At 45.8% G+C, this 72089-nt stretch overlaps 1 protein-coding gene across 1 annotated transcript; it reads left to right on the forward strand.

The window, feature by feature from the left end:
* Positions 1 to 11024: 11024 nt before the first annotated feature.
* On the forward strand, positions 11025 to 48595 carry LOC142217830 (uncharacterized). The gene is made up of 15 exons (XM_075286150.1): positions 11025 to 11073; positions 11180 to 11241; positions 12228 to 12284; positions 14147 to 14203; positions 15637 to 15687; positions 16350 to 16415; positions 17399 to 17446; positions 33385 to 33429; positions 34827 to 34874; positions 39826 to 39867; positions 43172 to 43222; positions 43618 to 43686; positions 45087 to 45134; positions 47583 to 47660; positions 48547 to 48595. Exons 1-14 carry the CDS (start codon positions 11025 to 11027, stop codon positions 47625 to 47627), a joined length of 738 nt encoding a protein of 245 aa, XP_075142251.1. The 3' UTR covers positions 47628 to 47660; positions 48547 to 48595.
* The last annotated feature ends 23494 nt before the right edge of the window (positions 48596 to 72089 follow it).

Below are 72089 nucleotides of genomic sequence, written 5' to 3' on the forward strand. Positions count from 1 at the left end.
AAAAATATAAAAATTATTAAAATGTATTAAAAATTCAAATCACCCCCCTTTCCCTAGAACACATATAAAAGTAATAAATACTGTGAAACACATACATGTTAGGTATCCCCGTGTCCAAAATCGCCCGCTCTACAAATCTATAAAAATATTTTTCCTGTATAGTCAAAAGTGCCAAACCGCCATTTTTTCACTGTTTTGATTCTGATAAAAATTTGAATAAAAAGTGATCAAAGCAAAAGCAGTTCCCCAAAATGGTAGAACTAAAAACTACACCCGGCCCCGCAAAAAAAGACGCCCTATACATCCCCGTACATTGCATTTTAGGCTTGAAGAAGCGTGACTGTGAACGCGAAACGGCTGTTGCCTCTTTTTGCCAATAGTGCTATCACTCCCTCCCTCTGGATTTCTTTTATTTATGTACCTAATAAAGGATATGTTTTAAAGAAAAGAGAAGACAAATGTCGTCCTTCGGAGAATGATTGGTGAGTGCCCACCCATTTCTACTTTTTCATGGATTTTTGTCGTAACACTACACAATACATCGCTTATGCTGAGGTCACCACATTAAATGTCACTCACACTGCAGCCTATACTTACCAGATTACTTGTGCCTAGAGAAGAACGAGCCATGATATACACAGAAACCATATAGACACAAAACTGAGAATGAGATTCAATTCTAAAAAGCGTAGATGAAGAAACCGACTACAGGAACTAACGTACACTTGTAGTGTGCTTATCTGACGGGGAGTGTCGTGGAGATAGTGGCTGCCGTATATACGCCCCTCCCCAACAATGGTCACTTGGAAGCCAATTTACCTATCAGTATATATTAGGCATGTGGGAGGAAATCCACATAAATATGGGAAAATCGTACAAACACCACGACGATGTTGCCCTTGGACAGATTGGAACCCAAGACCCCAGTGCTTCGTGGTAACTGCGCTAACCTCTGAGCCACCCCTATGTGTTTTTGCAAAGCTCACAGTATGTAAGCAGTACCAAGTACATTGTGTGGATCATTGAGCGTCCTGGAGGCCATATCTCCTCCTAACAAACATCGACATCCTTTACTAAAGAGACTCCTGGCTGTGTGTACAGTGCAACGTCTCCACCTCAAGCAACTGACTGTCTGGGCCCAAGTAGTGAAATGCCTCCTAGCTCTCCTGGTGTGTTGTCATTTGTTAAGAAACAAAATGTTTGCCAATCTCAGTCCACCACCACCCTTGTTTGTTCTTACATAGCTGTGCGTGACAGAGAGCAGTTGTCTGCAGGCGCCTCAGGTACTCTGCTACTCTACGTAGTTCTATGTCCCTTGTACAGAACATTTCAGTATCTAGTCATCTAGATCACTTAGGGGAAAAAGTACCATTGCCTTTTACATCGGTTAGGAGAGTGATGGCGAACCTTTTAGAGACCGAGTGCCCAAACTGCAACTCAAAACCCACTAAATTTTCGCAGAGTGCCAACGTGGCAATTTAAACTTAATACTGTGCAGATCCACAATTGCAAACAGTTACGGACTACAAATTACAGTCATGTGAATGGGGCTTTACAGAGCTTTCAATAATACAAACAACTTTGTACTGAAATGTAAAGCCATCTGCATTTTATACTTTGAACAATTAATTTTGAATGTGTAATATTCTTACATCCTGTACTAATATCATGTTAGCTATAAAACAGATACTGTGTGATATAAATAATGAGGGGACCCCAGACAGAATTATATGCTTTGCAGTGGCCCCCCCCCCCCACAGTATTATATTCTCCACAGTACCACAGTAGTCCCCCAGTGTTATATGCTCCACAGTAGCCCCCCCCCCACAGTATTATACGCTCCATAGTAGCCCTCCACAGGATTATATGCTACACAGTGGCACCCACACACAGTATTATATGCTTATAAATACGCCCCCATGTATTATATGCTCCTCAATACACATCCTCCCCGTCTTACATGCTCCTCAGTATGTATCCCCTCAGTATTATATATGTACTCTTTAATAACCCCCCCCCAGTATTATAAGGTCTTTAGTACGCCCCCCCGCCCAGTATTATATGCTCTTTAATACGCCGCCCCCGTATTATATGCTCTTCAGCATCATATACACACAGTCAGCCACACACAGTTACTCACACTCAGCCACACACTGTCACACACTCTCATACTCACCCATGAAAAGCTGCTGGCGTCCACCTCCTTTTCACTGCGGGCACTGATGACGTCATCGCGCCCGCGTCGGGGCAGAGGTCAAACTCTGCTGTTAGTGTCTGCTGCCAAGGCCTCTTACTCTGCTGCGACCTGTGCCTGCATCTGAATCATTTAGGCCTGTGGCCCTCCCCCTGCATGGCCTGCTGCTTTTCTGTCTGACATACTTTTAATTAATACAAGGACCACAGTCCTGCGTCAACATATGCAGAGGCACCATAAAGTGGCCTGGGAGAGCCATGGCTCCAATGTGGGGGTCCAGTCTGCCGGAGGAACCGTTGTATCACCCAGTGGCACACACCTCATTTCAAGCAGTCAAGGTTCCACCACCTCAGCCGAAGGAAGTTGTGTGTCCTTCCAGATCATCTACATGGCCTCCAAAGGCTGTTGCTACCTATATCTTATATCGACTTGCTACTCTGTGGCCTACTCACACTACTGCCACCTCCACTCTCTGCCACTGGGTGATTGTATGGGCTCCTCACGCTCCTGCAACCTCCAATCTGCCACTGGGTCTCTTTATGGGCTCCTAAGGCTGTTGCACATTTTTTTATGGATAACTGACAGTGGCATGGAGACGGAGGAGTAGAAGACAGTGATGAGGAAGACAATGACAACTAAGGTCTAGGTGTGGATGTGGCCAAGTCTCTTGTTTAGTCCTGAAGCTCTTAAGTATTTTTTTTTAAATTGTTTTTTTTTTTCGTTACAAAATATAGAAATCCATCGTCACTCCCAAAATCCAAGAGTTTCACGCAGTATGTGATACTCTAATAGTGTATCAGGTCAAACATTCAGTGGGAATAATAGAGTAGCAGTGGCATAACTAGGAAAGGAGGATCCCCAAGGCGAACATTTGACATGGCCTCCCCCCAATATGTCTGTCCCCCCCCGAAAACCTCGACCTACTGACTTCCCCTGTATTCCGGTACACACTATTATGCCCCACAGTGGCCCCTGCACACAGTATTATGCCCCATAGTGGCCTCTGTACTCAGCATTATGCCCCATAGTGGCCCCTGTACTCAGTATTATGCCCCATAGTGGGCCCTGCAAACAGTATTATGCCCCTTACTGGCCCCTGCACACAGTATTGTGCCCCATAGTGGTTCCTACACACAGTATTATGTCCCATAGTGGCCCCTGCACACAGTATTATGCCCCATAGTGGCCCCTGTACACAGTATTATGCCCCATAGTGGCCCCTGCACACAGTATTATGCCTCATAGTGGCCTCTGCACACAGTTTTATGCCCCATAGTGGCAACTGCACACAGTATTATGCCCCATAGTGGTCCCTGTACACAGTATTATGCTCCATAGTGGCCCCTGCACACAGTATTATTCCCCATAGTGGCCCCTGTACACAGTATTAGGCCCCATAGTGTCCCCTGCACACAGTATTATGCCCCATAGTGGTCCCTACACACAGTATTTTGCCCCATAGTGGTCCCTGCACACAGTATTATGCCGCATAATGGTCCCTGCACACAATATTATGCCCCATAGTGGTCCCTGCACACAGTTTTATGCCCCATAGTGGCCCCTGTACAAAGTATTATGCCCCATAGTGGCCCCTGCACGCAGTATTATGCCCCATAGTGGCCTCTGCAAACAGTATTATGCCCCATAGTAGCCCCTGCACACAGTTTTATGCTCCATAGTGGCAACTGCACACAGTATTATGCCCCATATTGGCCCCTGCACACAGTATTATGCCCCATAGTGGTCCCTGTACAAAGTATTATGCCCCATAGTGTTCCCTGCACACAGTATTATGTCCCATAGTGGTTCTTGCACATGGTATTATGCCCCATAGTGGCTCCTGCACGCATTATTATGCCCCATAGTGGCCCCTGCACACAATATTATGCCCCATAGTGGTCCCTGCACACAATACTATGCCGCATAATGGTCCCTGAACACAGTTTTATGCCCCATAGTGGCCCCTGCACACAGTATTATGCCTCATAGCAGCCCCTGCACACAGTTTTATGCCCCATAGTGGCAACTGCATATAGTATTATGCCCCATAGTGGCCCCTGCACACAGTATTATGCCCCATAGTGGTCCCTGCAAAGTTTATGCCCCATAGTGGCCCCTGTACACAGTATTGTGCCCCATAATGGCCCCTGCACACAGTATTATGCCTCTTACTGGCTCCTGCACACAGTTTTATGTCCCACAGTGGCCCTGCACACAGTATTATGCCCCGTAGTGGCCCCTGCACACAGTATTATGTCCCATAGTGGCCCCTGTACAAAATATTATGCCCAAAGTGGCCCCTGCACACAGTATTATGCTCCATAGTGGCGCCTGTACACAGTATTATGCCCTATAATGGTCCTTGCACAAAGTATTATGCTCCATAGTGACCCCTATACACACTATTATGCCCCATAGTGGTCCCTCTACAAAGTATTATGCCCTATGGTGGCCCCTGCACACAGTATTATGCCTCATAGTGGCCCCTGCACACAGTTTTATGCCCCATAGAGGCCCCTGCACACAGTATTATGCCTCATAGTGGCCCCTGCACACAGTATTATGCCCCATAGTGGCCCCTGCACGCAGTATTATGCCCCATAGTGGTCCCTGTACACAGTATTATGCCTCATAGTGGCCCCTGCACACAGTATTATGCCCCATAGTGGCCCCTGCACACAGTATTATGCCCCATAGTGGCCCCTGCACACAGTATTATGCCCCATAGTGGCCCCTGCACACAGTATTATGCCCCATAGTGGTCCCTGTACACAGTATTATGCCTCATAGTGGCCCTGCACACAGTTTATGCCCCGTAGTGGCCCCTGCACACAGTATTATGCCCCATAGAGGCCCCTGCACACACTATTATGCCACATAATGGTCCTTGCACACAGTTTTTTGCCCCATAGTGGTTCCTGCAAAGTTTATGCCCCATAGTGGCCCCTGTACACAGTATTATGCCCCATAATGGCCCCTGCACACAGTATTATGCCTCTTACTGGCTCCTACACACAGTATTATGCTCCATAGTGGCCCCTGTACACAGTATTATGTCCCATAGTGGCCCTTGTACACAGTATTATGTCCCATAGTGGTCTCTGTACAAAGTATTATGCCCAAAGTGGCCCCTGCACACAGTATTATGCTCCATAGTGGCCCCTGCACACAGTATTATGCTCCATAGTGGCTCCTGCACACAGTATTATGTCCATAGTGGCCCCTGCACAAAGTATTATGCCCCATAGTGGCCCCTGCACACAGTATTATGCCCCATAGTGGCCCCTGCACGCAGTATTATGCCCCATAGTGGTCCCTGTACACAGTATTATGCCTCATAGTGGCCCCTGCACACAGTATTATGCCCCATAGTGGCCCCTGCACACAGTATTATGCCCCATAGTGGCCCCTGCACACAGTATTATGCCCCATAGTGGCCCCTGCACACAGTATTATGCCCCATAGTGGTCCCTGTACACAGTATTATGCCTCATAGTGGCCCTGCACACAGTTTATGCCCCGTAGTGGCCCCTGCACACAGTATTATGCCCCATAGAGGCCCCTGCACACACTATTATGCCACATAATGGTCCTTGCACACAGTTTTTTGCCCCATAGTGGTTCCTGCAAAGTTTATGCCCCATAGTGGCCCCTGTACACAGTATTATGCCCCATAATGGCCCCTGCACACAGTATTATGCCTCTTACTGGCTCCTACACACAGTATTATGCTCCATAGTGGCCCCTGTACACAGTATTATGTCCCATAGTGGCCCTTGTACACAGTATTATGTCCCATAGTGGTCTCTGTACAAAGTATTATGCCCAAAGTGGCCCCTGCACACAGTATTATGCTCCATAGTGGCCCCTGCACACAGTATTATGCTCCATAGTGGCTCCTGCACACAGTATTATGTCCCATAGTGGCCCCTGCACAAAGTATTATGCCCCATAGTGGCCCCTGCACACAGTATTATGCTCTATAGTGGCCCCTGTACACAGTATTATGCCCCATAGTGTCCCCTGCACACAGTATTATGCCCCATAGTGGTCCCTGCACACAGTATTATGCCCCATATTGGCCCCTGCACACAGTATTATGCCCCATAGTGGTCCCTGTACAAAGTATTATGCCCCATAGTGTTCCCTGCACACAGTATTATGTCCCATAGTGGTTCTTGCACATGGTATTATGCCCCATAGTGGCTCCTGCACGCATTATTATGCCCCATAGTGGCCCCTGCACACAATATTATGCCCCATAGTGGTCCCTGCACACAATACTATGCCGCATAATGGTCCCTGAACACAGTTTTATGCCCCATAGTGGCCCCTGCACACAGTATTATGCCTCATAGCAGCCCCTGCACACAGTTTTATGCCCCATAGTGGCAACTGCATATAGTATTATGCCCCATAGTGGCCCCTGCACACAGTATTATGCCCCATAGTGGTCCCTGCAAAGTTTATGCCCCATAGTGGCCCCTGTACACAGTATTGTGCCCCATAATGGCCCCTGCACACAGTATTATGCCTCTTACTGGCTCCTGCACACAGTTTTATGTCCCACAGTGGCCCCTGCACACAGTATTATGCCCCGTAGTGGCCCCTGCACACAGTATTATGTCCCATAGTGGCCCCTGTTCAAAATATTATGCCCAAAGTGGCCCCTGCACACAGTATTATGCTCCATAGTGGCGCCTGTACACAGTATTATGCCCTATAATGGTCCTTGCACAAAGTATTATGCTCCATAGTGACCCCTATACACACTATTATGCCCCATAGTGGTCCCTCTACAAAGTATTATGCCCTATGGTGGCCCCTGCACACAGTATTATGCCTCATAGTGGCCCCTGCACACAGTTTTATGCCCCATAGAGGCCCCTGCACACAGTATTATGCCTCATAGTGGCCCCTGCACACAGTATTATGCCCCATAGTGGCCCCTGCACGCAGTATTATGCCCCATAGTGGTCCCTGTACACAGTATTATGCCTCATAGTGGCCCCTGCACACAGTATTATGCCCCATAGTGGCCCCTGCACACAGTATTATGCCCCATAGTGGCCCCTGCACACAGTATTATGCCCCATAGTGGCCCCTGCACACAGTATTATGCCCCATAGTGGTCCCTGTACACAGTATTATGCCTCATAGTGGCCCTGCACACAGTTTATGCCCCGTAGTGGCCCCTGCACACAGTATTATGCCCCATAGAGGCCCCTGCACACACTATTATGCCACATAATGGTCCTTGCACACAGTTTTTTGCCCCATAGTGGTTCCTGCAAAGTTTATGCCCCATAGTGGCCCCTGTACACAGTATTATGCCCCATAATGGCCCCTGCACACAGTATTATGCCTCTTACTGGCTCCTACACACAGTATTATGCTCCATAGTGGCCCCTGTACACAGTATTATGTCCCATAGTGGCCCTTGTACACAGTATTATGTCCCATAGTGGTCTCTGTACAAAGTATTATGCCCAAAGTGGCCCCTGCACACAGTATTATGCTCCATAGTGGCCCCTGCACACAGTATTATGCTCCATAGTGGCTCCTGCACACAGTATTATGTCCCATAGTGGCCCCTGCACAAAGTATTATGCCCCATAGTGGCCCCTGCACACAGTATTATGCTCTATAGTGGCCCCTGTACACAGTATTATGCCCCATAGTGTCCCCTGCACACAGTATTATGCCCCATAGTGGTCCCTGCACACAGTATTATGCTGCATAATGGACCCTGTACAAAATATTATGCCCCATAGTTGCCCCTGCATGCAGTATTATGCCCCATAGTCGCCCCTGCAGATACTATTATGCCCCATAGTGGTCCCTGCACAGTTTTTTTGGCTCATAGTGACCCCTGCACACAGTATTAGGGCCCATAATGGCCCCTGCACACACTATTATGCCCCATAGTGGTCCCTGCACAGTTTTATGGCCCATAGTGGCCCCTCTACAAAGTATTATGCCCCATAGAGGCCCCTGCACACACTATTATGCCACATAATGGTCCTTGCACACAGTTTTATGCCCCATAGTGGCCCCTGTACACAGTATTATGCCCCATAGTGGCCCCTGCCCACAGTTTTATGCTCCAAAGTGGCCCCTGTACAAAGTATTATGCCCCATAGTGGCCCCTGCACAGTATTATGCCCCATAGTGGCCCCTGTACACAGTATTATGCCCCATAGTGGTCCCTGCACAGTTTATGCCCCATAGTGGCCCCCCTACAAAGTATTATGCCCCATAGTGGTCCCTGCACACAGTATTATGCAGAGCCCAGGAGAGATAAGTAGCCGTGTTTTTTTTTGTTCTTCAATCTCTCCTATCCCTATAATATCATTATATTCAGAGTTCTGAAAAGACCTCCGAAAATAATGATAGTGGTGTTTGTGGGGTTCATAGGCCTGTGGCCTCACTTACCGACCCTGGCTCCTGCTCACAGTCACCTCCGCAGAAGGGAAAGCACAGGCAGCTGTGAGCAGGAGCCAGGATGGGTAAGTAAATACGGTCTATTAAAAAAATTGCAGTTTTTCTGTATTATTTTTAGCACAAAACCCTAAGACAAAAATTCTTTAGAAAGAGGTGGGATTTTGCACTGAAAGGGTGACCTGGCCAGTGAGTATTAGAATAGAATACACTACGTGACAGTCAGATTGGATTTTTGGAGTGAGAATGGTAGTTTTTGCTTTAGCTGAACTCTGTGATCTCTCCACCCATTGTTCATGATTGAAAGGCTGATACAGTCTTGGCCATATGTGTTGGCACTCCTGAAATATTTCCAGAAAATGAAGCATTTCTCCCTGAAAATTATTGCAATTACACATCTTGTTATATACATGTTTATTTCCTTTGTTTGTATTGAAATAATATGAAAAAAACAGAGATATCAATGAAATTGGACATCATTTCACATACAACTCCAAAGATGGGCCAAACAAAATTGTTTCAAGCATGTGATGCTCTTTCAAACTCACGTGTGGCAAGTAACAGGTGTGGGCAATATAAAATCACACATGAAACAGGTAAAAGGAGAGAAGTTGGATCAATCTTTGCATTGTGTGCCTGTGTGCCACACTGAGCATGGAGAACAGATAACTGTCTGAGAATTTGAGAACCAAAATTGTGGAGAAATATTAACAATCTCAAAGTTAAAAGTCTATCTTCAGAGTTCCTTTGTCCATGGTGCGCACTATGATCAATAAGTTTACGACCTATGGCACTGTGGCTAATCTTCCTGGTGTTGGATGGAAGAGAAAATTGATGAAGGGTTGTAACGCAGGATAGTCCATATGGTGGATAAGCAGCTCCAATCAAGTTCCAAAGAAGTTCAAGCTGCCCGGCATGCTCAGGTTGCATCAGTGTCAGCGCCAACTATCCATCGACATTTGAATGAAATGAAACACTATTTCAAGAGACCCAGAGGGACCCCACTGCTGAGACAGAGATGGGTAAGCCAAAATCCTTTCGGGGAAACGTCTTGTGGACAGATGAGACCATGACAAAGCTTTTTGGTAATGCACATCATTCTACTATTTACCAAAAACAGAATGAGACCTACAAAGAAAAAACACACTACCAACAATGAAATATGGAAGAGGGTAAAAGATGTTTTGGAGTTGTTTTGCTGCCTCTGCACTGGGTGCCTTGACTATGTGCAAGGCATCATGAAATCTGAAGATTACCAAAGAATTTTGGATCTCAATATAGGGCCCAGTGTCAGAAAGCTGGCTTTGCATCCCAGGTCATGGGTCTTCCAGCAGAACAATGACCCCCAAACATACTTCAAAAAGAACCCAGAAATGGAAAGGCGATTGAGAGTTCTGACGTGGCCAGAAATGAGTCTGGATCTAAATCTCATTGAGCACCTGTGGAGAGATCTTAAAATTGCTGATGAGAGAAGAGAAGACACCCCTTCAAATATAAGAGACCTGGAGCAAGTGGAAAAGAAGGGGGGTCCCATTTTCCAGTTGAGAGGTGTAAAAAGCTTGTTGATGGTTATAGGAAGTGATTGATTTCAGTTACAAGGGCAGTCCCAATGCTGACCCTAAAGTAGACCCGGTTAATATCTCCTTCCTGTCCGACGCATTTTGCATCCAAAACACGGAAGCTTCTCAGGGGATTGTTAGGAGATCAATTGAAACGATCAAACATAGCAGAGCCTTGCCCCAAGTATGGGACAGCACCTGACGGTCTCACAGTTATTAACAGGGCCATTTTAGGGTCAACATTGGGAGTTAAGGGTGACAGGGTTATACAGGGTCAATCTCCTGCACCCATCCTTGCATTTGGATAAATTGTTGCCCTAAAGGTGGGGTATGACATCCTCAATCTGGAATAGGTAAGAGCATTCTAATTATTTTCCGATTTTTATACCATCATTGGGGTTAATTATATTTTAGATGATGATTAAATATTAGGTTTTATTTGTCATATAATTGTGGATCTTTGCTTGCTTGTATTTGAGAGCAGTTCTGAGTTAAAAATGTCTTAAATCTGTCCCTCCTCGGCCCACTTCTTTTTCAAATCCATATTTATCACTTAAAATGACGTCCTTAGAACAATTTTTAAAATTATTCTTAAAATTACAGAAAAGCCGAAGGGTGAAAATGTCATCATATTTTTAGGTATGTTTGCACGTTTGTGAAATATTGACAAATGCTCATTGTTTTCTTAACTATACCAATAAACATGGCAATCTAGGACACTTTCCAATGTGTGGCGTGTCACGTGTGTGTTTAGGGATGTCACCCTTTTAGTGCTATAAGAAAGGACGGTGCCTGGTACTAGTCATACCTGGAGCTCATCAATCTGTACAATGAAGATCCTCATATTCCTTGTACTGGCTGGGATCAGCCTTGCGGAGGGTATGTATATACCATATGTTAGACTGTAACATACTGATGAAATGTATAGATGTTACATATATGCACATTAAACTGACTTGTTCCTTTTGTTCTTTGCTATGCGTAGATCAAAATAACTGTGTCGCTCCTCCAAAGGACTTCAAGACATGCTTGCAATTTGCGTTTGAGGTAAGATTTATGTAGAAACATGTCTAAATAATTTATTCCTCATTTAATATGAATCTGTATCTACAATAATAAATACTAATATTCTTTATTTATCAACCATCTCCAACGATCACCACTTTGTTATAGCGCACATTACAGGCACAAACACCAAACCTTTCTATGTATTTTTCTTTTGTAGATTTAGAGAAAAAACATATTTGAAATCTTATGCAAATGAGGCGGTTGGTGCACTTTGGGCAGGTCTTCAGCCCTGGGAGCAATGCTCCTGCCACTCAAGTAGGATGGGTGATGTCATCAGTGGGTGGATCAACTCTGACTGCAGCGGGTAGCACAGGCAGAAAATGGTAGGGGTCTGAGTGGCAAAAGCAATACTCTGACCTGAATACCTACCCCCAGTGCACCAAATGCCTCATTTTTATAATGTCAGTTGAATATGCTTCTGGAAGGTAATAGACAATTATAAAACAACAAAAGACTGTTTTCTTCTACACTTACCAGGCTGTTTTCCTTCTCCTACCTTTCATTCACACTCTTATTACTAACAGCACATGTCTCTGTATTCAACCTCACACATAGAAGTCTATGGAGAGGGGGACCAGATTACTGTTGGCTAGTAACTGATTTATTACTTCATTGCGTAAAGCACTATCTTACCGGACAGAGTGAAAAGATCCAGTGTACTTGGTGTAGTATAGCTGCTGCAGTACATCTGTGTCTTTTATAGCAGCTTCCTCCTCCTTCTCTATAGACTTCTAATTTAAATGCAATGTAAATATAACTTTAATAATTGAACATATTACAATGTTATTGTGTTTATTGTATCATTCCTGTATGAGAAGTTATTTTATAATTGGTTGTTTATATTCTTTATGCAAATTTATTTATGTAAAATATTGACTGTTTATGGTGTTAATCGTGATGATCATTCTTTCTATGATTATTATGGCTACATTGTCTCACAATATTAATTGTCTTTTCTTGACTAGCATCTTGCAGATTTCCTGACAAAATTTAAGAATTTTGTTTGTAACTATGATGGTAAAGTAAGTATAGCTATATACTATATATTGACAGTACAAAATCATATCACATGGTTTTCATATTAAAAGCATAGGAATGAAATGGCAATAAATTATGTCCTCAGCATTCAGAGCTTTGTAGGGTTCTCTTCATCCTCTCTTGTATATTGGATGCATTGTACTGTATTGTGTGTTGAATTGATTCTCCATAGATATTATGCCTTTCATAAAGACAGGTGGAATGATGCTAGTCTGAACAGAACCTTACATAGCAATAGAAATAGTTTGATCCACCGGGAAACCTCATCTCAGAGATGTAACTTATAGCTCCTGGGCCAAATCTGTAATGGGACCCATAACTACTGTGCCACATAGAATAATGAGGGGCCACATAGTGTCATATATCATGTGATGGGCCAAATAAAGGGATTTTATAATCTACAAATGGGGGTCATAACCTACAAGTTTAACTAGAGGGGCCTTATCATGGGTTGGGTATATTTTTTCAGGGGGAAGGAACCTTTCTATAGTTGATCTCAGCCAGAAAAGAGGCTTGGTATATCCCTGAGTGATGGGGAGCACATACAGGCTGCTCCTGTGCACATAGGAGCGGAACTGCACTTCCCCAGAACCATCGGTAAAGAGTGGATGAAGCTGCAGCACCACTCTTATACATGCAAAGATTATTTTTTCTAATATTTAGTCTGATAGTTTATAATACATCACTATTGTACCGTGGCTCCTTGCAGTGGTCAGGACCCCTCACATGCTCTCTTGCTAGATATGGTCCAACTACTCTGATACAATTGCAGGAGAAGCGATTCTATGCAGTGTCTATATATAAAGTCTAGAAGAAGCAACTTACTTTAACCATTTATTTACAGGATAGGGAATAAGTCTCTGACCAGTGGAAGTCCAACTGATGAGACCCCAAATAATCTCAAGAACAGGGGTCTGCAGAGTCTCTAAGACAGGAATGACAGACATACATGTTCATTGTCCTCCATTCATCTCTATGGGATTGCATATATCCCAACCGTCCCGGATTCTGCGGGACATTGCCGGATTCGATGTCCTGTCCCGCAATCCCGGTCGGCGGGAGTTATGTCTCAGTTTAAACTCTGGACGCAGATGAGTTAAATACACAGGCAAGTGAAGTAGGAGCTGTCACAGCTCAGCTCCTGCTTCATCGCTGTGATCTGGCTCCTAGAATGTGTAGGCACGATGTGATGACTCACATCGCGCCTACAACTCTGTGAGTGAGATTGCAGAGAGTGCTGTGGGAGATGGAGGGGGATATGAAACTGGGGGCAGAGATGGGGGGACATGAAACTGTGGGTAGAGATGGAGGAGGGAGATGAAACTGGGGACAGAGATGGAGGGGGGACATGAAACTGGGGCAGATGGAGGGGGACATGAAACTGGGGCAGATGGAGGGGGACATGAAACTGGGGTCAGATGAAGGAGGAATATAAAACTGGGGGAGAGATGGAGGGGGGACATGAAACTGGGGCAGATGGAGGGGGACATGAAACTGGGGGCAGATGAAGGGGGAATATAAAACTGGGGGAGAGATGGAGGGGGGATATATATTTTATGGGTGACTGTAGGAGGATTATACTGTGTGGGGGCACATGAAAAATGAATGAGAATGGGAGGAGTCAACATAAAAGTGGGTGGAGCCAAACGCCATGGCGCGCTGTGCGCGCCGCACATTTTGTCCCTCTTTCTGTTCTTCAAAAGTTGGGAGGTATGGGATCGTTTCCAACGCCTGTAAACCTAATCAGCTATGTCATATAAAGGGTCATCATTCTACTGATAATTTCATTTCGCATATATTTTTCATATATATTTCATTTTTGTTGCTCTGTCAATTGTTTTTCCAGTTTGAAGAAAAGGAAGGAGAATATAAGGACATGGCCAAAGAATTTATAGATGCCATGGTAAGAGATATAAAGTTGTGCTGTCAAGTATCAATATATGATGTTCTTATGTTAACAGAATATATGGTGATAACTTTCTGTGCCGTGATATCCTAAGACAACAAAAGTCATTAAAATCCCATTGAAAGAGTTGAGTTAAACAGAACCTTTTATGTTCACTAACATTGTTACATAGTTACATAGTAGAAAGTCCATCAAGTCCAACCTATAACCCTACAATCCCTAAAGTGTTGATCCAGAGGAAGGCAAAAAAACCCCATGAGGCTCATGCCAATTGCCCTATTTCAGGGGAAAAATTCCTTCCCGACTCCAAATCTGGCAGTCAGTATAAATCCCTGGATCAACGTGTCCTTATAATCTAGAGTCCATAACTTGTTATATTTTTCTCTTCAAGAAATACATCCAGGCCCTCTTTGAACTTGTTCAGTGAATCCGCCATCACCACTTCCTGGGGCAGAGACTTCCAGAGCCTCGCTGTTCTTACTGTGAAGAATCCCCTTCTATGTTTCTGGTGAAACCTTCTCTCCTCCAGACGTAGAGGATGTCCCCTTGTCACTGTCACTGGCCTAGGAGTGAAAATATCCTTAGAAAGTTCTTTGTATTGTCCCTTCATGTATTTGTACATTGTTATTAGATCTCCCCGTAGACGTCTTTTCTCTAAACTGAATAACCCCAAGTTTGTTAATCTATCGTACTCCAGTCCACCCATTCCCCTAATCATTTTGGTTGCCCGTCTTGGCAATACTTTATATACATTACAGTATATATTATATATATACTGAATTCAGCAGACTGTTAGCTTTGCCAGTATGTGCCCCGGTTGCACATACTGGAGATATTGATGCCATTAGTTTTGGCCACTGATATCACTGCATTGTCAGAGGGGCCCTCCACACAGCTCACTGTCATGTGAATAAGCTCATACACTCATACATACACACACAGTGGTTCCCGAAAATAAAAAAATGCCACCGGATAGAAAGGGTTAAAGAACAGGATCTGGTATTTCCTACCTATATTAAAGCATATACTGCTGCCGACTATCTAAATTCTAATTTTCTCCTCTATAACAGAACACAAGCACATTCATTGACTTCTGTATTGCTGACAAAATTGTGACCTCATTGGAAATTTAGGATGTTTTGGGAGTTTTCCATAACTACTTGTGAAATAAATATTTATAGTGTTAAGAATTCTGGAAATTCTTTGTTATATAAAATAAAACGAAATACAATATATTAAAGTTGCTTCAAAGCTTCATTTCGGTTTCCCATACCTTGAGCTCAGAACCTTGTAATTTGCAGCTTACATAATAAGTAATGTTATATTATACGGACTATATCTTTGATAAATGTCTTGCTTGCAGCATATCACTATCCTATCATATGTCCTATCATTAAAGTTTTTTTTTCTCCATTTTTCTCTATTTACAGAAATGTGGTGGTTGCACTCCTAATCAAATCCTCGGCACGCGCCTGCCATTCGTAAGCTAATATAGTTAAAGACTATAGTAAAAATAAGTTAAAGAGATCCTATCATTCACACACTATTTTTTCTAGGTACCACATCGGAATAGCCTTAAGAAAGGCTATTCCTCTCCTACCTTTCGTTGTCTTCTCCATGCCACCATTTGCCTACAATTCCGGTTCTTGTCGGTATGCAAATTAGCTCTCTCACAGCACTGGGGGCGGGCCCCAGCACTCAAACAGCATTGGGGGCGTCCCCAATGCTGCCAGAGAACTCTCTCCAGCGCCGCCTCCATCTTCATCAGGAGCGTCCTCTTCAGCCTCTTCTTCTGGCGGTGGCTTGTAACTTCTAGACCTTGGGCAGAGCAGACTGCACATGCCCAGAGGCCAGAAGAAAATGGCCGCTTAAAATACTGCGCAAGCGGCCATTTTCCATTATAGTCAACGTGGTCCGCTGTGTTTTATATGTAACTGCTATTTTAGTGGTCCTCCTGTCCATTGTCCTGATCCTCCGATGGTCCAGAACAACGGACAGCCAAGGTTATTATTTTAAGATTTGAATTACTATTCCAAATTTCGCTTTTATATGTGCACAAATTGTAAAGTTACTGATCAGAAAAAGTATTTGTTTGTCTGAAATTACATTGTGTAAAATATTGAAAAATTTGTATCCCCTACAGGAAGAGCTTGCAAACAACTCCGGTCATTTGGTAGCAGCCATGGGCCATTTCACTGCAAAAGCTGGAGTAAGTGTTGTATTTGTTTTTTATTATTTCATTATAAAGGGAAAGTCATGCATTATATTACCGAAGCTTATGGAATGAAACCCGTGATATCCCTTTTTAGGGTATGTTCACACATGACTAAAATGCCACAGATTTGTGGGAGAGTCATCTTAGAGAGGATCTTTCATGTCCTATGAACATGCGGTTCACACTGTTGGCTTTCCTGGTGTGTGACCCGGGGCTGGAGATATCGATGTCATTCTTTTCAGCTCCGATATCGTCCTAAAGACAGAAGGGTGTTCCTCATAGTTCAGCGTCATTGCTGGGCTGTGAGGAATGCTCCCCCAACTGTACTTAAACATAGCCTTGTACTGTGAGAGGGGGCTTCCTACCAATGATGGCCACTATGGGTTAATATTCTGTGTGGAGGCCACTGTGGGGCATTATACTGTATGTAGGCCACTATGGGGCAATATACAGTATGGAGGCCAGTATGGAACATTGTACTGTGTGGAGGGATCACTATGGGACATTTTTCGATGTGGAGAGGCCAGTATGGGACATTATACTGTGGGAAGGGGCCAGTGTGGGACATTATACTGTGTGTAAATGGAGTGTTTTACCATATGGGGGTTAGGAAAGGGTGCTATGCCATGTGATTGTGGGGGACAAGTCAAAAATTTGCTATGGGGCCTAGGGCCTAGTCTTTGCTAGTTATGCCTCTAATTCAATCCCAGATCAGACACCTCACAGATCAGCTTTTTCAGCAGCCTCCATGTGATGTAAGCCACTAGTGGACAGGGAATGCAAGTAGCACAGTGCCATCCACCTCCGACTCTGTACACTATATAGTATGGGGGTCTAATACAACTCCAAACAGCAAATCTGAACAGGGGCCAGCTGTTGGACCCCACCAATGATATGCATATGGACTATCCCAAGGATAATTCCCAGTAAAACCCTTTAAAATAGAAAAAAACAACAACAATGTTTTGTGTTTACAGGATGCACTAAAGATTTCTAAACCTGTGGCAAGCCTCTTATGCAATATGGTAAGGACACAATTTTGATATTATAGTTGTTCTATATCACAGTACACAGTACGTAGACAGAAAGGTTTTAGACTATACCTCTTTAGTAGGAGTCATCTTCATTACCCATTTATGTTTTCTTCAGTAATGTATTGGGCATTTTCCCTGCTTAGCTATAAGCGCCCCTTCACACGGCGTAAGCGCTCGTCTCATTCCGAGCCGTACACACGAGCGCTTCTAAACACTTCCCATTCTCTTCAATGGGAGCGCGCGTACAACCGGCTTTATGAGTGCTCCCATTGAAGTGAATGGGAAGTGTTTAGAAGTAGAGATGAGCGAACAGTGTTCTATCGAACTCATGTTCGATCGGATATTAGGCTGTTCGGCATGTTCGAATCGAATCGAACACCGCGTGGTAAAGTGCGCCATTACTCGATTCCCCTCCCACCTTCCCTGGCGCCTTTTTTGCTCCAATAACAGCGCTGGGTAGGTGGGACCGGAACTACGACACCGGTGACGTTGAAAAAAGTAGGCAAAACCCATTGGCTGCCGAAAACATGTGACCTCTAATTTAAAAGAACAGCGACGCCCAGCTTCGCGTCATTCTGAGCTTGCAATTCACCGAGGACGGAGGTTTCCGTCCAGCTAGCTAGGGCTTAGATTCTGGGTAGGCAGGGACAGGCTAGGATAGGAAGGAGAAGACAACCAACAGCTCTTGTAAGAGCTAAATTCCAGGGAGAAGCTTGTCAGTGTAACGTGGCACTGACGGGCTCAATCGCCGCAACCCAGCTTTCCCAGGATCCTGAATGGAATACACTGTCAGTGTATTCCCGTATACCCGATATATACCCCGATACCCGTTCCAACGGTGTGCCCCCCCACCTTCACCCCAGAAATACCCTGCAAGTCCCCTAGCAATAGAATTGGGGCTATATACACCCACAATTTTTACTACTGGTATACAGTGCCATTGTCTGACTGGGAATTCAAAGAATATATTGGGAATACAAATACCCTCATTTCTTGCTACTGCCATATAGTGCCAGTTTCTGACTGGTAATTCAAAGAATATATTGGGGTTACGTGCACCCACAATTTTTACTACTGGTATACAGTGCCATTGTCTGACTGGGAATTCAAAGAATATATTGGGAATACAAATACCCTCATTTCTTGCTACTGCCATATAGTGCCAGTGTCTGACTGGGAATTCAAAGAATATATTGGGGTTACGTGCACCCACAATTTTTACTACTGGTATACAGTGCCATTGTCTGACTGGGAATTCAAAGAGTATATTGGGAATACAAATACCCTCATTTCTTGCTACTGCCATATAGTGCCAGTTTCTGACTGGGAATTCAAAGAATATATTGGGGTTACGTGCACCCACAATTTTTACTACTGGTATACAGTGCCATTGTCTGACTGGGAATTCAAAGAATATATTGGGGTTATAAATACCCTCATTTCTTGCTACTGCCATATAGTGCCAGTTTCTGACTGGTAATTCAAAGAATATATTGGGGTTACGTGCACCCACAATTTTTACTACTGGTATACAGTGCCATTGTCTGACTGGGAATTCAAAGAGTATATTGGGAATACAAATACCCTCATTTCTTGCTACTGCCATATAGTGCCAGTTTCTGACTGGGAATTCAAAGAATATATTGGGGTTACGTGCACCCACAATTTTTACTACTGGTATACAGTGCCATTGTCTGACTGGGAATTCAAAGAATATATTGGGGTTATAAATACCCTCATTTCTTGCTACTGCCATATAGTGCCAGTTTCTGACTGGTAATTCAAAGAATATATTGGGGTTACGTGCACCCACAATTTTTACTACTGGTATACAGTGCCATTGTCTGACTGGGAATTCAAAGAATATATTGGGGTTATAAATACCCTCATTTCTTGCTACTGCCATATAGTGCCAGTTTCTGACTGGTAATTCAAAGAATATATTGGGGTTACGTGCACCCACAATTTTTACTACTGGTATACAGTGCCATTGTCTGACTGGGAATTCAAAGAGTATATTGGGGTTATAAATACCCTCATTTCTTGCTACTGCCATATAGTGCCAGTTTCTGACTGGTAATTCAAAGAATATATTGGGGTTACGTGCACCCACAATTTTTACTACTGGTATACAGTGCCATTGTCTGACTGGGAATTCAAAGAGTATATTGGGAATACAAATACCCTCATTTCTTGCTACTGCCATATAGTGCCAGTTTCTGACTGGGAATTCAAAGAATATATTGGGGTTACGTGCACCCACAATTTTTACTACTGGTATACAGTGCCATTGTCTGACTGGGAATTCAAAGAATATATTGGGGTTATAAATACCCTCATTTCTTGCTACTGCCATATAGTGCCAGTTTCTGACTGGTAATTCAAAGAATATATTGGGGTTACGTGCACCCACAATTTTTACTACTGGTATACAGTGCCATTGTCTGACTGGGAATTCAAAGAGTATATTGGGAATACAAATACCCTCATTTCTTGCTACTGCCATATAGTGCCAGTTTCTGACTGGGAATTCAAAGAATATATTGGGGTTACGTGCACCCACAATTTTTACTACTGGTATACAGTGCCATTGTCTGACTGGGAATTCAAAGAATATATTGGGGTTATAAATACCCTCATTTCTTGCTACTGCCATATAGTGCCAGTTTCTGACTGGGAATTCAAAGAATATATTGGGGTTACGTGCACCCACAATTTTTACTACTGGTATACAGTGCCATTGTCTGACTGGGAATTCAAAGAGTATATTGGGAATACAAATACCCTCATTTCTTGCTACTGCCATATAGTGCCAGTTTCTGACTGGGAATTCAAAGAATATATTGGGGTTACGTGCACCCACAATTTTTACTACTGGTATACAGTGCCATTGTCTGACTGGGAATTCAAAGAATATATTGGGGTTATAAATACCCTCATTTCTTGCTACTGCCATATAGTGCCAGTTTCTGACTGGGAATTCAAAGAATATATTGGGGTTACGTGCACCCACAATTTTTACTACTGGTATACAGTGCCATTGTCTGACTGGGAATTCAAAGAGTATATTGGGAATACAAATACCCTCATTTCTTGCTACTGCCATATAGTGCCAGTTTCTGACTGGGAATTCAAAGAATATATTGGGGTTACGTGCACCCACAATTTTTACTACTGGTATACAGTGCCATTGTCTGACTGGGAATTCAAAGAATATATTGGGGTTATAAATACCCTCATTTCTTGCTACTGCCATATAGTGCCAGTTTCTGGCTGGGAATTCAAAGAATATATTGGGGTTACGTGCACCCACAATTTTTACTACTGGTATACAGTGCCATTGTCTGACTGGGAATTCAAAGAGTATATTGGGAATACAAATACCCTCATTTCTTGCTACTGCCATATAGTGCCAGTTTCTGACTGGGAATTCAAAGAATATATTGGGGTTACGTGCACCCACAATTTTTACTACTGGTATACAGTGCCATTGTCTGACTGGGAATTCAAAGAATATATTGGGGTTATAAATACCCTCATTTCTTGCTACTGCCATATAGTGCCAGTTTCTGACTGGTAATTCAAAGAATATATTGGGGTTACGTGCACCCACAATTTTTACTACTGGTATACAGTGCCATTGTCTGACTGGGAATTCAAAGAGTATATTGGGAATACAAATACCCTCATTTCTTGCTACTGCCATATAGTGCCAGTTTCTGACTGGGAATTCAAAGAATATATTGGGGTTACGTGCACCCACAATTTTTACTACTGGTATACAGTGCCATTGTCTGACTGGGAATTCAAAGAATATATTGGGGTTATAAATACCCTCATTTCTTGCTACTGCCATATAGTGCCAGTTTCTGACTGGTAATTCAAAGAATATATTGGGGTTACGTGCACCCACAATTTTTACTACTGGTATACAGTGCCATTGTCTGACTGGGAATTCAAAGAATATATTGGGGTTATAAATACCCTCATTTCTTGCTACTGCCATATAGTGCCAGTTTCTGACTGGTAATTCAAAGAATATATTGGGGTTACGTGCACCCACAATTTTTACTACTGGTATACAGTGCCATTGTCTGACTGGGAATTCAAAGAATATATTGGGAATACAAATACCCTCATTTCTTGCTACTGCCATATAGTGCCAGTGTCTGACTGGGAATTCAAAGAATATATTGGGGTTACGTGCACCCACAATTTTTACTACTGGTATACAGTGCCATTGTCTGACTGGGAATTCAAAGAGTATATTGGGAATACAAATACCCTCATTTCTTGCTACTGCCATATAGTGCCAGTTTCTGACTGGGAATTCAAAGAATATATTGGGGTTACGTGCACCCACAATTTTTACTACTGGTATACAGTGCCATTGTCTGACTGGGAATTCAAAGAATATATTGGGGTTATAAATACCCTCATTTCTTGCTACTGCCATATAGTGCCAGTTTCTGACTGGTAATTCAAAGAATATATTGGGGTTACGTGCACCCACAATTTTTACTACTGGTATACAGTGCCATTGTCTGACTGGGAATTCAAAGAGTATATTGGGAATACAAATACCCTCATTTCTTGCTACTGCCATATAGTGCCAGTTTCTGACTGGGAATTCAAAGAATATATTGGGGTTACGTGCACCCACAATTTTTACTACTGGTATACAGTGCCATTGTCTGACTGGGAATTCAAAGAGTATATTGGGAATACAAATACCCTCATTTCTTGCTACTGCCATATAGTGCCAGTTTCTGACTGGGAATTCAAAGAATATATTGGGGTTACGTGCACCCACAATTTTTACTACTGGTATACAGTGCCAATTTCTAACTAGGAATTCAAAATGCGCAAGGCTCCCGGAAAGGGACGTGGACGAGGCCGTGGGCGAGGTCGGGGGAATGGTTCTGGGGAGCAAGGTAGCAGTGAAGCCACAGGGCGTCCCGTGCCTACTCCTGTGGGGCAGCAAGCATTGCGCCACTCCACAGTGCCAGGGTTGCTTGCCACATTAACTAAACTGCAGGGTACAAACCTTAGTAGGCCCGAGAACCAGGAACAGGTCTTGCAATGGCTGTCAGAGAACGCTTACAGCACATTGTCCAGCAGCCAGTCAGACTCTGCCTCCTCTCCTCCTATTACCCAACAGTCTTGTCTTCCTTCCTCCCAAAATTCCGAAGCTTTACAGAACAATAACCCAAACTGTCCCTGCTCCCCAGAGCTGTTCTCCGCTCCTTTCATTGTCCCTCAACCTGCCTCTCCACGTCACGATTCCACGAACCTAACAGAGGAGCATCTGTATCCAGATGCTCAAACACTAGAGTCTCCTCCATCTCCGTTCGATTTGGTGGTGGATGACCAGCAACCCACCCTCATCGACGATGATGTGACGCAGTTGCCGTCAGGGCATCCAGTTGACCGGCGCATTGTGCGGGAGGAGGAGATGAGACAGGAGTTGGAAGAGGAAGTGGTGGATGATGAGGACACTGACCCGACCTGGACAGGGGGGATGTCAAGCGGGGAAAGTAGTGTGGATGTTGAGGCAGGTGCAGCACCAAAAAGGGTAGCTAGAGGCAGAGGCAGAGGTCAGCAGCTTAGGCGAAGCCAGGCCACACCCGGAATCTCCCAAGATGTTCCAGTTCGTACCCAGCCCCGAAAAACTCCCACCTCGAGGGCACGTTTCTCGAAGGTGTGGAGTTTTTTCAAGGAATGCGCCGAGGACAGATATAGTGTTGTCTGCACAATTTGCCTCTCGAAATTGATTAGGGGCTCTGAGAAGAGCAACCTGTCCACCACTTCAATGCGCCGTCATTTGGAATCCAAGCACTGGAATCAGTGGCAGGCAGCAACGGCAGGACAAAGGCCGACTGCCGTTCACGCCACTGCCACTGCCTCTGCCTCTGCCTCTGCCACTGCCACTGCTGACTGTGCTGGCGATGCACTCCAGAGGACGAGCCAGGACACCACTTCATCTGCCTCCGCCACTTTGTTGACTTCTACCTCATCCTCCCCTGGTCCTGTCTTATCTCCTTCTCCTGCACCATCAAAGGCACCATCAGGCGTTTCTTTACAACAACCCACCATCTCTCAGACATTGGAGCGGCGGCAGAAATACACTGCTAACCACCCACACGCGCAAGCCTTGAACGCCAACATCGCTAAACTGCTGGCCCAGGAGATGTTGGCGTTCCGGCTTGTTGAAACTCCCGCCTTCCTGGACCTGATGGCAACTGCGGCACCTCGCTATGCCGTCCCTAGCCGTCACTACTTCTCCCGGTGTGCCGTCCCCGCCTTGCACCAGCACGTGTCACTCAACATCAGGCGGGCCCTTAGTTCCGCGCTTTGCACAAAGGTCCACTTGACCACCGACGCGTGGACAAGTGCATGCGGACAGGGACGCTACATTTCACTGACGGCACACTGGGTGAATGTAGTTGAGGCTGGGACTGCTTCCCAAACTGGCCCGGTGTACCTCGTCTCCCCGCCTAACATTCCTGGCAGGGACACGAGAAGAACACCCCCCTCCTCCTCCTCCTCTACCGCCTCCTCCTCCGCCACCGCCTCCTCCTCCGCCACCGCCTCCTCCTCCGCTGTTAGATTGACCCCAGCTACGAGTTGGAAACGTTGCAGCACTGGCGTTGGTAGACGTCAGCAGGCTGTGCTGAAGCTGATCAGCTTGGGGGACAGACAGCACACTGCCTCCGAGGTGAGGGATGCCCTCCTCGATGAGACGGCAATATGGTTTGAGCCGCTGCACCTGGGCCCAGGCATGGTCGTTTGTGATAACGGCCGGAACCTGGTAGCAGCTCTGGAGCTTGCCGGACTCCAACATGTTCCATGCCTGGCCCACGTCTTCAACCTAGTGGTGCAACGTTTCCTAAAGAGCTACCCCAATGTTCCAGAGCTACTGGTGAAAGTGCGGCGCATGTGCGCCCACTTTCGCAAGTCGACAGTAGCCGCTGCTAGCTTAAAATCTCTCCAGCAACGCCTGCATGTGCCACAACACCGGCTTTTGTGCGACGTCCCCACACGCTGGAACTCAACGTTTCAGATGTTGAATAGAGTGGTTGAGCAGCAGAGACCTTTGATGGAATACCAGCTACAAAACCCTAGGGTGCCACAAAGTCAGCTGCCTCAGTTTCACATCCATGAGTGGCCATGGATGAGAGACCTTTGTGACATCCTACGGGTCTTTGAGGAGTCCACAAGGAGGGTGAGCTCTGAGGATGCGATGGTGAGCCTTACAATCCCGCTCTTGTGTGTTCTGAGAGAATCCCTGATTGACATCAGGGATAACTCAGATCACACAGAGGAGTTAGGGATAGCATCCGATCCGTCACAGCTGGAGAGTAGGTCCACACATCTGTCCGCTTCACTGCGTTTAATGGAGGAGGAGGAGGAGGAGGAGGAGGAAGAAGAGTTGTCCGATGATGTGATGGTGATACAGGAGGCTTCCGGGCAACTTCGAATCGTCCCATTGTTGCAGCGCGGATGGGTAGACATGGAGGATGAGGAGGAAATGGAGATTGAACTTTCCGGTGGGGCCAGAGGAGTCATGCCAACTAACACTGTGGCAGACATGGCTGAGTTCATGTTGGGGTGCTTTACAACCGACAAGCGTATTGTCAAAATCATGGAGGACAACCAGTACTGGATCTTTGCTATCCTTGACCCCCGGTATAAAAACAACATCTCGTCTTTTATTCCGGTAGAGGGGAGGGCCAATCGCATCAATGCTTGCCACAGGCAATTGGTGCAGAATATGATGGAGATGTTTCCAGCATGTGACGTTGGCGGCAGGGAGGGCAGTTCCTCCAGTAGGCAACCAAGTTCTCACCGGTCCACACAAACGAGGGGCACACTGTCTAAGGTCTGGGACACCTTGATGGCACCCCCTCGCCAAAGTGCCGCCACGGAGGGTCCTAGTGTCACCAGGCGTGAGAAGTATAGGCGCATGTTGCGGGAATACCTTTCCGACCACAGCCCTGTCCTCTCCGACCCCTCTGCGCCCTACACGTATTGGGTGTCGAAGTTGGACCTGTGGCTTGAACTTGCCCTATATGCCTTGGAGGTGCTGTCCTGTCCTGCCGCCAGCGTCCTATCTGAGAGGGTGTTCAGTGCAGCCGGTGGCATCATCACTGACAAGCGCACCCGTCTGTCAGCTGAGAGTGCCGACCGGCTCACTTTGATAAAAATGAACCACCACTGGGTAGAGCCGTCATTTTTGTGCCCACCTGTGTAAAGCACCCCAACATGAAACTCCATGTCTGTACTCAACCTCTCCAATTCCTCCGCATCCTCATACTCATCCACCATAAGCGTTGCACAATTCTGCTAATACTAGGCTCCCTCCACCCTGATTTCCCCCAACTCTGCTGGTTAGAGGCTCCCTCCACCCTGATTTCCACCAACTCTGCTGGTTAGAGGCTCCCTCCACCATGAATTTGCCCAAACTGGGCTGTTTAGAGGCTCCCTCCACCATGAATTGGTCCAAACTGGGGTGGTTAGAGGCTCCCTCCACCATGAATTGGTCCAAACTGGGGTGGTTAGAGGCTCCCTCCACCATTAATTGGTCCAAACTGGGCTGGTTAGAGGCTCCCTCCACAATTAATTGGTCCAAACTGGGCTAATTAGAGGCTCCCTCCACCATGAATTGGTCCAAACTGGGTTTTTTAGAGGCTCCCTCCCCCATTAATTGGTCCAAACTGGGCTGGTTAGAGGCTCCCTCCACAATTAATTGGTCCAAACTGGGCTAATTAGAGGCTCCCTCCACCATGAATTGGTCCAAACTGGGTTTTTTAGAGGCTCCCTCCACCATGAATTTGCCCAAACTGGGCTGTTTAGAGGCTCCCTCCACCATGAATTGGTCCAAACTGGGCTGGTTAGAGGCTCCCTCCACCATGAATTTCCCAAAACTTGGCTGTTTAGAGGCTCCCTCCACCATGAATTTGCCCAAACTGGGCTGTTTAGAGGCTCCCTCCACCATTAATTGGTCCAAACTGGGCTGGTTAGAGGCTCCCTCCACCATGAATTTGCCCAAACTGGGGTGGTTAGAGGCTCCCTCCACCATTAATTGGTCCAAACTGGGCTGGTTAGAGGCTCCCTCCACCATGAATTTCCCAAAACTTGGCTGTTTAGAGGCTCCCTCCACCATTAATTGGTCCAAACTGGGCTGGTTAGAGGCTCCCTCCACCATGAATTTGCCCAAACTGGGCTGTTTAGAGGCTCCCTCCACCATTAATTGGTCCAAACTGGGCTGGTTAGAGGCTCCCTCCACCATGAATTTGCCCAAACTGGGCTGTTTAGAGGCTCCCTCCACCATGAATTGGTCCAAACTGGGGTGGTTAGAGGCTCCCTCCACCATGAATTGGTCCAAACTGGGGTGGTTAGAGGCTCCCTCCACCATTAATTGGTCCAAACTGGGCTGGTTAGAGGCTCCCTCCACAATTAATTGGTCCAAACTGGGCTAATTAGAGGCTCCCTCCACCATGAATTGGTCCAAACTGGGTTTTTTAGAGGCTCCCTCCACCATTAATTGGTCCAAACTGGGCTGGTTAGAGGCTCCCTCCACAATTAATTGGTCCAAACTGGGCTAATTAGAGGCTCCCTCCACCATGAATTGGTCCAAACTGGGTTTTTTAGAGGCTCCCTCCACCATGAATTTGCCCAAACTGGGCTGTTTAGAGGCTCCCTCCACCATGAATTGGTCCAAACTGGGCTGGTTAGAGGCTCCCTCCACCATGAATTTCCCAAAACTTGGCTGTTTAGAGGCTCCCTCCACCATTAATTGGTCCAAACTGGGCTGGTTAGAGGCTCCCTCCACCATTAATTGGTCCAAACTGGGCTGGTTAGAGGCTCCCTCCACCATTAATTGGTCCAAACTGGGCTGGTTAGAGGCTCCCTCCACCATGAATTTCCCAAAACTTGGCTGTTTAGAGGCTCCCTCCACCATTAATTGGTCCAAACTGGGCTGGTTAGAGGCTCCCTCCACCATGAATTTGCCCAAACTGGGCTGTTTAGAGGCTCCCTCCACCATGAATTTGCCCAAACTGGGCTGTTTAGAGGCTCCCTCCACCATGAATTGGTCCAAACTGGGCTGGTTAGAGGCTCCCTCCACCATGAATTTCCCAAAACTTGGCTGTTTAGAGGCTCCCTCCACCATTAATTGGTCCAAACTGGGCTGGTTAGAGGCTCCCTCCACCATGAATTTGCCCAAACTGGGGTGGTTAGAGGCTCCCTCCACCATTAATTGGTCCAAACTGGGCTGGTTAGAGGCTCCCTCCACAATTAATTGGTCCAAACTGGGCTAATTAGAGGCTCCCTCCACCATGAATTGGTCCAAACTGGGTTTTTTAGAGGCTCCCTCCACCATGAATTTCCCAAAACTTGGCTGTTTAGAGGCTCCCTCCACCATGAATTGGTCCAAACTGGGCTGGTTAGAGGCTCCCTCCACCATGAATTTCCCAAAACTTGGCTGTTTAGAGGCTCCCTCCACCATTAATTGGTCCAAACTGGGCTGGTTAGAGGCTCCCTCCACCATGAATTTGCCCAAACTGGGCTGTTTAGAGGCTCCCTCCACCATGAATTGGTCCAAACTGGGCTGGTTAGAGGCTCCCTCCACCATGAATTTCCCAAAACTTGGCTGTTTAGAGGCTCCCTCCACCATTAATTGGTCCAAACTGGGCTGGTTAGAGGCTCCCTCCACCATGAATTGGTCCAAACTGGGGTGGTTAGAGGCTCCCTCCACCATTAATTGGTCCAAACTGGGCTGGTTAGAGGCTCCCTCCACAATTAATTGGTCCAAACTGGGCTAATTAGAGGCTCCCTCCACCATGAATTGGTCCAAACTGGGTTTTTTAGAGGCTCCCTCCACCATGAATTTGCCCAAACTGGGCTGTTTAGAGGCTCCCTCCACCATGAATTGGTCCAAACTGGGCTGGTTAGAGGCTCCCTCCACCATGAATTTCCCAAAACTTGGCTGTTTAGAGGCTCCCTCCACCATTAATTGGTCCAAACTGGGCTGGTTAGAGGCTCCCTCCACCATTAATTGGTCCAAACTGGGCTGGTTAGAGGCTCCCTCCACCATGAATTTGCCCAAACTGGGCTGGTTAGAGGCTCCCTCCACCATGAATTTCCCAAAACTTGGCTGTTTAGAGGCTCCCTCCACCATTAATTGGTCCAAACTGGGCTGGTTAGAGGCTCCCTCCACCATGAATTTGCCCAAACTGGGGTGGTTAGAGGCTCCCTCCACCATTAATTGGTCCAAACTGGGCTGGTTAGAGGCTCCCTCCACAATTAATTGGTCCAAACTGGGCTAATTAGAGGCTCCCTCCACCATGAATTGGTCCAAACTGGGTTTTTTAGAGGCTCCCTCCACCATGAATTTGCCCAAACTGGGCTGTTTAGAGGCTCCCTCCACCATGAATTGGTCCAAACTGGGCTGGTTAGAGGCTCCCTCCACCATGAATTTCCCAAAACTTGGCTGTTTAGAGGCTCCCTCCACCATTAATTGGTCCAAACTGGGCTGGTTAGAGGCTCCCTCCACCATTAATTGGTCCAAACTGGGCTGGTTAGAGGCTCCCTCCACCATTAATTGGTCCAAACTGGGCTGGTTAGAGGCTCCCTCCACCATTAATTGGTCCAAACTGGGCTGTTTAGAGGCTCCCTCCACCATTAATTGGTCCAAACTGGGCTGGTTAGAGGCTCCCTCCACCATGAATTTGCCCAAACTGGGCTGTTTAGAGGCTCCCTCCACCATGAATTGGTCCAAACTGGGCTGGTTAGAGGCTCCCTCCACCATGAATTTCCCAAAACTTGGCTGTTTAGAGGCTCCCTCCACCATTAATTGGTCCAAACTGGGCTGGTTAGAGGCTCCCTCCACCATGAATTGGTCCAAACTGGGGTTTTTAGAGGCTCCCTCCACCATGAATTGGTCCAAACTGGGGTTTTTAGAGTCTCCCTCCACCATGAATTGGTCCAAACTGGGGTTTTTAGAGTCTCCCTCCACCATGAATTGGTCCAAACTGGGGTTTTTAGAGGCTCCCTCCACCATGAATTTGCCCAAACTCTGCTGGTTAGAGGCTCAATCCACCCTGATTTTCAAAACAAATGTTGGTGCCAACCTCAACTTACTACAAGGGCCAAATTCACTGCTGGTGACAAGCTCTCCTCACTGCAAGTGCCAAATACACATGTTTCAAGGTGTTTTCCTACTGTCAGAGAGGTGGTATTGAGTGTGTAAAGTGTGTAGTTGTTAGGCTGTGATGTTGGGGTAATAGAGGGTCTTTGGTGTGTTAGATGCCCCCAGACATGCTTCCCCTGCTGTCCCAGTGTCATTCCAGAGGTGTTGGCATCATTTCCTGGGGTGTCATAGTGGACTTGGTGACCCTCCAGACACGGATTTGGGTTTCCCCCTTAACGAGTATCTGTTCCCCATAGACTATAATGGGGTTCGAAACCCGTTCGAACACACGAACATTGAGCGGCTGTTCGAATCGAATTTCGAACCTCGAACATTTTAGTGTTCGCTCATCTCTATTTAGAAGCGCTCGCGTGTATGGCTCAGAATGAGCCGAGCGCTTACGCCGTGTGAAGAGGCCCTAAAACAACTTCATCAGATCATATATTCTGTGCTCAGATGCAAGAAACAGCCCAACAGAGAAGGGATTTGGTTCCATATTGCAGTATATACTGGTGTAATTTATTTTTATATTTACATTATTATTTTTTAACCCCTTCCCGCCGATGGCATTTTTTGATTTTCGTTTTTCGTTTTTGACTCCCCTCCTTCTAAACCCCATAACTTTTTTATTTCTCCGCTCCCAGAGTCATATGAGGTCTTAATTTTTGCGGGACAATTTTTTCTTCATGATGCCAGCATTAATTATTCTATATAATGTACTGGGAAGCAGGAAAAAAATTCAGAATGGGGTGGATTTGAAGAAAAAATGCATTTCTGCGACTTTCTTACGGGTTTTGGTTTTACGGCGTTCACTGTGCAGCCAAAATGACATGTCCCCTGTATTCTGTGTTTCGGTACGGTTCCAGGGATACCAAATTTATATGGTTTTATTTACATTTTGACCCCTAAAAAAAATTCCAAAATGGTGTTAAAATTTTTTTTTTCTAAAAGTCGCCATATTCCGACGGCCGTAACTTTTTTATACATAGGTGTATGGGGATGCATAGGGCGTCTTTTTTTGCGGGGTCGGTGTACTTTTTAGTTCTACCATTTTCGGGAAATGTTATTGCTTTGATCACTTTTTATTCAAATTTTTATCAGAATTAAAACAGTGAAAAAACGGCGGTTTGGCACTTTTGACTATTTTTCCTGCTACGGCGTTTACCGAACAGGAAAAATATTTGTATAGCTTTGTAGAGCGGGCGATTTCAGACGCGGGGATACCTAACATGTATATGTTTCACAGTTTTTAAATACTTTTATATTTGTTCTAGGGAAAGGGGGGTGATTTGAACTTTTAATACTTTTTATATTTTTTTATATTTTTTTTTATTTTTTTTTTATTTTTTTTTTGCATTTATTAGACCCCCTAGGGGTGTTGAACCCCAGGGGGTCTGATCACTAATGCAATGCATTACAATGCTAATGCATTGCAATGCATTGCAAAGAAGCATCATCTCTTTTGCAGGCTGTATACACCAGCCTGCAAAAGAGAGAATTTGCAGACTGGCTGGGAGCCCTTAACAAGGCTCCCGGCTGTCATGGCAACGGGGGGTCGGCCCTGGAGCATGCTCCAGGAGCCGGCGATCCCTGCCAAAATGGCGGCGCCCATGCGCCGCCGGGAAGATGGCGCCTCCGGCGCCTTTGACAGCAGTGCCGGAGGGGTTAATGCCTCCGATCGGTCCGGGGACCGATCGGAGGCATTAGAGCCGGTTGTCTACTGCTTAAAGCAGTAGACACCCGGCGGCTATGACGGCCGCCTGGCTCCCGGGCGGTCGCCATAGTTACAGACCCGACACGCGCCGTACTATTACGGCGCATGTCGGGAAGGGGTTAATAACCTGAAGAACTTAGGGTGCATTCACACTGAGTAAAATGGAGTGTAATTTGGAGTGTAATTTTTACACGTGTAAAAAATTTACGGAGCGTTTTTTGGAGCGTTTACGGAGCGTGTTTTTCTACACGCCTAAACACTCCAAAAAACGTTACGTAAACGCCACATGTAAAAAAAAAGCTCCAAAATACACGTGTACATTTTTTACACGTGTAAAAATTACACTCCACATTACACTCCATTTTACTCCGTGTGAATGCACCCTTAGGGTGCATTCACACTGAGTAAACGCTAGCTTATTCTGAACGTAAAACACGTTCAGAATAAGCGGCGTCTAAAGCAGCTCCATTCATTTCTATGGGAGCGGGGATACGAGCGCTCCCCATAGAAATGAATGGGCTGCTTCTTTCACTCTGTGCAGTCCCATTGAAGTGAATGGGGAGTGCCGGCGTGTACGCTCCGGCATGAGCAGAGCTTGCCGTATACGCCGGCACTCCCCATTCACTTCAATGGGACTGCACGGAGTGAAAGAAGCAGCCCATTCATTTCTATGGGGAGCGCTCGTATCCCCGCTCCCATAGAAATGAATGGAGCTGCTTTAGACGCCGCTTATTCTGAACGTGTTTTACGTTCAGAATAAGCTAGCGTTTACTCAGTGTGAATGCACCCTTAGAGATAACAGTATAAGACAATGGTGCTTTTTCTTTAACTTAAAGTATTCTGGTATTTTTGCACTTACTGTATGTCCACCATCCATCAGTCACTTGATAGTTTTTGCAGTTCCGAGCCACCTTCCCAGACACAACCACTATGTATTGTATGACTCTGTGCCTGGTATACAGTGAACAGGCTGCAGCACTCACCCGTGTGCCAAAGCCCCTTCAATCAGCATAGCAATGGAGGGGCTAGCTGCTGGCTGTAAGGTGGTGTGGTACATGGGAAAGGTATAGGGTACCACATCAACCTTGTCCCAATTGCCCACATAGTTGTTTTAAGAGTACAGTATTAGGAGAATTAGTAGAATTGTGCAAGTGATTCCTAAATGTTGCACCATGGGAGAAATTGGTTGTTACTCTTCAACGGTGAGACTTGCTAACATCAGGCATTGCCCAGGTTATCCAGGGAGGGAATGGTTCCATATTTAAGAACCCGTTCCTGCACTGTCAGAGAGTGGGCTGACTTGGAGGACAGCTTGTAAGGAGAACCACTTGCTGAAGTTGAGGAAATCTTGGGCTGTAGATGACTTGTTGGACAACTTGATAATGAAGCTTCTTCCTTGTACTAAGAACGAATCTTGTTCCATGAACTGGACAGCATAGGACACCTGTGGGTGAGAAGATGGGGTGACAGTGACAAGCAGTGAATCCTCTGCAATATTGAAAGTGTTTGCGTGTGCCCTGACCTGTGTGCGTTATCTTTTATATCACTAAAAAATTGCATATTTTTATATCACCGTCATCTACCTGTATGATTCCATCACCCACCTCAGTAAAGAGGAGTATAGTGAAGAATGGAAAGCCTGTGTCCTTCTTCACCAGTGGTGTCTGGATGACACGTTGGGAATATTGTCCACGGGAGGGGTCAGGCGACTGTCACAGTGGAACAACCGTATTGTGCCACTGACCTGCTCACCGGCGCCCATTACACAACCACCCACCAATCTGATATTGGTGACCTGTGCAATGGTGAGGCCATTACTATAAAAATATCTGAAAACTTTTTAAAAATAATATACAGAGGGAATTTTATACAATTATATTCTACTCTGAATATATGATATACTGTATGTTCATAAATTATATTATATCCATGTATAATAAGAAAGGTAAATCTAAGACGAATAACTGTAGAGCACATAAATAATAATAGAATACTTATGACTATTTTACGATTCTTCCATAGACTGGAGATGCTTTGGCGAAAGAATGTGTGAATAATATCATGAAGGTATCAGCATTGTATATCTATATATCAGCAGTGTACATGTAGTTACATTTCTATGTTAGAGCTTTTCTCTGATACAATCACTCAGTTTAGTATAACAATAAAATTCAATAAAGGCAAAAATTTGCATCCTATTGAACCCAACTAGGGTTGAGCGATCGTGTTCGGAAAAGATCGGATTCCGATCGGCGATCGAGAAAATTACACCATCGCGATCGGAATTCCGAACACAATCTTTTTAGGTGGGATCGAGATCGGTACTATTTCCCACAATGCTTTGCTTAGCCTTCACACTGAGTATACGCTCCGCTCATTCTGAGTAGAGTGTATACTCAGTGTGAAGGCTCCGCTGAGTTTCCATAGGAATGAATGGAAGCAGCCGGCACACAGCCTTAACCCCCCTGTGCGCCGGCTGCCTCCATTCATTCTAATGGGAGACTAAACCAACATCTCTAGTAGCTACTTACCTCCATAGATGGCTGCTCCGGTGCCCGGTGTTCTCCTTCTTCTTCGCCTCGCTGCCGCCGCCTCCCAGGTTAGTGTTTAAAGAGCTAGGAAGGCGGGGTTTGTGGCTTAGGAGAGTGTGGGTGGGTACAGGGCGGGGAGACGTGACATCTCCCCTCCAAGTACCCGCCCACACTCTCCTAACCCACCCTCACTCTCTTAGTCTGGGAGGCAGGGGGCAGCAAGGCGAGAAGAGCAGCGTGGAGCGGCAGCGAGGCGAAGAAGAACAACGGGCACTGGAGCAGCCATCTCTGCAGGTAAGTGGACACCAGGGGGGACTAAGTAGCCAGAGGATTAAAAAAAATCCTCTGGCTACTTAGTGATTCACTACACAGCGTGGATTCTAACAATTAAAGCATTCAATTGTTAGATTCCATGCTGTATAGTGAATAGGATTGCTTTTAAAATCCGGTCTCCGATTAGTAAAAAAAATCCCATTGACTTGCATTGGGATCGGAATTGGGATCGAGATCGGGTTCGAATGAAAAATGATCGGAAATCGGATTTTAAAATCGATCCTGAAAAGTCAAGATCGGCTCAAGCCTAAACCCAGCCTAAAAGCCCCGGGAAAGTTGGCAAAAGTTTCATAACAAGGGTAAATTTCCTTCACAACACCCATAAATAAAGTTATAGTAAAACCCTGGATCAATGCTAATTTTTTTTTTTTTTTTGGTTTAATTTTTCAATGTTTAACAACTTATATTTAAATTGATCTTGATAAATTTCTTGAATGCATGTAATGTGAACTAACAAATCTGCGACCCTAAATGGATCATCAACCTTTGACACAAAAAATATCTTAAACTAAAGCTTAGTACTTGGTAAATATTCTGAAAATGTATTCACTAGTTTTAAAATACATTTATTTTACTCCCATTTTGATTTCTATGTTTAAGAGAGGAACCAAAGCAGCGCTTGGCAAGCTGGACCTTCTAGCCTGTCAGGTAAGAAATGGAAAAACTTGGTTAAAAAAAAAAAAAGAGATTAAGAACACGTTAGCCCCAGTTACATAAGCAATGCAGACTCCCAGTATATAATGCAGAACTGATCTGGGTCCTCAAGCTCCCAGCAGCCCCAGCATTCAGTGGATGTGACTAGGAGGGATGCCACATCATGTTGTCTTACATAGCTCAATGAATGCAGTGTATACAGTGACGAGGAAGGCATAGACTGTAGTAGAGCATCCCTGACTTCTCTCTGGGGTGTGTGACTGTTGCTGGGATGTCCAGGCTTCTGCAGCTGCATGAACAACTCCACAGCAGACACAATCTTACAGAATTACCTACCAACCTCCTGGTCATAGTCAATGGATGGTAGGCAACTGGTTATCCTTGGATTATACCTTTTGCAATGAAATATGTTAGGGTTACGCAATGACGTGTTGTATGACAGCAAGTTTCAGACAGATCACACGACCATAAAAATATGAGTTACTTGTCTGTGACTTGCTGTCACGCGAATATTTTGGAGTTGCAAATTGACTATATAAAACAACCACATTTCCAACATGTCATATATGTCGAAGATCATATACAAAGGTAAAGTCATGTTTGACATGGGACAGTGTTGTATGCTTTGCCACTGTCCAGTCACAGTCATGTAAAGTCACATGTTAAAACGCTACTTCATTGGCACTCGATAGATTGAACGCTGTATGAGCTTCACATTACACATAATACAGTGTAGTCCTAGCCACATACATGTAGATTTGCCACAGATCTTTCCAGGCACATCTTAGCCCAGTATAATAATTTTTAAACAAATTCAGAGTAGACTTATTGGTGTCTTAAAGCTTAATGCTAATAGTAAAACAAATCTTCATAAATGAATAATACAGAAAAAATAAAAAAGACTATGCAATGTATCTTATAAAAGGAATGTTTTCTTTGCAATCTGTCAGGCTGAAATACATTATAAATAGGATTCTATGGATAGGGGAGGGGAGAGGCGGCTAGAAAACACCTGCTCTGATATACTGAAAGTGAGAGAGCTCTTCTGACAGTGCTATATGAAGGCTCTATTATTGCGGCGCAAAATGAAGCAAAAAATCAATTAACAGCCTCTTTCCCCCTCCCTTCTCCATAGACTTCTGTATATAAGGCTGAGTAAGGGATGACCCCCAGACGTACCAGCCATCTAGGGAAGAAATCGATCGATTTTTAGATTCTGTGGCCCTGCCCCGCCTCTCCCCTACGCAGTCTGCCTCCCTAGCCTCGCCCATCACTTTGTTTGAAGTTACGGAGGCTATAGCCTCACTGAAACCACTGAAATCCCCTGGCCCTGACGGCTTCTCCGGGATCTACTATAAGAAATATGCAGATATTTTGTCCCCTTATCTTCTAGCTGTGTTCAGGAAGGCAGCGGAGGAGCAATGCTTCCCGGAGGAAATGTTGTCGGCCACTATAGTGACCATCCCTAAACCCGGTAAATCTCCCACTGTCCCGGCTAATTTTAGACCTATTTCCCTTCTAAACACAGATATTAAATTGTACGCTAAAATCCTTGCTGAGCGGTTGCTCCTCCTTCTCCCCCAGTTGGTTAGTCCTGACCAGGTGGGTTTTGTATTCGGTAGGCAGGCTCCGGACGGCACACGGAGGTTCATAGACCTTATTCAAAAAGCCGAAAGAGATGGTACGCCTTCTTTGCTTCTGGCTTTGGATGCTGAGAAGGCTTTTGATAGGGTCCACTGGGGATACTTAGACTGCCTTTTGGATAAGTTTGGTATGGGGCCAGTCTTTAAATCTGCTATTCTAGCTCTGTACTCCCACCCGTCCGCTCGTGTACTCTCATCGGGCTTCCTGTCTGAGCCCTTTTGGATCTCGAATGGTACTCGCCAGGGCTGCCCTCTTTCCCCTATTATCTTTGCGCTTGTGATGGAGCCTCTGGCGGAGTCCATTTGGTCGGCGGGAAATATCGAGGGTATTACTGTGGGTCGCCAGCAACATAAAATCGGCTTATATGCTGATGATGTCATACTGGCCCTGACTTCTCCTAGTTCCTCCTTGAGTGCTGCCACGGAGGTCTTGGAGGGATTTGGTAAAGTTTCTTATTATAAGGTAAATTCCTCCAAATCACAGATATTGCCTGTTCTCATTTCTCCCTCGTTGAGACGGGATCTCTGCTCTCAATTCCCCTACCAATGGAATGACTCTCGTATAACTTATCTTGGCATCTCCCTGACGGCCCCTAGTTCTGATCTGTTTTCTGTCAATTACATCCCCCTTCTGACCAAAGTTACTTCTCTTCTTGCCTCTTTCTCACAGCCAATGTTGTCTTGGGCGAGCAGAATTGCTATTGTCAAGATGATGGTGTTACCCTTAATCTTGTATATGTTCCGTACAGTTGCTATCCCCCTCCCTGATTCCTATTTTACCAAACTTCAGTCCATTCTTTCCAACTACATCTGGGAGGGTAAGAGATCCAGGGTTCGACTTAAGGTGATGACACGTCCTTGGTCCCATGGGGGTGCGGGTGTCCCAGATGTTAAAAAATATTATATGGCGTCTGTCCTAGATCATCTTAGGGTCGGGTGGGATGAGACTTCTAAATGGCGCTGGGCCGAAATTGAGGAATGCCTTTTGGATGCCCCGCTTGTGAGTATTTTACGCCCTAAGGATTCAAGTCTGCCCGTCACTTCCCCTCCCTTACTGAGTATTAGGGCCACGGTGTCTGCTTGGCGTTATTTTTTGTCATATACTTCCAGAGAAGACCTGGTCCCTTTATCAAAGCTACCCATACTATATTTAACCTCCTTTCTTCCCCAGCTGCGACTCCGTGGTTGGGTCTCTAGGGGTCTCTACAGAGTGACACAGCTGTTTACAGACGACGGGTTTAAATTGTTCTCCATGTTACAGGAAGAGTTCCAGCTCCCTAAGTCGGATTTTTTTAAATTTTTGCAGTTGCGTCATTTTTTTCAATCCTACGAACCCTCTAGATTCACCTTTCCCAGGCTAGCTTTAAAGTTGTGGAATAGGTCCACGCCTGTTAGAGGTGGGTTATCTGTGTTTTATGGCTTTTTCTCTGTCCCTCCGGAGCGGGTCAAGCCTCTTCACCTGCTCCGTTGGGAGGCGGATCTTGCCAGGACCATCCCTCTGTCTGACTGGTATACGGCAGCTGGGTTTGTTAAACGTGTATCTAAGGGGGCTGCACATTGGGAAACGGCTTTGAAAATTATGCTGAGGTGGTATAGGACTCCGACCCAGTTGGCGCATATTGATTCTTCTTGTTCTAGACTCTGCTGGAGGGGATGCGGCCAAGTAGGTTCATTCTTGCATCTGTGGTGGGATTGCCCTCCGGTACGAACCTTCTGGATAGCGGTATTTCATTTCATGTCCGCCATAGCTGGTTTTGATATCTGTCCCTCTCCTGGTCTCGCCCTTTGTTTCCTAGATATTGGTAGTTTCCCCTCGGAGATGCAGGTCGTCCTGGATCAGATCGTGCTCGCAGCTCGAGCCATGATCGCTCGCCAGTGGAAGTCCGCTCTGTGTTTGACCTTAGCTGAACTAGTTCATCATGTGAACTTGGCATGTACCTTGGAACGTTTGTTGTCTAACAAAAACCATACTTATGCCAGGTTTCGATCCCAGTGGTCTCTCTGGATTTCATATGTGGAGTCTAATAAGGATGTTCTATCTCCTCGACCTTAGGCCGCCCCCAGGGGGTCCCCTTGATTACTATTTACCTACTATGTTATTACCCCAGGTGGCTTTATTTTTTTTTACTTTATTTTATTTTATCGTGTTCAATTTTTCGGATGCATTTTGTGTTTTTCTGGTATTGTATTCAGGTATGTGGTTATGTTGTTTATGTCATTGTTTGGTTTTCTTGTTCTTTTCTGTTCCTATTCCGTCTCCCTTGCTTCTCTTTTTCTTGTCTCTTTCCTGTTCCCTTCTGGTTGTGTTCCCCTTTTCATTCCTTTCTTGTCTTCTTGTAGAATTGGTGTCTTTGTAGCGTCTGTGTATCTGGTCCTTTGGTCTTTGTATGTTCGGTCATGTTTGTGTCATTCATGTATTTGACCTACAGCCCGGAGTTCCAGCTTGCGATTCCTATTTTACTGCTTGGACGTATGCCGATTCTTCTTATGTTTGTTATTGCTTTTTTAATTGTATTGTAAAAGCTTTCTTCTTTTCAATAAAAATAAAAAAAAATAAATAAATAAAATGTATATAAGGCTGAGTATGGAGATGATTCTATGCAAACAGGGGAACAGCCTAATAAGTAGAGAAGGAAACAGATTTATTTAATAAGATATATTACAAAAATTCTTATATTCACCTGTGAAAAGTTTTATAATTTTGGTTTTCTAATTGAAGGTACTCTTTCAAGTTTTATCTTATTTTTTTTCCTAAAATACTGAAAATTGAGATGTACCTGTACTAATCCTAACTATAGCATTCCTGCATATCATAAGGTATCCAATAAGTATAGATTATGAAGATATTTTGCAGAAATTGAAGAATTTGTCCTACAATTTAATGCACTAATACATGGAAAGAATCCTTATATTATCAATTTTAAGGATAAAGGTATAATGTACTGCTAGAGCGTCTCGGGAGAGAAGGACTTGTCAATCTTCTATAGTTCTGTGGAATTTGTCACAGTAATAATATGTTTCTATAGCACAACTATGTCAATTATTCCATATCTTTAAAGAGGTTATACAGGAAACAGGAACCTCAGAGGCGGGTGTAAAACAAAAAAATATCCCTACTCATCTGTTCCCAGCGCTCCTATGTACAGCCCTCCCTTGTCCATCCTCCGTCCAGTGCCAAGACTTGCTGGACCAGAGATGTAGAGTCTCATATAACTGCTGGGGCCAAACAGTTTCCTGTGATTCCTGGATAACCATAGTACATAATGTATTACTGCAAATTGATTTTTCTTCCTAATTTCTAGACCAATGCAGAAACGAGCACACATGAAATGATAGTCAAACTGGTATGTATGAAAAATAATATTTTCAAAAAGTAACTTAGAAAAATGTTATGAAAAGTGGTGACTTTATAAATGAGCGCAGGAATACAAGGAAATCCCTGTAAATATAGCCAATGGACTGACTGGTCATTGACATTATTTTAAGGTGCCCCATGGAAATCAGTCGGTGAGTGTGGAAAATCAGTCAGAAAGGGCAATTTTTGGTAATTTGAGAAAAAAAATATCACTCATCCCTTTACTCATGTCCTATAAAGTGAAGTGTAGATAGCACACTATCAAGTAGTGAAGTTAGGGTCCCACTCCAGTAGCTGGTTTACTCACGTCCTATATTCTTGGATGAACTTGATGGACAAATGTCTTTTTCAGCCATACTATAACTATGTAACTACCACAGGGGCCCAACCACCCACTGAGAGCTTTTTATACAAATAAGTAGCGCGATTGGTGCTGCAAGGCAGAAGGACGTTCCTGGCTAATGGTCAGAAACGCCCTTCTGACTGTAAAGCGCTACGGTACCGGGACCGATAGCGCTTTACACCGGGCACGGATCGGGAAAGCCGACAGTGTGCTGAATTCAGCGCACTGTCAGCTTTCTGGCAGTATATAACACTGCCTGTGCCAGATATGGTGAAAGGTCCTCTTTAACCACTTAGATAATGCTGCGACCATGTGGTTAGATTATATAGGTGCCATCTTTGACGCAATCACCCCTGCAGAGTTGTAAGGTATCAAGAATCTGTTGTTATGACAGACAAGAGCTTGTTGAAGGATTCCATGCTTGTCATCTGTAAAGATCTATTACACATTGCCAGAAACAGAATGCAATAGAACAATAGCAAATTTACAATATACTGCAATACCGAAGTACTGAAGTGTATTGTATAAATCATCAAAGCCCTTAGAGAGACTAAAAATAAAATTTAGAAAACAAAAATAATAAACAATTAGGGCTAGTTCACATGGGGGCAAGGAGGCGGATTTTGACAGCGGATTTCGCCTCAAAATCCGCCTCTATACAATGGTGGTCTAAGGAGACCGCCAGGCTTCTTTTTTCTGCTAGCGGTATGTTGCTGCTAGCGGAAAAAAGAAGCGAGCTGCACTTTCTTCAGGCAGCTGCGGCTTCCGCCTGGTGGCAGCAACCTCCGCTGTCGGCCCATTCATTTGAGCTGACTCCGGAGGGGGAATCTGCGTCCGTGAGGGTCGTGGCAGGCGGGTTTTTACCCGAGAGTGACGCGACTCCCCGCGTCACTCTTGGTACCAAAATCCGCCCCACCGTTCTCCGTGTGAACGAGCCCTTAAATCCCACATTACATACAAAAATAAGCATATATGGTACCACCACATCCAAGAATGTCTGAACTATTAAAATATAAAACTATTCATTCAATTTGGGTAATGTTTGCATCTTCGGCTCCCCTGAAAAATTGAATAAAAAGAGATCAAAACATAATATATGCTCCCAAATATATATATATGAAAAAAAAAGCTGAGAGAAAATAGAGATTCTGCATTTTTACACTTTTTTTCCCCCAAAATTTGGGGGGAAAAGAAGGGTGCGTCTTATGGTCTGAATGTGGCCGCCCGGCATCCACTGTAATAGAGAGGCGGATGCCGGCGAGGGATAGACGCTGCCCTGCCCTGCATGAAGCCAGCAGCGGGAGGAGCCGCTGCTGGCTTCATGCAGGGCAGGAGCGCAGCGATGTCTCAGGTCCCAGCACCTGTGCCGGCGTCTATCCCTCGCCGGCATCCGCCTCTCAATTACAGCGGATGCCGGGTCTGTATTGGCGGCCCCTTCTTCCCCGGGGCCGGTCCCCACCGGCCCCATACCTGTAAAGTTGCAGTTCGGGTGACAGCCGGGAGCCTAATGAAGGCTCCCAGGCCTGTCACTGCTATATTACCATTGCGGATAGTCTATGACCAGCCGTAATAGTAATGTCCCATAGACGGCAATACAGTTGTATTGCCGTCTATGGGACTTGCAATCAAATGACTGCAGGTTCAAGCCCCCCGGGGGGGAATAAAATAGTTTAAAAAAAAAAAAAGCTTTAAAAATATATAATAAAAAAATGAAATAAGTAAAAGTTCTACATTACCTCCTTTCCCTAGAATATATATAACAGTAGAAAATCATATGTCAAACACATACACATTAGGTATCCCTGTGTCCGAAAATGCCCGGTCTACTAATAGTTTTCCTGTACGCTGAACGTCAATATCACAATTGCTAAACCGCCGGGGGTTTTTTTCAATAAAAGGTGATCTAAGCAATAGATATTCCCCAAAATGGTATAACTAAAAAGTACATCTGGCCCCGCAAAAAAAAAAAAACGCTCTATGCGTCCCTGTACAGCTGCAGGGTCACCTGTCAATGTGGCCTTGCAGCTGTTGCAAAACTACAACTCCCATATATTAAATATTTTACCATTTTTTTGCTTCAAAATTTTTTCCCCCTATTTTCCTCCTCTAAAACCTAGGGGCGTCTTATAGTCCGAAAAATACGGTAATTTTCACATTTTTATTTTTTTTTCTCCAGCTTACCAGGAAATCATAAGGGATATTAAATGGTGCCATTAGGATGTGAAAATTTGTCAAGCACTTTTATGGCTGTATTAAAGGGGTTGACCACTTTCAGACCAATATTGAGAGACATATGTTATTGTTTGTATTATGAAAGTTGTACAATTTTCCAATATACTGTCTGTATCAATTCCTCACTGATTTTCTAGATCTCTGCTTGTAGTCATTCATTCCATTACTTCTAGTGGATAAAAGTCTGACGTACGTGATGTACGGTCCATGGTCATGTTTCATACAGTTCATGGTCATGTGATGTACAGTCCATGGAGTGGCATAACTAGGAATGGTGAACTTTTGAAATGCCTTCCCCCCTAAAAGGGGTACGTGGGTGTGCAGGCTGTATATGAACGTGGGGTGACATGGGGTGCAGGGTGTGTATGAGCAAGAGGGGGAATGGGGGTGCAAGCAAGAGGGGGGAATTGGTGTGCAAGCTGTGTGCGAGTAAGAGGGAGAATAGAGGTGCAGAATGTGTGCGAGGAAGACGGTGATGTGGAGGGGGAACCTCCCCATTCCCCCACACTCTTGCTCACCCACAGACTGCACCACTGATTTCCCCTTCTTTCTTACACATAGCCTGTGCCCCCACAAACTGAAGATTCTAGCACAGCATTGTGTTTTACGTTATAAACAGAAACCTTGGTACAGGTGTGAACATAGCCTTATTTCTAGTATAGATTACTGCTAATACATGCATAGTACAAGCTGTGTGTATGTTTTTATTACATATTAGACAGAAGCCGAATGCCTTGGAGATAAAATGCTTCTCAAGGACAATGCAATGGTAAGAAAACCTTCACTTTTTTAGTCTTAATGTGTAAATTTTATCAATATACCAATATTTTTGCTCTGTGTCGAAAGTAGATAAGCCATGAAAATTATCTATAAATTACTGATTGGTGGTCAGTTGATAACTGGGACCACCCAAGTGTACAATGGACACAGAATACGCGCCCCGCTCCATTCATTTCAATGACAAGACTGAAAAAGCCAAAGTACAGCCCTCAGCTATCGCAATGCTCTCATTGCAATGAATAAAGCAGGGGAGGGGGAGGGGGGCTCATTCTGTGTCCACTGCTACATTGTAAATGGCAGTAAAACACCCCAGTGTACCCAATGTATGTTATAAAGACATAAGTTTCAGATTGAAGCCTTACATATATACTCCATGTGTTACAGGAAAAAGCGCTTCTGCAAAGTGGGGGGGATCTTAAAGGAGCACTGCAGAACTGCATTACGAAACTGAAGGTAAACATTCCTCAATGTCTGGTCTGTGCTCATATCTTTAGAAAAAAAAGTAGTGTGGGGCAGGCCAGGATGGAACGCCTTGGACTGATATATTTCATATAACCCAACAGTAAGATAAAGAAAAATAACACTCACCAGTGATAGAAATCTTCTTTATTCTTTATAAAAGGCAGTATTATGATACTTGGAAGATGGCACATAAAAGATGGAAAACTTTTTGTGTGTGTCTGTTTGCACATATGACCTATTCATAAAGCGGAGCACCACCAAGTTGGACATTCAGTGACTCCCCAATTATTTTCCTTTAAGGGCCCCTTCACATGGCGTAAGTGCTCGGCTCATTCCGAGCCGTACATGCGAGCGCTTCTAAATACTTCCCATTCACTTCAATGGGAGCGCTCGTAAAGCCAGCTTTACGCGCGCTCCCATTAAAGTGAATGGGAAGTGTTTAGAAGCGCTCGCGTGTACGGCTCAGAATGAGCCGAGCGCTTACGCCATGTGAAGGGGCCCTAAGATAACAAGAATGACCACTTCTCCATAGAGGACTACTACTGGCCCATTCTCAGAATTCAATCTAATTATGTATTTTATTAAGAAATTTCCATTGTGCTACCTCTAGGACAGGGTTATAGGTAGGAGGGTGCAACCAGGTCATGTTCCCTGGGGTCCTGGTTGTCAGGAAAGAGTCAACAAGACACTTTTATGCATTTAGATACCGAGTAGGGGTAGTGAAATGAACCTTTGCCCAAGTAATGAAAGTCTAGCTACAGCTCTGTCTAAGGTTTTTTCCGGATAGCAAACTGACCCATTCATTTCTATGGGCCCATACACATGTCTGTGAATTACATGGTCACTAGAGATGAGCAAACAGCATGCTCCCATAGAAATGAATGGAAGCACCTGTGACGCTGACTTTGCCGGCAGCCGTCCGGCATCACAGGTGCTTCCATTCATTTCTATGGGGGTGTGCTGTTCGGATCGGCTGATCCAAACAGTGTTCGCTCATCTCTAATGGTCACGTGTGGGTCCACAGTCCGGGCCGTAAAATATGGAGCAGGTCCTAGTCCTATCTGATTTTGCGGCCCTACTTCCATGGTTCCTATTCGTTAAAGCGGCTTTGGAAGCACGGACAGCATACAGGCGACAACACGGGTAACATGAATGGTAGCCGGTTAGCGGAAGAACATTGTCATTTAATATCAATAGGGTTATCGTCACGAATATACACGTACAGCTGGGAGACTTCTAGAATGTACAACTTGTTCCGAGCTATTTGGTAGAATAATGATTCTTACACTTACTGTAAAACTGTACATAATAAAATAACAGCTTGTCTACATATTGTAGATGAATAAACTATACTGAACACTCTACAATGTAACCATGTGATTTTATTACAGGACATTCTTACAGACTTACCCATACCACCTAATCTTTCATGTGGCTTGGTAAGTGTTAAGATAAGGTTGTCAACATTTTTAAGATACTTCTTTTTATATTTATTTGCCTTCCTTTAAAGGGATCCTATCATTAAAATGTTTTGGTTTTTATTCTGATTAACACATAGGAATAGCCTTAAGAAAGACTATTCTTCTCCTACCTTTAGATGTCTTCTCCGCGCCACCATTCGGTAGAAATCCCGTTTTTCTTTGGTATGCAAAAGAGTCCTCTTGCAGCACTGGGAGGTGGTCCCCAGCGTTCAAACAGCACTGGGGGCATCCCCAATGCTGCAAGAGAAATCTCCAGCGACGCCTCTATCTTCTTCTGGAACCGCTTCTCCCCACGTCTTCTTGTGGCGCTGGGGGTAAAACTTCTGTGCATGCGCAGTCAGCTCTGCCATCTGGCCTTGCGGCAGAGCTTATGCTCACGGCCACAAAAAAATGGCTGGGGGCATGTGCAGTCAGCTCTACCCGAGGCCCGATGGCAGAGCCAATTGCGCATGCGTAGAAGTTTGACCCCAGCACCGGAAGAAGACGCGGACAGAGGCCATTCCAGACGAAGATGGAGGCAGTGTTGGAGATTTCTCTTGCCACATTGGGGATGCCCCCATTGCTGTTTGAGCGTTGGGGACCACCCCCAGTGCTGCAAGAGAACTCATTTGAATACCGAAGAAAATCTGGATTTCTACTGAACGGCGGCGCGGAGAAGACATCTAAAAGTAGGAGAAGAATAGCCTTTCTTAAGGCTATTCTTTTTTGTGTTAGGGACAAAAAATGTAATTTTAATGATAGAGTCCCTTTAACTGATTCATTGAAGAGATTGAAAAACAGGACTATACATATATATCTTTAGATAAAACGAATCCAGCATGGCCAATGGTGGGGAATAAAACTTCTTCTTTATTGAAACATTTGCATAAAACACTTTATACACACAGTAAAGTTTGTTTAAACGTCAGACTGACGCGTTTCGGACTGTATGTCCTTTTTCAAAGCAAAGTTGTTTTGTTCCTCTGTTATTCCTCTTAGACATTTAGGAATAACAACCATGTGTTACTAGTTACAGAATTCTCTGCTGACTTAATGTATTTAAAGGGTTATTCCAGTTAGAATAGGTAACCAATATTAGTGTGGGTCTGACACCTGGGACCCCTGCTGATCAGCTGTTTGAAGGGGCCACAGCCCTTGTGTGAGCAATATGACCTCTTTTCTGCTCACGCCATCATTAATAGCAGCAATGTGATGTATTTATGACTTCTTTCATTCACTTCTATGGGATGAGTTTGTCAAAAAAAGCAAAATGGAACTGGAACAAGCCATTAACCTAAACAGGCAGGGTGGAAGAATTGTGCCGTAATGCAACAAATGGCGCTGTGCCGCATTTTCATTATATAATTTGTCATTCATCTTTAATGGAGCCATGACATCATCAAATATGGCGTTTCATGTGTACAATAGAAAATGTCACACATGTAGCCATATCCTGGGGTCTAGTAGTGTAAAAATGGCACCAGCCCAAACTCTGACTAAACATTGGGGCTGTCTAGTATTAGCAAAACACCTCCAACCTTCTACAAACTATTGGAAGAATTGGACATGTTGTACTTCAACTTAGCCTATCCTTGCTGGAAACCTTTAATGTCATCTCCGTCTTCCTTATATCCTTAGTCCGGTTAAACTTGACCATGATGGGGCTGAGGAATATGTTTACAGTCTACAGTCTACATTATTCACAGCATTACGCATTATACACACCCACCGTGTGAAACTGTCCTTAGTTAAAAGATCCAGTTGTGCATGTCTATGGGGATTTACAGGAGATAGTAGGCAGCCAAGCCAGTGTTTGAGAATATTCAAGGGTAAAAATATGGAAACAATGGTGCACACTTATTAACACATCTAAACCAGTTTTTTGGCCTAGATGTGTGAATGTGGGTTGCCCCTTTGGCGCCAGGCCCTGTCTTGTGCGAGAGTTGTGACCCATCCCATGTTCTGTGTCGAGGACACCTTGGGTCCAGTCACAGCTGTGATCGCAGTGACCCCTATAGTTACATCAATGCTAGAGACAATGTATCATGTGAATGTCCATTATACCAGGAGAAAGTATCTATGTGGCATTTATAAGGGAAGTCCCATCATTTGGCTGATAGGTATAGATGATGGAATAAATTCCCATTCACTCATAAAGCAACAGATCACCAAATATAATCTACAGTATCCAACAATGACTGTTCCTAAAAACAAAGATTACATAGAAAATACAGTATTTGGTGTATAATTTGTAATTTTTTCTGGCTTGTTACAGTAAAAAATGTAACCTTCAGCTATTTACAGTAGATGCATCTAGTAATAGTTCAGCTTTGTGATAAAACACTCTTTTTTGCCTTTTAGAATCTTTAAATGTTTTAATACATAAAACATTCTGGACTAATTGTTCATATCTTCTTTTTATTCAAGCTTGGAAGTGTTGGTGGACTTGCTGGTGGTATTCTTGGGAAATAACTCAAGAACTAATCCAGCTCTTAGTGAAACGAGGTAACTTGAGATAAAAAGTGTAATTCACTATACAAATCTGTCAAGAGAATCTTTTCCCTTCCTCTTAGCTTCCTATCGTACTGTACATTAGAGCTCATATTTATGGAATAAGACGGTAGAATTCTAGTCCAATAGTAGAAGATCTTATACATAGAGATGAGTGAACAGTAAAATGTTCGCTATTCGCTATTCGTTTCGAGTAGCCCCTCAATATTCGACTACTCGAATCGAATATCAAACCCTATTATATTCTATGGGGGAAAAATGCTCATTTCAGGGGTAGGCAACATTCGATCAAATTGAACTTACCAAGTCCACGAGTGAGGGTCGGGCTGGATTCTCTGAGAAGTCTTCTCCGTGCAGCGTCCCCGTGGCGTCTTCCAGCTCTGAATTCACTCTGCCAGGCATCGGGCCTGGGCAGAGCCGACTGCGCATGCCCGCACTACAAGAAAATGGCCGCTTACAGTCAAAGCGGCCATTTTCTTGTAGCGCGGGCATGCGCAGTTGGCTCTGCCCAGGCCCGATGCCTGGCAGAGTGAATTCAGAGCCGGAAGACGGCGCGGGACGCTGCACGGAGAAGACTTCTAAAGGTAGGAGAAAAACGAGCATTGATTGGCCGACTGTATAGCATTCGGCCAATCAACGCTGGTTCTGCATCGAATTTTTCCATTCAAATAGCGAGTAGTATTCGATCGAGTATGAGTATTTCGAATACCGTAGTATTCGATCGAATACCTACTCGATCGAATACTACTCGCTCATCTCTAATTATACACAGTGTTCTCCTCTATATACTACTAATAGTCTATACAGGAAAGTTCTGAGTATTATTAGAACTCTATAAATCTATTTCACCATTTGCTTATCTATTTTTTTTTTTTTTTAGCTTGGACATAAGTAGTAGAAGAGAAGACGACATGCAATAAAAAAAGACAAAAAAATATATAAATGATTGATTTTTGATTTTCTTGATGATTAATGAAATTGTTTCTGATAAATCTTTTGCTTCAATCAATCCAATAAATCATTTTCAAATCTAACCTTGTGTGTGTTCTTTAATAAAGGTGTACTGACCACCTCAAAAACTACCTGAGGATGAGGCCCCATATGGCGTAAAAAAAAACATGTCGCTTTACAATCACTGCATGGCGGATGGGATTTTAGCGAATCCCATCCACACATTGCGGATAAATACATGCAACGGACATACTGCGATTTACAAAACTCTTGTGGTTTTGGAAATCTCAGCATGTCAATTATATCTATGGAAACCCTGGTGGTCTCCCTTTAGGTATAACAGAAGCAGAAAGTCTGCAGAGGAAACCTCTGTGGACTTTCTGTGAAAAGCACTGTGGGAAAAACCATGATGAGTTGCTGCCATGTTTTTTCTCGCAGTGCTTTGATGCTGCTGCACACTACGTGGGACCTTAGTTTAAGGCTAGGACCCTACATAGAGAAATGTAGCAAAGAAAAAGCAGCCAAAAAAAACCGGAGGGGTAAATGCATCACTTTTTTTCTGCAGCCTTTTTCACTCCATTTTCACAAAGTTTTCCTATTATACTTTGCACAATAAAATCCCTTTTTAAAGAAAATAATAATAGGCTTAATTATTTTTTGGTCTTATCCAATGTACCCGTATAAGAGCTTGTTTTTCAAGGCCCAGATGTAGTTTCGTTGTTACCATTTTGGGATACGTGAGCTATCAATTACCTTTCATTGATTTGTTGGAAAGGGTGGATAGAAGAAAAGGTTCACAAAGCCATATGAGGGCTCAGTTTTTGTGGGGCAAAATGTAGTTTGTAATGGGGCAGTTTAAAATTCCATAGGATACAACAGCATTTGCACCTTTTTCATACAGGTTTTGATTTTATGGTGTTCACAACGTAGAAGAAAAATGAGATGTTACCTATATTCTGTAGGTCAGTACAATTGCTGTATTTTATAGTTGTTCTTTATATTTTAATTAGAGATGAGCGACCACTAAAATGTTCGAGGTTCGAAATCCGATTAGAACAGCCGCTCACTGTTCGACTGTTCGAACGGGTTTCGAACCCCATTATAGTCTATGGGAAACATATACTCGTTAAGGGGGAAACCCAAATCCATGTCTGGAGGGTCACCAAGTCCACTATGACACCACAGGAAATGATGCCAACACCTCTGGAATGACACTGGGACAGCAGGGGAAGCATGTCTGGGGGCATCTAACACACCAAAGACCCTCTATTACCCCAACATCACAGCCTAACAACTACACATTTTACAAACTCAATACCACTTCTCAGACAGTGGAAAAACACCTTGAAACATGTGTATTTGGCCCTTGGAGTGAGGAGAGCCTGTCACCAGCATTGTATTAGGTACTTGGAGTGAGGAGAGCCTTGCAACAGCAGTGTATTTGGCTCTTGTAGTGAGTAGAGGTTGGCACCAGCATTGTTTTTTGAAAATCAGGGTGGATTGAGCCTCTAACCAGCAGAGTTTTGTGAAATTCATGGTGGAGGTAGCCGCCAACCAGCAGAGTTTTGTGAAATTCATGGTGGAGGTAGCCTCCAACCAGCAGAGTTTTGGGAAATCAGGGTGGGGGGAGCCTCCAACCAGCAGAGTTTTGGGAAATTCATGGAGGAGGGAGCCTCTAACCAGCAGAGTTGTGGGAAATTCATGGTGGAGGGAGCCTCTAACCAGCAGAGTTTTGGGAAATTCATGGTGGAGGGAGCCTCTAGCCAGCAGAGTTTTGGGAAATTAATGGTGGAGGTAGCCTCCAACCAGCAGAGTTTTGGGAAATTCATGGTGGAGAGAGCCTCTAACCAGCAGAGTTGTGGGAAATCAGGATGGAGGGAGCCTCTAACCAGCAGAGTTTTGTGAAGTTCATGGTGGAGGTAGCCTCCAACCAGCAGAGTTTTGGGAAATCAGGATGGAGGGAGCCTCTAACCAGAAGAGTTTTGTGAAATTCATGGTGGAGGTAGTCTCCAACAAGCAGAGTTTTGGGAAATTCATGGTGGATGGAGCCTCTAACCAGCAGAGTTGTGGGAAATCGGGATGGAGGGAGCTTCTAACCAGCAGAGTTTTGTGAAATTCATGGTGGAGGTAGCCTCCAACCAGCAGAGTTTTGAGAAATCAGGGTGGAGGGAGCCTCTAACCAGCAGAGTTGTGGGAAATCAGGATGGAGGGAGCCTCTAACCAGCAGAGTTTTGGAAAATTCATGGTGGAGGGAGCCTCTCACCAGCAGAGTTTTGGGAAATTCATGGTGGAGGGAGCCTCTAACCAACCCAGTTTGGACCAATTCATGGTGGAGGGAGCCTCTAACCAGCCCAGTTTGGACCAATTCATGGTGGAGGGAGCCTCTAACCAGCCCAGTTTGGACCAATTCATGGTGGAGGGAGCCTCTAACCAGCCCAGTTTGGACCAATTCATGGTGGAGGGAGCCTCTAACCAGACCTGTTTGGGCAAATTCATGGTGGAGGGAGCCTCTAAATAGCCAAGTTTTGGGAAATTCATGGTGGAGGGAGCCTCTAACCAGCCCAGTTTGGACCAATTCATGGTGGAGGGAGCCTCTAACCAGCCCAGTTTGGGGAAATTCATAGTGGAGGGAGCCTCTAACAGCACAGTTTGGCGAAATTCATGGTGGAGGGAGCCTCTAACCAGCCCAGTTTTGTGAAATTCATGGTGGATGGAGCCTCTAACCAGCCCAGTTTGGACCAATTCATGGTGGAGGGAGCCTCTAACCAGCCCAGTTTGGACCAATTCATGGTGGAGGGAGCCTCTAACCAGCCCAGTTTGGGCAAATTCATGGTGGAGGGAGCCTCTAAAAACCCCAGTTTGGCCAAATGCATGGTGGAGGGAGGCTCTAACCAGCCCAGTTTGGGGGGGGGGGGGGGGGGGGGCAAATTCATGGTGGAGGGGGCCTCTAAACAGCCAAGTTTTGGGAAATTCATGGTGGAGGGAGCCTCTAAACAGCCAAGTTTTGGGAAATTCATGGTGGAGGGAGCCTCTAAAAACCCCAGTTTGGCCAAATTTATGGTGGAGGGAGCCTCTAAAAACCCCAGTTTCGGCAAATTCATGATGGAGGGAGCCTCTAACAAGCCCAGTTTGGGCAAATGCATTGTGGAGGGAGCCTGTAACCAGCCCAGTTTGGACCAATTCATGGTGGAGGGAGCCTCTAACTAGCCCAGTTTGGACCAATTCATGGTGGAGGGAGCCTCTAAACCGCCAAGTTTTGGGAAATTCATGGTGGAGGGAGCTTCTAAACAGCCAAGCTATGGGAAATTCATGGTGGAGGGAGCCTCTAAAAACCCCAGTTTGGCCAAATTCATGGTGGAGGGAGCCTCTAACAATCCCAGTTTGGGCAAATTCATGGTGGAGGGAGCCTCTAACCAGCCCAGTTTGGACCAATTCATGGTGGAGTGAGCCTCTAAACAGCCAAGTTTTGGGAAATTCATAGTGGAGGGAGCCTCTAAACAGCCAAGCTATGGGAAATTCATGGTGGAGGGAGCCTCTACAAAAACCAGTTTGGCCAAATTCATGGTGGAGGGAGCCTCTAAAAACCCCAGTTTGGGCAAATTCATGGTGGAGGGAGCCTGTAACCAGCCCAGTTTGGGCAAATTCATGGTGGAGGGAGCCTGTAACCAGCCCAGTTTGGGCAAATTCATGGTGGAGGGAGCCTCTAACCAGCCCAGTTTGGACCAATTCATGGTGGAGGGAGCCTCTAACCAGCCCAGTTTGGGCAAATTCATGGTGGAGGGAGCCTGTAACCAGCCCAGTTTGGACCAATTCATGGTGGAGGGAGCCTCTAACCAGCCCAGTTTGGGCAAATTCATGGTGGAGGGAGCCTCTAACAAGCCCAGTTTGGGCAAATTCATGGTGGAGGGAGCCTCTAAACAGCCCAGTTTGGGCAAATTCATGGTGGAGGGAGCCTGTAACCAGCCCAGTTTGGACCAATTCATGGTGGAGGGAGCCTCTAACCAGCCCAGTTTGGGGAAATTCATGGTGGAGGGAGCCTCTAACCAGCCCAGTTTTGTGAAATTCATGGTGGATGGAGCCTCTAACAAGCCCAGTTTGGACCAATTCATGGTGGAGGGAGCCTCTAAACAGCCAAGCTATGGGAAATTCATGGTGGAGGGAGCCTCTAAAACCCCCAGTTTGGCCAAATTCATGGTGGAGGGAGCCTCTAAAAACCCCAGTTTGGCCAAATTCATGGTGGAGGGAGCCTCTAAAAACCCCAGTTTGGCCAAATTCATGGTGGAGGGAGCCTCTAACCAGCCCAGTTTGGACCAATTCATGGTGGAGGGAGCCTCTAACCAGACCAGTTTGGGCAAATTCACGGTGGAGGGAGCCTCTAAAAACCCCAGTTTGGCCAAATTCATGGTGAAGGGAGCCTCTAAAAAACCCAGTTTGGCCAAATTCATGGTGGAGGGAGCCTCTAACAAGCCCAGTTTGGGCAAATTAATGGTGGAGGGAGCCTCTAAACAGCCAAGTTTTGGGAAATTCATGGTGGAGGGAGCCTCTAAACAGCCAAGTTTTGGGAAATTCATGGTGGAGGGAGCCTCTAAAAACCCCAGTTTGGCCAAATTTATGGTGGAGGGAGCCTCTAAAAACCCCAGTTTCGGCAAATTCATGATGGAGGGAGCCTCTAACAAGCCCAGTTTGGGCAAATGCATGGTGGAGGGAGCCTGTAACCAGCCCAGTTTGGGCAAATTCATGGTGGAGGGAGCCTGTAACCAGCCCAGTTTGGGCAAATTCATGGTGGAGGGAGCCTGTAACCAGCCCAGTTTGGACCAAATCATGATGGAGGGAGCCTCTAACTAGCCCAGTTTGGACCAATTCATGGTGGAGGGAGCCTCTAAACCGCCAAGTTTTGGGAAATTCATGGTGGAGGGAGCTTCTAAACAGCCAAGCTATGGGAAATTCATGGTGGAGGGAGCCTCTAAAAACCCCAGTTTGGCCAAATTCATGGTGGAGGGAGCCTCTTACAATCCCAGTTTGGGCAAATTCATGGTGGAGGGAGCCTCTAACCAGCCCAGTTTGGACCAATTCATGGTGGAGGGAGCCTCTAAACAGCCAAGTTTTGGGAAATTCATAGTGGAGGGAGCCTCTAAACAGCCAAGCTATGGGAAATTCATGGTGGAGGGAGCCTCTACAAAACCCCAGTTTGGCCAAATTCATGGTGGAGGGAGCCTCTAAAAACCCCAGTTTGGGCAAATTCATGGTGGAGGGAGCCTGTAACCAGCCCAGTTTGGGCAAATTCATGGTGGAGGGAGCCTGTAACCAGCCCAGTTTGGGCAAATTCATGGTGGAGGGAGCCTCTAACCAGCCCAGTTTGGACCAATTCATGGTGGAGGGAGCCTCTAACCAGCCCAGTTTGGGCAAATTCATGGTGGAGGGAGCCTGTAACCAGCCCAGTTTGGACCAATTCATGGTGGAGGGAGCCTCTAACCAGCCCAGTTTGGGCAAATTCATGGTGGAGGGAGCCTCTAAAAACCCCAGTTTGGCCAAATTCATGGTGGAGGGAGCCTCTAACAAGCCCAGTTTGGGCAAATTCATGGTGGAGGGAGCCTCTAAACAGCCCAGTTTGGGCAAATTCATGGTGGAGGGAGCCTGTAACCAGCCCAGTTTGGACCAATTCATGGTGGAGGGAGCCTCTAACCAGCCCAGTTTGGGGAAATTCATGGTGGAGGGAGCCTCTAACCAGCCCAGTTTTGTGAAATTCATGGTGGATGGAGCCTCTAACCAGCCCAGTTTGGACCAATTCATGGTGGAGGGAGCCTCTAAACAGCCAAGCTATGGGAAATTCATGGTGGAGGGAGCCTCTAAAACCCCCAGTTTGGCCAAATTCATGGTGGAGGGAGCCTCTAAAAACCCCAGTTTGGCCAAATTCATGGTGGAGGGAGCCTCTAACAAGCCCAGTTTGGGCAAATTCATGGTGGAGGGAGCCTCTAAAAACCCCAGTTTGGCCAAATTCATGGTGGAGGGAGCCTCTAACAAGCCCAGTTTGGGCAAATTCATGGTGGAGGGAGCCTCTAAACAGCCAAGTTTTGGGAAATTCATGGTGGAGGGAGCCTCTAAACAGCCAAGCTATGGGAAATTCGTGGTGGAGGGAGCCTCTAACCAGCCCAGTTTGGGCAAATTCATGGTGGAGGGAGCCTCTAACAAGCCCAGTTTGGACCAATTCACGGTGGAGGGAGCCTCTAAACAGCCATGTTTTGGGAAATTCATGGTGGAGGGAGCCTCTAAACAGCCAAGCTATGGGAAATTCATGGTGGAGGGAGCCTCTAAACAGCCAAGTTTTGGGAAATTCATGGTGGAGGGAGCCTCTAAACAGCCAAGCTATGGGAAATTCATGGTGGAGGGAGCCTCTAACCAGCCCAGTTTGGACCAATTCATGGTGGAGGGAGCCTCTAACCAGCCCAGTTTGGGCAAATTAATGGTGGAGGGAGCCTCTAAACAGCCAAGTTTTGGGAAATTCATGGTGGAGGGAGCCTCTAAACAGCCAAGCTATGGGAAATTCATGGTTTAGGGATCCTCTAAAAACCCCAGTTTGGGAAAATTCATGGTGGAGGGAGCCTCTAACCAGCCCAGTTTGGACCAATTCATGGTGGAGGGAGCCTCTAACCAGCCCAGTTTGGACCAATTCATGGTGGAGGGAGCCTCTAACCAGACCAGTTTGGACCAATTCATGGTGGAGGGAGCCTCTAACCAGACCAGTTTGGGCAAATTCATGGTGGAGGGAGCCTCTAAAAACCCTAGTTTGGGCAAATTCATGGTGGAGGGAGCCTCTAACCAGCCCAGTTTGGGGAAATTCATGGTGGAGGGAGCCTCTAACCAGCACAGTTTGGGGAAATTCATGGTGGAGGGAGCCTGTAACCAGCCCAGTTTGGGCAAATTCATGGTGGAGGGAGCCTGTAACCAGCCCAGTTTGGACCAATTCATGGTGGATGGAGCCTCTAACCAGCCCAGTTTGGACCAATTCATGGTGGAGGGAGCCTCTAACCAGCCCAGTTTGGGCAAATTCATGGTGGAGGGCGCCTCTAAAGTCCCCAATTTGGCCAAATTCATGGTGGAGGGAGCCTCTAAAAACCCCAGTTTGGCCAAATTCATTGCGGAGGGAGCCTCTAACAAGCCCAGTTTGGGCAAATTCATGGTAGAGGGAGCCTCTAGAAACCCCAGTTTGGCCAAATTCATTGTGGAGGGAGCCTCTAACAAGCCCAGTTTGGGCAAATTAATGGTGGAGGGAGCCTCTAAACAGCCAAGTTTTGGAAAATTCATGGTGGAGGGAGCCTCTAACAGCCAAGCTATGGGAAATTCATGGTGGAGGGAGCCTCTAAAAACCCCTGTTTGGGCAAATTCATGGTGGAGGGAGCCTCTAACCAGCCCAGTTTGGGCAAATTCATGGTGGAGGGAGCCTGTAACCAGCCCAGTTTGGACCAATTCATGGTGGAGGGAGCCTCTAACCAGCCCAGTTTGGACCAATTCATGGTGGAGGGAGCCTCTAACCAGCCCAGTTTTGGGAAATTCATGGTGGATGGAGCCTCTAACTAGCCCAGTTTGGACCAATTCATGGTGGAGGGAGCCTCTAACCAGACCAGTTTGGGCAAATTCATGGTGGAGGGAGCCTCTAAAAACCCCAGTTTGGCCAAATTCATGGTGAAAGGAGCCTCTAAAAACCCCAGTTTGGCCAAATTCATGGTGGAGGGAGCCTCTAACAAGCCCAGTTTGGGCAAATTCATGGGGGAGGGAGCCTCTAAACAGCCAAGTTTTGGGAAACTCATGGTGGAGGGAGCCTCTAAACAGCCAAGCTATGGGAAATTCATGGTGGAGGGAACCTCTAAACTGCCAAGCTATGGGAAATTCATGGTGCAGGGAGCCTCTAAACAGCCAAGCTATGGGAAATTCATGGTGGAGGGAGCCTCTAAAAACGCCAGTTTGGGCAAATTCATGGTGGAGGGAGCCTGTAACCAGCCCAGTTTGGGCAGATTCATGGTGGAGGGAGCCTCTAAAAACCCCAGTTTGGGTAAATTCATGGTGGAGGGAGCCTCTAAAAACCCCAGTTTGGCCAAATTCATGGTGGAGGGAGCCTCTAAACAGCCCAGTTTGGGCATATTCATGGTGGAGGGAGCCTGTAACAAGCCCAGTTTGGACCAATTCATAGTGGAGGTGCCTCTAAAACCCCCAGTTTGGACAAATTCATGGTGGAGGGAGCCTCTAAAAACCCCAGTTTGGCCAAATTCATGGTGGAGGGAGCCTCTAACAAGCCCAGTTTCGGCAAATTCATGGTGTAGGGAGCCTCTAAACAGCCAAGCTATTGGAAATTCATGGTGGAGGGAGCCTCTAAAAACTCCAGTTTGGGCAAATTCATGGTAGAGGGAGCCTCTAAAAACCCCAGTTTGGGCAAATTCATGGTGGAGGGAGCCTCTAAACAGCCAAGTTTTGGGAAATTCATGGTGGAGGGAGCCTCTAAACAGCCAAGGTATGGGAAATTCATGGTGGAGGGAGCCTCTAAAAGCCCCAGTTTGGCCAAATTCATGGTGGAGGGAACCTCTAAAAACCCCAGTTTGGGCAAATTCATGGTAAACGGAGCCTCTAACAAGCCCAGTTTGGGCAAATTCATGGAGGAGGGAGCCTGTAACCAGCCCAGTTTGGGCAAATTCATGGTGGAGGGAGCCTGTAACCAGCCCAGTTTGGATCAATTCATGGTGGAGGGAGCCTCTAACCAGCCAAGTTTGGGCAAATTCATGGTGGAGGGAGCCTCTAAAAACCCCAGTTTGGCCAAATTCATGGTGGAGGGAGCCTCTAAGAAGCCCAGTTTGGGCAAATTCATGGTGGAGGGAGACTCTAACTAGCCCAGTTTTTGGAAATTCATTGTGGAGGGAGCCTCTAAACAGCCAAGCTATGGGAAATTCATGGTGAAGGGAGCCTCTAAAAACCCCAGTTTGGCCAAATTCATGGTGGAGGGAGCCTCTAAAAACCCCAGTTTGGCCAAATTCATGGTGGAGGGAGCCTCTAACAAGCTCAGTTTCGGCAAATTCATGGTGGAGGGAGCCTGTAACCAGCCCAGTTTGGATCAATTCATGGTGGAAGGAGCCTCTAACCAGCCAAGTTTGGGCAAATTCATGGTGGATGGAGCCTCTAAAAAACCCCAGTTTGGCCAAATTCATGCTGGAGGGATCCTCTAACCAGCCCAGTTTGGGCAAATTCATGGTGGAGCGAGCCTCTAAACAGCCAAGTTTTGGGAAATTCATGGTGGAGGGAGCCTCTAACCAGCACAGTTTGGGGAAATTCATGGTGGAGGGAGCCTGTAACCAGCCCAGTTTGGGCAAATTCATGGTGGAGGGAGCCTGTAACCAGCCCAGTTTGGACCAATTCATGGTGGATGGAGCCTCTAACCAGCCCAGTTTGGACCAATTCATGGTGGAGGGAGCCTCTAAAATCCCCAGTTTGGCCAAATTCATTGTGGAGGGAGCCTCTAACAAGCCCAGTTTGGGCAAATTCATGGTGGAGGGAGCTTCTAAACAGCCAAGTTTTGGGAAATTCATGGTGGATGGAGCCTCTAACAGCCAAGCTATGGGAAATTCATGGTGGAGGGAGCCTCTAAAAACCCCTGTTTGGGCAAATTCATGGTGGAGGGAGCCTCTAACCAGCCCAGTTTGGGCAAATTCATGGTGGAGGGAGCCTGTAACCAGCCCAGTTTGGACCAATTCATGGTGGAGGGAGCCTCTAACCAGCCCAGTTTGGACCAATTCATGGTGGAGGGAGCCTCTAACCAGACCAGTTTGGGCAAATTCATGGTGGAGGGAGCCTCTAAAAACCCCAGTTTGGCCAAATTCATGGTGAAGGGAGCCTCTAAAAACCCCAGTTTGGGCAAATTCATGGTGGAGGGAGCCTCTAAACAGCCACGTTTTGGGAAATTCATGGTGGAGGGAGCCTCTAAACAGCCAAGCTATGGGAAATTCATGGTGGAGGGAGCCTCTAAAAGCCCCAGTTTGGCCAAATTCATGGTGGAGGGAACCTCTAAAAACCCCAGTTTGGGCAAATTCATGGTAGACGGAGCCTCTAACAAGCCCAGTTTGGGCAAATTCATGGTGGAGGGAGCCTGTAACCAGCCCAGTTTGGGCAAATTCATGGTGGAGGGAGCCTGTAACCAGCCCAGTTTGGATCAATTTATGGTGGAGGGAGCCTCTAACCAGCCAAGTTTGGGCAAATTCATGGTGGAGGGAGCCTCTAAAAACCCCAGTTTGGCCAAATTCATGGTGGAGGGAGCCTCTAAGAAGCCCAGTTTGGGCAAATTCATGGTGGAGGGAGACTCTAACTAGCCCAGTTTTTGGAAATTCATTGTGGAGGGAGCCTCTAAACAGCCAAGCTATGGGAAATTCATGGTGAAGGGAGACTCTAAAAACCCCAGTTTGGCCAAATTCACGGTGGAGGGAGCCTCTAAAAACCCCAGTTTGGCCAAATTCATGGTGGAGGGAGCCTCTAACAAGCCCAGTTTCGGCAAATTCATGGTGGAGGGAGCCTGTAACCAGCCCAGTTTGGATCAATTCATGGTGGAAGGAGCCTCTAACCAGCCAAGTTTGGGCAAATTCATGGTGGATGGAGCCTCTAAAAAACCCCAGTTTGGCCAAATTCATGGTGGAGGGATCCTCTAACCAGCCCAGTTTGGGCAAATTCATGGTGGAGCGAGCCTCTAAACAGCCAAGTTTTGGGAAATTCATGGTGGAGGGAGCCTCTAACCAGCACAGTTTGGGGAAATTCATGGTGGAGGGAGCCTGTAACCAGCCCAGTTTGGGCAAATTCATGGTGGAGGGAGCCTGTAACCAGCCCAGTTTGGACCAATTCATGGTGGATGGAGCCTCTAACCAGCCCAGTTTGGACCAATTCATGGTGGAGGGAGCCTCTAAAATCCCCAGTTTGGCCAAATTCATTGTGGAGGGAGCCTCTAACAAGCCCAGTTTGGGCAAATTCATGGTGGAGGGAGCTTCTAAACAGCCAAGTTTTGGGAAATTCATGGTGGAGGGAGCCTCTAACAGCCAAGCTATGGGAAATTCATGGTGGAGGGAGCCTCTAAAAACCCCTGTTTGGGCAAATTCATGGTGGAGGGAACCTCTAACCAGCCCAGTTTGGGCAAATTCATGGTGGAGGGAGCCTGTAACCAGCCCAGTTTGGACCAATTCATGGTGGAGGGAGCCTCTAACCAGCCCAGTTTGGACCAATTCATGGTGGAGGGAGCCTCTAACCAGCCCAGTTTGGACCAATTCATGGTGGAGGGAGCCTCTAACCAGACCAGTTTGGGCAAATTCATGGTGGAGGGAGCCTCTAAAAACCCCAGTTTGGCCAAATTCATGGTGAAGGGAGCCTCTAAAAACCCCAGTTTGGCCAAATTCATGGTGGAGGGCGCCTCTAACAAGCCCAGTTTGGGCAAATTCATGGGGGAGGGAGCCTCTAAACAGCCAAGTTTTGGGAAACTCATGGTGGAGGGAGCCTCTAAACAGCCAAGCTATGGGAAATTCATGGTGGAGGGAGCCTCTAAAAACCCCAGTTTGGCCAAATTTATGGTGGAGGGAGCCTCTAAAAACCCCAGTTTGGGCAAATTCATGGTGGAGGGAGCCTCTAAACAGCCAAGCTATGGGAAATTCATGGTGGAGGGAACCTCTAAACTGCCAAGCTATGGGAAATTCATGGTGGAGGGAGCCTCTAAACAGCCAAGCTATGGGAAATTCATGGTGGAGGGAGCCTCTAAAAACGCCAGTTTGGGCAAATTCATGGTGGAGGGAGCCTGTAACCAGCCCAGTTTGGGCAAATTCATGGTGGAGGGAGCCTCTGAAAACCCCAGTTTGGGTAAATTCATGGTGGAGGGAGCCTCTAAAAACCCCAGTTTGGCCAAATTCATGGTGGAGGGAGCCTCTAACCAGCCCAGTTTGGGGAAATTCATGGTGGAGGGAGCCTCTAACCAGCACAGTTTGGGGAAATTCATGGTGGAGGGAGCCTGTAACCAGCCCAGTTTGGGCAAATTCATGGTGGAGGGAGCCTGTAACCAGCCCAGTTTGGACCAATTCATGGTGGAGGGAGCCTCTAACCAGCCCAGTTTGGACCAATTCATGGTGGAGGGAGCCTCTAACCAGCCCAATTTTGGGAAATTCATGGTGGATGGAGCCTCTAACCAGCCCAGTTTGGACCAATTCATGGTGGAGGGAGCCTCTAACCAGACCAGTTTGGGCAAATTCATGGTGGAGGGAGCCTCTAAAAACCCCAGTTTGGCCAAATTCATGGTGAAGGGAGCCTCTAAAAACCCCAGTTTGGCCAAATTCATGGTGGAGGGAGCCTCTAACAAGCCCAGTTTGGGCAAATTCATGGTGGAGGGAGCCTGTAACCAGCCCAGTTTGGATCAATTCATGGTGGAAGGAGCCTCTAACCAGCCAAGTTTGGGCAAATTCATGGTGGAGGGAGCCTCTAAAAAACCCCAGTTTGGCCAAATTCATGGTGGAGGGAGCCTCTAACCAGCCCAGTTTGGGCAAATTCATGGTGGAGGGAGCCTCTAAACAGCCAAGTTTTGGGAAATTCATGGTGGAGGGAGCCTCTAACCAGCACAGTTTGGGGAAATTCATGGTGGAGGGAGCCTGTAACCAGCCCAGTTTGGGCAAATTCATGGTGGAGGGAGCCTGTAACCAGCCCAGTTTGGACCAATTCATGGTGGATGGAGCCTCTAACCAGCCCAGTTTGGACCAATTCATGGTGGAGGGAGCCTCTAACCAGCCCAGTTTGGGCAAATTCATGGTGGAGGGCGCCTCTAAAATCCCCAGTTTGGCCAAATTAATGGTGGAGGGAACCTCTAAAAACCCCAGTTTGGCCAAATTCATTGCGGAGGGAGCCTCTAACAAGCCCAGTTTGGGCAAATTCATGGTAGAGGGAGCCTCTAAAAACCCCAGTTTGGCCAAATTCATTGTGGAGGGAGCCTCTAACAAGCCCAGTTTGGGCAAATTCATGGTGGAGGGAGCCTCTAAACAGCCAAGTTTTGGGAAATTCATGGTGGAGGGAGCCTCTAGCAGCCAAGCTATGGGAAATTCATGGTGGAGGGAGCCTCTAAAAACCCCTGTTTGGGCAAATTCATGGTGGAGGGAGCCTCTAACCAGCCCAGTTTGGGCAAATTCATGGTGGAGGGAGCCTGTAACCAGCCCAGTTTGGACCAATTCATGGTGGAGGGAGCCTCTAACCAGCCCAGTTTGGACCAATTCATGGTGGAGGGAGCCTCTAACCAGCCCAGTTTTGGGAAATTCATGGTGGATGGAGCCTCTAACCAGCCCAGTTTGGACCAATTCATGGTGGAGGGAGCCTCTAACCAGACCAGTTTGGGCAAATTCATGGTGGAGGGAGCCTCTAAAAACCCCAGTTTGGCCAAATTCATGGTGAAGGGAGCCTCTAAAAACCCCAGTTTGGCCAAATTCATGGTGGAGGGAGCCTCTAACAAGCCCAGTTTGGGCAAATTCATGGGGGAGGGAACCTCTAAACAGCCAAGTTTTGGGAAACTCATGGTGGAGGGAGCCTCTAAACAGCCAAGCTATGGGAAATTCATGGTGGAGGGAGCCTCTAAAAACCCCAGTTTGGCCAAATTTATGGTGGAGGGAGCCTCTAAAAACCCCAGTTTGGGCAAATTCATGGTGGAGGGAGCCTCTAAACAGCCAAGCTATGGGAAATTCATGGTGGAGGGAACCTCTAAACTGCCAAGCTATGGGAAATTCATGGTGGAGGGAGCCTCTAAACAGCCAAGCTATGGGAAATTCATGGTGGAGGGAGCCTCTAAAAATGCCAGTTTGGGCAAATTCATGGTGGAGGGAGCCTGTAACCAGCCCAGTTTAGGCAAATTCATGGTGGAGGGAGCCTCTAAAAACCCCAGTTTGGGTAAATTCATGGTGGAGGGAGCCTCTAAAAACCCCAGTTTGGCCAAATTCATGGTGGAGGGAGCCTCTAAACAGCCCAGTTTGGGCATATTCATGGTGGAGGGAGCCAGTAACAAGCCGAGTTTGGACCAATTCATAGTGGAGGTGCCTCTAAAAACCCCAGTTTGGACAAATTCATGGTGGAGGGAGCCTCTAAAAACCCCAGTTTGGCCAAATTCATGGTGGAGGGAGCCTCTAACAAGCCCAGTTTCGGCAAATTCATGGTGTAGGGAGCCTCTAAACAGCCAAGTTTTGGGAAATTCATGGTGGAGGGAGCCTCTAAACAGCCAAGCTATGGGAAATTCATGGTGGAGGGAGCCTCTAAAAACTCCAGTTTGGGCAAATTCATGGTAGAGGGAGCCTCTAAAAACCCCAGTTTGGGCAAATTCATGGTGGAGGGAGCCTCTAAACAGCCACGTTTTGGGAAATTCATGGTGGAGGGAGCCTCTAAACAGCCAAGCTATGGGAAATTCATGGTGGAGGGAGCCTCTAAAAGCCCCAGTTTGGCCAAATTCATGGTGGAGGGAACCTCTAAAAACCCCAGTTTGGGCAAATTCATGGTAGACGGAGCCTCTAACAAGCCCAGTTTGGGCAAATTCATGGTGGAGGGAGCCTGTAACCAGCCCAGTTTGGGCAAATTCATGGTGGAGGGAGCCTGTAACCAGCCCAGTTTGGATCAATTCATGGTGGAGGGAGCCTCTAACCAGCCAAGTTTGGGCAAATTCATGGTGGAGGGAGCCTCTAAAAACCCCAGTTTGGCCAAATTCATGGTGGAGGGAGACTCTAACTAGCCCAGTTTTGGGAAATTCATTGTGGAGGGAGCCTCTAAACAGCCAAGCTATGGGAAATTCATGGTGGAGGGAGCCTCTAAAAACCCCAGTTTGGCCAAATTCATGGTGGAGGGAGCCTCTAACAAGCCCAGTTTCGGCAAATTCATGGTGGAGGGAGCCTGTAACCAGCCCAGTTTGGATCAATTCATGGTGGAAGGAGCCTCTAACCAGCCCAGTTTGGGCAAATTCATGGTGGAGGGAGCCTCTAAAAAACCCCCGTTTGGCCAAATTCATGGTGGAGGGAGCCTCTCACAAGCCCAGTTTGGGCAAATTCATGGTGGAGGGAGCCTCTAAACAGCCAAGTTTTGGGAAATTCATGGTGGAGGGAGCCTCTAAACAGCCAAACTATGGGAAATTCATGGTGGAGGGAGCCTCTAAAAACCCCAGTTTGGCCAAATTCATGGTGGAGGGAGCAGCGCCGCACCTCCCATGAGGCGACCTGAAGCGACCGCTTCAGGCAGCGCTATGCCAGGGCCTCGGGAGGGCGGCATTTTTGCTGACCTAAGCCAATCCAGGACAAGCTGTCCTGGACTGGCTTAGTGTCAGCGTGTCTGCAGCCCGACACGGGAAGCGAGCCGTGTATTGGGGCGGCCCTGCTTGACGCAGCGCTGCTCCAGCGGCCGCCCCTCACACTCAGGCAGAGAGCAGGTCCTCTCCCTGCATGCTCTCTGCCTGCGAACGCCGCTCACTCCGCTCGGCCCCGCCCCCTTTCAGCTCGACTCCGCCCCTTCCGCTCGGCCATGCCCCTTTCTTGCGACCCTACCCCCTCAGCCCCGCCCCCTGCTCGAGGGGGGGGGCAGCTTTCTGACGTCTGCTTCAGTGCTTCAGGTGGCAGAAAGCCGAGGTTCACCCCTGGTTGTACTTCAACTTGGCCTGTCCTTGCTGGATACCTTTTAATGTCATCTCTGTCTTCTTTCTATCCTTAGTCTGGTTAAACTTACCTATGATGGGGCTGAAAATACGTGCACACTCTACATTATTCACAGCATTATGCATTGTATACACCCATCGTGTGATACTGGCCTTAGTCAAAAGATCCAATTGTGCATGTCTATGGGGATTTATGTGAGATAGTAGGCAGCAAAGCCAATAAAAATATGGAAACAATGGTGGGGCTTTAATACACCTAAGCCAGTTTTCTTCCCTAGATGTGTGAATATGTGTTGCATCTTTGGCGCCAGGCCCTGTCTTGTGCCAGATATACATAATACATAAAAAACTACCTGGACTAAATATTTGTTCATGTCTTCTTTTTATTCAAGTTTGATGATGGCCATGAGAGATGATGAGAGAAATAAGAACTCATCCAGCTCTCAGTGAAACAAGGTAACTTGAGATAAAAAGTGTAATTCACTATACAAACCTGTCAAGAGAATCTTTTACCTTCCTCTTAGCTTCCTATCGTACTGTACATTAGAGCTCATATTTATGGAATAAGACGGTAGAATTCTAGTCCAATAGTAGAAGATAGTCTATACAGGAAAGTTCTGAGTATTATTAGAACTCTATAAGTCTATTTCACCATTTGTTTATCTATTTTTTTTTTAGCTTGGACATAAATAGTAGAAGAGAAGACAACATGCAAGAACAAAAGACAAAAAAAATATATAAATGATTAATTCTTGATTTTCTTGATGATTAATTAAACTGTTTCTGATAAATCTTGTGCTTCAGCCAATAAATCATTTTTGAATCTAACCTTGTCTGTGTTCATTAAAAAAGATGTAATGACCGCGTCAAAAACTGCCTGAGGCCGAGGCCCCACGTAGCGTAAAAAAAAAAAAGGTACTTTACAGCCATTGCAAGGTGGATGGGATTCTAGAGAATTCCATCCACACATTAGAGATAAATACATACACGCAGTGGACATGCTGCGATCTACATAAATGCCATTGGTTTCCCTATATGTATAATGAAAAATGAAAGTCTTTAGAGGAAATCTCTGCGAAACTTCTGTGAAAACCATTGCAGGAAAAACCGCAATGCGTTGCCACTCCAGTTTCTCCTGTAGTGCTTTTTTGCTGTGGCCTACTACATGGGGCCTTAGCCTAAGGCCCTACATAGTGAAACACAGCAAAAATAAAAGCTGCCAAAAAATGGCAGTGGAAATGCATCACTTTGCACAATAAATACCCTTGTTAAAGAGATAATAATCCATACACTAATTTTCATTTTAGCCAATGTACCCTTATAAGATGTAGTTTTCATTGTTACTATTTTGGGATACATTAGTTATCAATTAATTTATTCACTTTTGGGAAAGGGTGGATGGAAAAAAAAGGTTCACAAAGCCATATGAGGGCTCATTTTCTGTGGGACAAAATGCAGTTTGTGATGGTACAATTTAATATTCCATAGGATGTACTGGGAAAAAAAATTCAGAGTAGGATGGAATTAGAAATACAACGACATTTGCAACATTTTCTTACAGGTTTTTTGTTTTTATATTCTGTAGGTCAGCACAATCACTGTATTGTATAGGTTTTCTGTATGTTTTAATACCTTTACAAAATTCCAAAACTGAAAAAATATTCGATTTGCCATATTTTGACACCCATACTATTTGGGGGATTGTCATTTTTGCTATTATCAAGCTTGCAAATAAGAACCTGCTAAATTATAGAGGCTGCTTTTTATTAGCCAAAAACAAATAAATTGTAACAGGGTAAGTGTACAAAACAAAGAAGTCTAACAAGGGATAGAAGTGGGATTTGTGTACACTAAAATGTAACTTTTAATTGTTTATTTAAAAAGTTTCAATTGTAAACAATACATAAAATAAAGTACGTCCCTACAGGCATGTGCGTGTGATTTGTCTTTTCTGCACACACTTTCAGCAATTTAACCATCAGTGTTGTAATCTTAATGGCCAAGCTAGATCCCTTTTGACACCCAACTTAGAGTATCAAATGTATCAGCACATTCATATATCATCCACTCAGCACTTAACTTAACTAATAGTAGCTTGGGAGGGGGAAGAATGGCATTGCTATACTCAAGTTTGGGCTAATCTCGGGCAGTTGGGGCATTCAGCTATTTTTCATGCAAGCTGCAAATCACCTCAAGACTCACACACACATAGCAGAAAGATCGCTATTTAGAGCGTTTTTTAAAAAAACCTGACGCGTTTCAACTAGCTCCTACATGGAATTAGATCATCAGAGGTTCGTTGAGAACGTGCTGTAAATACAGCGCTTTTAAACGAGCTTCGTATTCACGCTCGGTCGGTCATAGTGTTTGACCGCGCTAAAGACAAATCACACGCACATGCCTGTAGGGACGTACTTTATTTTATGTATTGTTTACAATTGAAACTTTTTAAATAAACAATTAAAAGTTACATTTTAGTGTACACAAATCCCACTTCTATCCCTTGTTAGACTGCTTTTTATTAGACACCAGAAAATCTTATAATAATGTTATGTTAATGTTTATGTAAAAATCCCCTTTTAGGGTGAGAAAATTTAATTGCAGACATATTTTCAAATTTACCTTTAAGGCTGCATAGTATACTTACTATCGGAGTCCTTGTCTATTGTAACATTATATCTGGTACATGCAGATTTGTCCACCTTTAGCTGATCTCTGTTCTTCTTATGGAGCACCCTTTGTTTGCCTCTTTCATATACTCAGAGGACTTGTTTTGTAAAGTGGTCCAGCCATCGTTTAATAAATAAGGTCTTATAACTGAAGCTGTATGAGCTGTAACCAGCCGGCATCTATGAATATATAGATACTAAGTGCATGAACTGCAGAGCAACTTCTAGATGGAGGGGTCAGGTTCTGAGGAATAGAGAAGCCTGGATAGCTTAAGGCCGGCAACTGACAGCCTGCAAAGCTAGAAGCAGGAGTATTCAGAAAGCCAATTGGATATCAGAACTCTGAACTGCCCACAACCTGAATAGAGTCCTAGCACAGCAAAGAAAATTAACCCTATCAGAGGCCAAGACACACTACAGCAATGATCAGCAGTGCAGCTCATTGCACAATCCATTCAAGAGTGCAGAGACCGCATGCCCAGTGTAAATATTCCCCTGCCGTGCATCAGACAATCCACGTACAGAATGCCGCCTGAATCTAACAGGCTGAGATAGCGAAGATCGGATCATAACAGAAGCCCAATTAAAGGAGAATTGCAATATGGAAGACAAGAGAGAATCAGAGCAACAATGAGAGGTTTTGATTTTTCCAATGTGAGAAAAGGGAAAATTCTAGTGATGTTTTTGAGGTGCAGGTGGCAAGAGCGTGCAAGTGTCTGAATATATGGGGTGAAGGTGAGAGCCAAGTCAAATACAACGTGGTGTAACTAGGAATGTTGGGGCTCCAAGGTGAACATTTGACATGTTTCCCCCCCGACTGACCCCTCCCCCCAACACACAGTATTATCCCCAATAGTGCCTCCTGAACACAGTATTATGCCACATAGTGGCCCCTGCATACAATATTATACCCCATAGTGACCCCTGCACACAGTATTATGCCCCATAGAGACCCCTACACACAGTATTATCCCCATAGTGGAAAGCCATCTTTTTCAGTGTTGCCTGCTGGGGGAGCAGTATATCAACCAGGGACAGAAATAGACTTGACAGACTGGATAGAAGGGCCAGCTCTGTCCTGGGGAGCCCCCTGGACCCAGTACAGGTGGTGAGTGACAGAAGAATACTGTCTGTGGTGAGCTCCATACAGGAGAATAAATCCCACCCCATGTATGAGACCTTGACGGCACTTGGCAGCACTGTCAGTGACCAACTGCTTCACCCCAAGTGTGAGAATGAGCGCTATCAGAGGTCCTTCCTCCCAACCGTGCTCAGGCTGCATAATCTACATCAGACCAAGTGAAGAGAGAGAGCTAAATGATCCTGAAGTCTTCTTTCTTTCTTTTGCTGGTATTGATTTCTAGTATTTTCCTCATATCTGCTATTCTGAGCTTATGTGTGTCTCCTTCTGTAATATATTACTGTTATTATCCAGGATCTTGTATTATCATGCTGCTGTAACACACTGAAATATATCCCACGGTGGGACTATTAAAGGATTATCTTATCTTTTTAGACCCCAGAGTATAATAATCAGAGACCATGGGGAGGATACAAACATAAAAAAAAAAAAAAAAGTTACTTACCTCTCCTGGGCTTGGGCGCACTCCCCGCTGATGTCAGTCATCTTTATTGATGAACCAGACATCATGTGAGCCGGGCTTGCGTCGCGATGCATAAGGACATAATCCTTGTCCACGTGACGTCTGGGATGTCACCAAATAGGCCCGAAGCCTTCTGGAGCCAGGAGAGGTAAGTATCAGTGGTTTTTATGTTCCTCACTTCCCACCGATCATTATACTTGGGGGCCTGAAAAGACTATAAGACTAGTATATGGCAGTATATAAGATAACTTACTGAGCAGTGTCTTTCATGGGTTCACCTACAGCAAAGCTCAGCTCTGTAAAGACCTCTATGTTCTAGTTAGTGGCCTGTTCAGATACAAGCCAGTTGGCATGCCTCTGTCATTTTGGAAAACTCTTTTAAGGACTGAGCCTGTTCTGGTGTTGAACTGCTGAGATTTTAACCTTCCATCACATTCCATTCCATGAGCCACCATCCTGTAAGCAGAGGGCTTGTTTTGTTCAGGAAGCGGTGTATTTTCCAATGGCAGCCTTTTAGAGAAGTCAAGACCGACTAATTATTTTTTTCTTATAGAAACATTACACTTCCCTAGCACTGATATATTTCATGATACTACAAGTTGTACGTCAATACTTTCAGAAGAGAGCCGGTGTCTGATGTCTTCAAAGACGTCACATGGCCATACAGAACAAACAACTCCTCATCCAAGCTTTGGCAATCTATCAGTCATTTTCTAAAATAAAAGAAACCGACTATGGAAAGAAAAAAAACAGGTGAAAAATTAACCCCTTCCAGCTGCTGCCGTTTTAGTTTATATATTTTTGACTTTTAGTACTCACTAGCTTTTACCCGCGACTTCGTCGGTGGAACCCTGACACCCTGTGGGACCCACCTGGAGCGGTGCGCAGGCTTGTTGCTTTGCCTTGTGTCCTCAGTGGGACCTTCCTACACCTGTGGGTCCATGGACCCTGGGGGCTCACCCTGCAGCCTGCTGGAACTGTTTACCTCCTCTCCCTCCTGGCGCCCGCCACCACCCTTTCTCCCTACCCGCGTCCCCATGTGGTCACTCCTTCCTCCTACGCCATGCCCTCTGCCCCGTCTTACCTACCCCGTGCCCACTTTTCCCCGGGTAGGTGTGATTGAGGAACAAACATCCAAAGACACATACTTTTACCTTTATAATATTAGTAGGATGTTTGCAACTGCACTTTATACCCTGGTGTGCCCCGAACCACCCTAAACCCACCTCCCGCGTGGTTTGCCCCCCGCGCACTTGCCGTCGGCCCTCCCCCCGCCGTCTTCCCGTGGCCCCCCCGGTCTTCCCCCCTGCGCTACCACCCTCCCCACCGCCCCAACCCGTGCGCCACCTGGGACCCTCTCCCACCCCTCTGGGGCCCCACCCCTCACTTTTCTGCGGGCCCCCGCCCCTCCCCTCTGCGCACCCCCCTGTTTTCCCACCTCCGCCCGCCCCCTGACCCCCCCCCCCGTGTGCAACTCATGCCCAAGTGAGGTTATAGTGGCCATACAGTGCAGGGCTACATCGGTGGCCATGGTCGGCCACAACTGTCAATGTGGTCATGTTCCGCTGCTAAATTAATCTGCCGGGCGGCTGTGCAGTAAACCTTGTGCAGAGGACAGGGGACTTAAGCAGGGCAGCCTATATGTGGAGCCTCTGTCCCCAGAGGAGTGTGGGGTGCGAACTCACCGCTGATGCCGTGTGAGCTGAGATTGCGTCTGGGAGGACGCTCGTGCAAGCTGCAACACTGTTCTGGCAAGTGTGGCATGGGGGATCCCAGCAGGATGTGGTGGGTAGCGGAGACCTCCGGCGGCATGGGCCAGGTCCTTTCTGCGAAGCGCTCGCGTCCTGGAGCAAAGTGAGTAGGTATGAATGGTGCATATAGCCTCGCGCGTACTGTGCAGTGGGTATCCCTGCCGGAGCGGTGTCCCGGATCATTAGTGCACTGTTGGTGTCCAAAGATGGCGGCCCCGGCGTGTGGGCGAGGTAAGCCAATAAACCCAAAGTACGTCTCCAAGTGCAACAAAACCACTGAAATGCTAAGTGACTGGGCTTTGGGGTTACCACTGAGGCGTCATAGTAAGTTTTGTAGTGGACTTTGCATCTGCTGTTAGGAGTGCTGGCTTTCACAGCCTCCTGCCAAGTAGCCATGGGAGTTTGCGTGACACAAAGTAGCCTATCATTTAATCCCGATGAATAACTATGTTTGTGGAAAATTTCAGACAAATCCGTTCAGGCATTTTTGCGTGATTGAGGCACAAACATCCAAACACACAAACATTCACTATTAGTAGGATCTTCCAAAGGCCATAACCTTTGAAGACTGTCTGACATTTTGTTTGCTTTTTTAATTTAATTTTTTGGGGTGGTAAACTGGTAGAAAAAATAAGAGCTGTTTGGTCATTTAGATTTTTTTTTTCACTGTATGGGATAAATATTTTTATTTATTAAATATGTTTATAGTTCGGGCATTTTCAGACACGGGAATATCTAATGTGCTTGGCAGTGGCGTAACTAGGAATGGCGGGGCCCCGTGGCAAACTTTTGACATGGGGTTCCCCCCCGACCGACACCGACGCCAAAGACCTTGACCGACCCCCTCCTACGCATTCCTGCACGCTCTATTATGCCCCATTGTGGTCCCTGCACACAGTATTATGTCCCTCAGTGGTCCCTGCACACAGTATTATCCCCCATAGTGGTCCCTCCACACAGTATTATCCCCCATAGTCGCCCCTGCACACAGTATTATCCCCCATAGTGACCCCTCCACTCAGTATTATCTCCCATAGTGGCCCCAGCACACAGCATTATGTCCCACTGTGGACACCCATAAACAATTATTATACTCTGGGGTCTTTTCAGACATCAGACGACTAGGCCGAAGCCTGCCCGATTCGTGGAGAGGTACGTAACAGTGTTTTTTATGTTTCTTACCTCTCCCGGGCCGCCGATCATTATACTCGGGGGTCCGAAAAGACCCCCGAGTATAATGATAGCAACAGTAGCGGCTGTCACTGGGCCCCTAATGTCCCGGGGCCTGTGGCAGCTGCCTCTGCTGCTACAGTGGTAGTTACGCCACTGGTGCTTGTTTTTTTTTATTTTTATGTTTAATTTCCAATTTCTATATATTTTTCAAAATGTTTGTATTTTTCATATTTTACTTTTATTTTTAGATCTCCTACAAGACTTGAACGTTAGGGAGCTCCAAAAATGACCCCTTTTTTACGTGCTCTCTCATTTATTTATTTATTTATTTATTTATGACAGACATGGCAGTTATGTTTCAAAAAGCAATGGTTTTATGACGACTTGAGTTTTCAAAAAAGCCTCCAAAATTGATCCCTTTGTGGGAGCAAATGTGAAATCAATTTTTTCTTATGCCAATACTGTGGAACCAACAGTGTGATACAATGGAATGTGATGGAACAAGCCACAGGACAAGGCAGGGCATAATATGTTGGACCAGACGCAGGACATGTCTGACTGAGTGGTGGCAGAGGTGGTAGCTGCAGTTACTTGAGTGGCAGTGCAGAATG

This window comes from Leptodactylus fuscus, chromosome 9 (assembly GCF_031893055.1).
Source record: "Leptodactylus fuscus isolate aLepFus1 chromosome 9, aLepFus1.hap2, whole genome shotgun sequence".
Taxonomy (NCBI): domain Eukaryota; kingdom Metazoa; phylum Chordata; class Amphibia; order Anura; family Leptodactylidae; genus Leptodactylus; species Leptodactylus fuscus.

Excerpts from the sequence above, each read along its gene's own strand:
- LOC142217830 (XM_075286150.1), top strand. The coding sequence starts at position 11,025 with ATGAAGATCCTCATATTCCTTGTACTGGCTGGGATCAGCCTTGCGGAG. Across the intron at positions 12,285-14,146 it reads TTTGTAACTATGATGGTAAA|TTTGAAGAAAAGGAAGGAGA; the intron begins GTAAGTATAGCT and ends TTGTTTTTCCAG. Across the intron at positions 39,868-43,171 it reads ATGAAATGATAGTCAAACTG|ACAGAAGCCGAATGCCTTGG; the intron begins GTATGTATGAAA and ends ATTACATATTAG.